This window comes from Taudactylus pleione, unplaced genomic scaffold (assembly GCF_031769625.1).
Source record: "Taudactylus pleione unplaced genomic scaffold, aTauple2 ptg000809l, whole genome shotgun sequence".
Taxonomy (NCBI): domain Eukaryota; kingdom Metazoa; phylum Chordata; class Amphibia; order Anura; family Myobatrachidae; genus Taudactylus; species Taudactylus pleione.
In genome coordinates, this window is record NW_028285211.1 from 454,579 (window position 1) to 512,530 (window position 57,952).

At 44.3% G+C, this 57,952-nt stretch overlaps 1 protein-coding gene across 2 annotated transcripts; it reads left to right on the top strand.

The window, feature by feature from the left end:
* The first annotated feature begins 2,018 nt into the window (after positions 1-2,018).
* Positions 2,019-45,138, top strand: SAE1 (SUMO1 activating enzyme subunit 1). Of its 2 annotated transcripts, none has more exons than XM_088458110.1 (9): positions 2,019-2,203; positions 2,760-2,871; positions 9,508-9,681; positions 21,050-21,192; positions 24,067-24,166; positions 32,335-32,440; positions 42,743-42,887; positions 44,337-44,406; positions 44,494-45,138. In XM_088458110.1, the coding sequence occupies exons 1-9, from the start codon at positions 2,112-2,114 to the stop codon at positions 44,584-44,586; spliced, it is 1,035 nt and encodes a 344-aa protein (XP_088314236.1). In that variant the 5' UTR covers positions 2,019-2,111; the 3' UTR covers positions 44,587-45,138. The 2 variants fall into 2 exon arrangements, with proteins under 2 accessions (XP_088314236.1, XP_088314238.1); XM_088458112.1 differs by having other exon boundaries at positions 2,055-2,275; positions 2,759-2,871.
* The last annotated feature ends 12,814 nt before the right edge of the window (positions 45,139-57,952 follow it).

Genomic DNA, 57,952 nt, shown 5'->3' on the forward strand with positions numbered 1-57,952 from the left:
TGAAAGTCATGTAGACATGTAGACATGAAAGTCGACATTTTGACCATGTTGACATTATGCATGATGTAATGATAACTGTCAACCTAATATACCAGACCCCCGAGGATAAGGCTGGGGCAAGTGCACACTGATAATGGGTTTTACAAAACCAAGCGTACAGATAGAGGTGATGCAGTCACAACTCTGCATGAAACTGAATACCTGCATTTAGTTCCATGCATACAATGGACTCGATTCAATTCAGCGCGATGCTGAATAGCCCCTGGATGGAGCTCCCGGAGCTATTCAATTCAGCGCGCTGTTTGGTCCGCCAGCTACCAGCTAAGTCGGAGACTTTCGGTTCTCACGACCGAACCTGGGTGTTTAGTCCGAGAAACAGCATTCTCCGATTAAAGTGCTGGCCGCGAGGCTGATAGCTCCGTTTTAAGACGGAAAACAGCCTTGCGGCCGGAGCTTTTGTCGTATTACTCCTCGCACCCTCAGGGGGTGCGAGATGAAATCCTTTAGTCAGACCAAACTGCACGCTGCATTGAATCGAAATTTCGGCTCACTTGCATTGACCTCTGATTTGGCCCCACTGTCTGTACGGAGATAAGCCCACTTATCTGATCTAAACACACAGACGTTTTCTCCCTTTCTCCTTTGAAATAAACAGAGATTGTATGGCAAAAAAAAACAGTCATAGCATCAATGGAACTAGTGACAGAAAGTCTGCTCAGCTGTTATAATATATTCCTCCATAATGGTTACTCATACAACCTCAGTATGTGGACCCATACCATGTGCACTGTATAACAATTGTTAATAAAGAATTTAAAAACATGGGGGGTCTATTTATTAAGCCTTGGCTGGAGATAAGGCCCCTACACACGGAACAATATTGCACACGATCCGACGGATTGGAACGAAAATTCAGCAATATCGTTCCGTGTGTATGCATGATATCATGCATTGCGCGCTCCCGTAAGGTGGTCCGTCACTTTGCCTGATCTTTCTGCATGTTGAAAAGATCAGGCGAAGCAACTGACGATTCCATGCAGCGCTATGTGGGGGGGGGCTATCAGGCGGTTGGGCATTGGACTGCCCCATGTGTAGGGACAGCCTGCTGTCGGCCCTCAGATCGACGATCGCATCGTTGGGTACACATCGTGTAGCTAGCTATAAAGTGAACGGAGATAAGGTACCAGCCAATTAGCTCCTAACTGCCATGTCATAGGCTGTTTGGAAAATGTTAGGAGCTGGTTGGCTGGTACTTTATCTCCAAGGCTTAGTAAATAGACCCCATGGTGCCAGTGACACAGAAAGCTCTATGTTGTGGGAGGTAACTACATAGAACACATTTTATATAACCAATGGAAGAGAGCAGCAGTCACACAGATTCGTTTTTATTATTTTAGAACTTATTCTAACATTGCATCATGTTTGTGGTTTCTTTCTGCACTTCTGCAATCCTTGTGCTGCAGTGGCCTCAGTCAGTGATGGGATGATGCTCTTCCTTCGTTGCTACTTTTTTTTACTATGTTTACTTAACATTTAGCTAACAGGCTCATTTTGAACGTGTCCTCTAATTTGCACAGTACGGTTTCCCCTACTTTACTAGCAGTAACAAGAAGAGCATACAGTGTAAGTGTACGTTATATATCCCCACATCTGTGCAGTCCAGCATCATCATCACATGCCGCCTAAAGCAGGCTTGGCCAGCCTGTGGCTCTCCAGCTGTTGTGAAACTACAAGTCCCAGGATGCCCTGCAACAGTTTTAGCATTCCCTAATAGCAAAACTGTAGCAGGGCATGCTGGAGCTTGTAGTTTCACAACACCTGGAGAGCCACAGGTTGGCCAGGTCTGGCCTAAAGAATGAGAGCCCAAAAACGAAAGAAATGCAGAGGCTTTCAGAATTACTGTATGCATGCACTGCAGACAGAGAATACTCTTCTTTATATAGCAAACGCTTCAGTGACTTTATCCAATCACATCGGATTCCGGGGCTCACGTGAGGCGGTCACGAGCAAAGGTCACGTGTGATTGTCCGCGGCTAGTGACGACACGTGCCCCGCCCCCTGTTGTCCTCCATTCATACGGTGCGAGTGTGTGGACTGTGTAACGGGAGAAGATGGTGGAGAAGGAGGAGGCGGTGATCAGTGAGGAGGAGGCCGCGCAGTATGACCGGCAGATCCGCCTATGGGGGTTGGAGGCACAGAGGAGGTGAACACAATGCTCGTACTGGCCCATGGAGGAGACACTGTCCCCCTGGGCCTCTTATACTATACTATACGTACTTATAGGTTATTACTATACTTATATCATCACTATACTTATTATACTGATTATATAGTTATTTACTATTCCAATACATTATTCTGCCACTTGAGATAAGCAGCCCGGATTCGGGTCTGAAAACACAGCATATATGTCATGTTTTCCAGATAGCACAGATCTCGCCTGGTTTGGGTCGCTTATAAGTGATCCATTATATGCAAGATCCAGGAAAATGACGTGTCGCTGGTTTTCATGCCTGGTCTCGGTGGGAAGAACCGAGTGAAGCCAGATGCACTTATTTCTACCTAACACCATGGACAGCTCTGGGACTTATAGTGCTACTAGTGTCCACTGAAAGTTGCTATTCCTGTAGGGATGCATTATTTTATACATCCACACCCCATGGGACATTGTGCCTATGACTTCTATGCTATAGATGAGTGACCTGAATCCTTTGTGTAGTCTGTATTCCTCATGCTGAACCTGCATTTTTGTTTCCCAGGCTTCGAGCATCTAGAGTACTTCTGGTTGGGCTGAGAGGCCTGGGGGCTGAAGTGGCAAAGAATCTCATCCTAGCAGGAGTGAAGGGGCTGACCTTGCTGGACCATCGGCAGGTGGGAGATGAGTCTCATACTGAGCTCTGACAGAGCCTGTGGCTCCATTTTACACTTTGCAGGCAAAATGTTCTTTCATTTGATGTGGCAAACTGAGTGTACACTGGGCCATAAAAGTACGGTGCAGTGCTGCACGCAGGCTATGGATGAAAGGCAACCTTCACCATGGTTTACAACGTGACACCTAAGAGTACGGCTGCTGACATAAAGCGGATGGCAAACGAAGGACAATGGAAAGGTCGACAGTGTCTAGGTAGACGGGCAATAGGTCAACATGGATGAAGATCGACAGGTACAAAATGTCGACATGATCAAAAGAAAAGTTTTACATTGGAATGGTCAACACAAAAATGGTCGACACTTTTTTTTTTTTTTTAGGGTTAGTCACTTCTTAACGGAGGGCTAGAGTTTTGCTCTAGACGGGACGGTTAGGGTTAGGCACTAGGAGGGTTAGGCACTAGGAAAACTTTTGACCATGTTGACCTTTTGTACCTGTCGACCAGTTGGTGTCGATCTTTTGACTGTCTGTTTAAATAGTGTAGATCTTTTAATCCACACCCACATAAAGCATGGCTGTTTGGTCATGTGTCTTAAGAAAATGTAACACCCTTCATGGCATTGCATAATTTATTGCCAATTGGAAAAAGATTCTGCACCACTGTAATAGAGGTGGAATACAGCACCATATCCTGTATTTCTCTATTAAATTCCATTACCCCACATAGAGACACCAATGTATAATCTATAGGGCAGATGCAGATTCTGAGCTCTGGAGACTTATTATCAATGAACCTAAGCCAGGCATTTATATTTATGTGTTGTTTTTGCCCCTTCAGTGGTAAATCCACGGGGGTTGTCCTAGCCATAAAAGCACCGCTCTACACTTGAGGGGACTGTTCAGTGGTATCGAGCTAGCTATACTACCCGGAGAATTGATTTTCAGTATAAAGGGCCCCATACATCTGCCGGCCGTTTCCCCCATCGGACTGGAACCGGCGATCGGAAGTGTCGATCAGCGGCCATCAATGATTGTCAATCTGTCGGGGAATCAGTGAAACTCTTCATGTTAAAAATCCCCGATTTGCTGATCACAATTATATTTTGGTCGGGATCAGCAAATTAGGGAAATCCAACATGTTGGATATCACCGACTCCACGCGTCTGGAGATTATGGAATTGCACCAATACATTGCAGATGTATGGGTGGCTTTAAGTCTGTTTTAGGGTGTGGAAGCCATACGCAGCTTGTCCAATCCTCTTTCCTGTCTTATTGATTGCAAATTCCCAGTTGTTACAGCAGTTACAGCACGTCCTGTCATTGGTAAGTGTCCTGAACTCCAGTAGCTCTCTCTGAAATTTTACTAATTTCTTCTTCTAAATACTAAACATTCCTGGATTTTTCTGCTCATGGACAGTGACTGTGATGAGAAGCCTCAGTAGACTGGGATATTCATGGCCCGTGGATGTCTGGACACACACAGCCATAGTGGTGTATATTGGATAAGTTTGTGCTGTGTGCATGAGCCATTTCTTGGGCTCTCTGAAACCATGTTACTGGCATCGCCTGGTTTTCAGTTGTGGATAAGACACTATCTGTATCATCTAAGATATAGAGTAACTATAACTTTAGATGTTAAACTAATAGTACTGATAAGTTAAATCTATCAATAAATGAGAAAGTAAAAAACAAAATACGAAACATCTGAAATCATTTAAGGTAGTTATAACCCACACACGTAGACAGTATTGGAAAAATATGTAAGGGTCCATTCGGTTAGACTTGCCCTGCGAGTCTGCGCGGCTATATGCTACACCCATGGTAGCTCTGGACACACACAATTTAGTTGGCAGCCCCACAGGGCAGCATACAGAAATCGGTGAATCCAGGGTGAAATCGGGGGTGGGGTGGGGGGGGGGGGGGCAAGCTACGTTGCAACTATTTGGATCAAATAGTTCCATGCATGGATTCTTGGCATCCATGCATGGAACAAGACCCAAATAAAGTTGAGTATTTTTCTGTAGTTTTACTTATTGAATGAAAATTACAAACAGATGTAAATGTTACTATTTATGCTCCCAGGGCAGCAGTTTAGGGATTACCCATTCCCTACGAAGGAGAACATTAGAATAGAATTGTTGTCCCAGGCCTTTCGGCTAGCCTGGGCTGATTCCTTAGCAGTTCTGAAATACGGATCCTCTGCAGGCTTGGACGGAGTGGATTGACAAATATTACTATATAACCGTGATGCTTCCCTCCTGAAACTGCTACACATGGCTTGGTCAGTAACTAAAGAGGGAGTTGTTTTTAAAATTAAAAAAAAAAACCCCTGTAACTTTTAATTTTCATTTAATCTTTCATTTCTCAATCCTTGAGTTTGGGTAAAGAGGGACAAGTAAACTTTTGTGTATGAAAAGGTAGATATAGATAACCTGCACACATTGGCTTGGATGTGCTGCTCTCTGGGGCTTGTCAAACCCCTTGGTAATATATGGAGGTTAGGTAGAGGAACAGTCGTCCATTGAGGAATCGGCAGTATGTTAAGGTGCATTTAATGTTAGCTACAATGTTGATATTTATATCATACAAAGTAACATGGGAACAATGCAGTAATGTAATACATGTGTGAAATCATAATAAAACATTAATAAAATTGACAAGTAGGTAACATGTAAACACAGTGTTAATGTTGACAAGTAGGTAACTTATAAGCAAAGCAGAGTATTAATAATACTGACAAGTAGGTAACGTGTAAGTAGAGTATTAATAGATTTGACAAGTAGGTAACGTGTAAGCAGATTATTAATAAAATTTACATTTAGGTAATGTGTAAGCAGAGTATTAATGGATTTAACAATTAGGTAATGTGTAAGCAGAGTATTCATAGGTTTGACAGTTAGGTAACGTGTAAGCAGAGTATTAATATGATTGACATTTAGGTAACGTGTCAGCAGAGTATTAATAGTATTGACCTTTAGCTAAAGTGTAAGCAGAGTATTAATGGATTTGACAGGTAGGTAATGTGTAAGCAGAGTATTTTCATACAGTAGCAGATAACAGTGAAGGTGCTACTTGCTGAAGTACTGATATGTAAATGGAAAGTCTTCTTCAGAGTAATTGGGAGTTGTGGTATACAATCCCAGTAACAATAAATCAGGTTGGAAAAACCAATGCCTGGTGCTGATAACGTCCAGCAAGTGAGGAAATTGATATTGCAGTCTTCCATAGAGCGCTCCTATACCTATCCCCCATTCACTATTGTTTGTACTTGCTGTACACCACTAGATGGCGCTATAGCATCTATATCCAGATGGTCTTTATATTTCTTAGATTACAGTTGGATGTTATAAAGGGAAATTCAGGCTAAACACAAGTTGCCTTTAATAAAAGTGACTACTAATAAATATTATATACGTTCAGAAGTTAATTTGTCTTGTCAGGTCTAAATGTGTTTTATGTTAGCTTATACATGACTGCAGACGAAAGGTAAATATATTTGTCTTTTTGCAGCCACTCTAAACTAAATTGCTATGTCCCTCAGTTGGGCTACTGACAGGAAATTACTGTGCAGAGGAAAAATATTCTCCACACTTCAGTTCAATTGATGTTTTTTGATTAACTCCTGAAACTTCTACATATTTATTTGCAAAATATTTTAGTAGTTGTTTTACAACAATATTATTATTGTAATAATTTGAGACACAATTTGACATGGTGGCTTGTTGCGACTGAGTCTAAAGGCGGGTAGCCACTAGACGATATGCTCCATGAGCGATATCGTCTAGTGTTTGACCTGCAGTGCCGGGCTCAATATCTTTAACCGGCCCTCATCCCCATAATTGCAGAACCTGACGATATCGGCAGGTTGCCCTGCAAGTACAGGCAATGAAAGATGTCGTCAATGACGCTGGTCGTTGACTGCATACCCACTGGACGATATCGATATTGTTCAAATCGTCCAATTTATCGTCTAGTAGATACGCGCCTGTAGTTGAGACCAAAACAAGAGCAAGGAACTTTGCACCTTGGTAAAACCATATTGCACTGCAGGTGGGACAGTAGTAAAATGTGCAGAGAGATTTAGACTTGGGAGGGGGGTGTCCCGAACTCAGTTCTACATTGCAGTGTAAAAATAAAGCTCTGCAGCATTTGTGGGCTACATGCAAAAGCAGCCAGTATTTACCCTGAATGCAAAAAACAAATACATGCTTTTCTCCCCCTTGCAGGTGTAAAGTTAACTTTTTTTATTTTGCTTTGCTCCCAACGTAGGGCCAAATGTAATAAGGTTAGAGTTTAGCAGTAAACTCTCACACTTTTTTAACTCAGCCAATGTAATAGTGTCCGAAAACAGGCAAACTGGCATGTTTTTCAGACTAAAAAAAAAATTCTCACAATTTAAATTCTCATCTAGATGTTTTCCCGTTTTGAAGATAAAACTCGATCAATATGAGAGATTACTGCTAAACTCTCACATTTTCTAAACTCTCACCCTATTACATTTGCCCTTAAAATCTTCCCAACTATGTCATCATGTCCTCACTCTCTCATTATTCGGTTGCCCACTCTGTAAACCGGCGACTAATGGATTTCTGCTCACACCCTCATGAGGTTCGAGCAGAAATTCACTCTGACCGCGGTGTTACCGCTTGCAGTCACAGCATCACGTAAGGGAGATGCAGTTTAAACCCCCCCCCGGGCATTAGTGGCTTTAAAGTGCATCTTTCAGCTTAAGTGCCAGACGCGATGCAGTCAATTGAATACCTTTGGGCACTTGGGAGCTACATCCCCACCCCCATGGTACATTCAAGAAACATACTGTAATATTGTACACACAGATATTAGGCAAAGTATATAACAAACAGGTAGCGTACAGCATATGCTAGAGGCATGATACAAGGATTGGAGGAGAGCTTATAATGTAAATATTTGCTGTATTTTGGGAGAAAATAATTTTCCATTTCCAGCCTTTTTTCCCCGTAATGATACTCCAGCGCCAGAGAAGTTGGTCTGTAAAGCATGATCGCTGTATAGGTGTTGGCTGTCATTCCTTCCCGTCTGTCAGATACCCATGCATCGTTGCTAGCCTTCCAGCAGAAAACCTGTTTGCATTTGTCAATCTCCGGGGATCACTGAGGAAGGTTCTCCTTTGATGTGTTAGTGCGTGAAAACAAGAGGGTGTATAAGTCTCTACAAATGTAAAAGAAGAGGGTGTATAAGTCTCTACAAATGTAAAAGAAAACTGACAATTACATGAAGAATAAAACCCAGGTTGTTTTGTGGCACCAATTGCATTTTTCTGTAGCCATTTTTCCTTCTTACTACAGGTATCATTTGTACTGGTGATCGTCATCAGCTGGGGCCGGTTCTATGATGCTGTGTAGATAGCACTGTAAGGCAAAGCCTTGGGGAACTCATGCGTGAGATAAATGTAGAGGTTTCCTGTAGCCATTTTTACTACAGGCATCATTTGTACTGGTGATCGTCATCAGCTGGGGCCGGTTCTATGATGCTGTGTAGATAGCACTGTAAGGCAAAGCCTTGGGGAACTCATGCGTGAGATAAATGTAGAGGTTTTCTGTAAAACCCTGTAGTACAGTGTTTCTCAACCTCAAGTTTTCCCAGCTGGTCATGTTTTGAGGATTTCTGTCTTTGGAAGCCGGTGGGATAATTACTGACCCAGCAAAATAGATGAACTCCCCTGTGCTTGGTTAAATAACTCCCAGAGAGCATGACCTGTTGGTGGTACTCGAGGACTGGTGTTGAGAACCACTGTTCTAGTACTCTCCCTTCAATAATAGTGTTGTGCAGGGTCTCCCAAGCTCAATCCTCAAGGCATCCTAACAGTCCAGGTTTTAAGGATATCCATGCCTGAACACAGATGGTCAAATCAAACTGAGTTAAGTACTAAGTCATCTGTGCTTAAGCATGTATGCCATTAAAACCTGGACTGTTAGGGTTCCTTGAGGACCAAGTTTGGGAAATATATATATATATGTGTGTGTGTGTGTGTTCATATATCACCCTATTAAATATCCAAGTTTGAGCTTTTTTATTTTTCCTTACGTTAAAGTTTTTCAACTGAGGCCGTCTTGTGTTCCATTTATATCTTGGCATTTTCTTACCAGACCTGCAGATGTATCAATACTGACGGTGCTTTATTTATTTCAGACACACAAGAGCAATTTTAAGTTGATATGACTAGTACCACCAGAACAATAGTTGCCGCCTAATTATCATTGATCCATCTACCCACACACCCTTGTATCCAAGTATAGGGCGGTGAGAATATTTATCCATCCATATTTTATTTCCCAGCAGTCCTTTGGGTTAGAGCAGTGTTGGCTAACCTTGACACTCCAGCTGTTGTGGAACTATATATCCCAGCATGCCCTGCCACGGTTTTAGCATGCCCTAATAGCAAAACTGTAGCAGTGCATGCTGGGTTATGTAGTTCCATAACAGCTGGAGTGTCAAGGTTAGCCAACACTGGGTTAGAGCATGTGAGTTTAGTTAATTTCTGTAACTTCACGTGTAATGATCATGTTATCTCATTGGATATAGTCGCATTGTGTGCGTGTGTATACATACATGTAGTTACAGCATATGATACCTGTTTTCATGACTTTTCTAATCATCAGGTGTCTGAGGAGGACTCACATGCCCAGTTCCTCATACCGACTGGATCTCTTGGCCGTAACCGGGCAGAGGCTTCTCTGGAGCGGGCACAGACTCTCAACCCTATGGTTGATGTGAAAGTGGACAATGAGGACATTGAAGAAAAACCAGACGACTTCTTTAAGCAGTTTGATGCTGTGAGTATCTTTCCTAATGGACCACTGCAGTCACTGTACTGAACAGGGAAGTCCTGTCCACACCAGATCACAGGGACCGGAACTTATGGATCCTATTTGATTCTCTTTTTCCCTGATATAAACACAAGCAGCGGGTATTTGTAGTCTCATCATATTTTCTAGTACGACAGTGAGTGAAAACATCTGTAGAGAATATTTCGGTTTACTCCAGTCCTTATACTGTATATCAGACACACAGCAGTGGACTGTGCCATCTTACACGTGGTCTTCTCTGTTGTAGAACTGGCTTGTGCCCTTTAGCGGGTGCACGTTTACATGGCTATTTTATATGTAAGAAACAATCTAGTTGTATGTTTGTAGATCCGGTACTTGCATTGGCCACACATACATGACTGGGTTAAGGCGAGGGTTCAGTGACCAAGTGTGTTTGATGTCTCCTAATATAGCTATTGTAATTACTGTCAGTCATTATGCCATTCATTTTTATAGCAATAGAAATGTCTTCTTTATTGTTTTGCATCTAAATTAAGTTTAGTGCCAGATCCATGGTTTGGATTTGGGTAAAGGGGACTCATGGTTTCATTATTTAATATGGGCTTTAGGAATACCACTTATTCTTGAGTGACAGGTCATTAGGAAGCATTTAATGCAGTCATTTTGTTAATCGATCCGTCCAGTTTGAACACACTAAGTAGTAACGTTATACTAATATTAATTGTTCTATAATGAAAATAACGTTGCTGTCGGCAGTGGGATCCGGTCACACAAATCAGTGAATTATGTTTGCATAAATTTGGTGTAGTTTGGTGACTTGCCTGTGATATCTTATTGCACAGATGAGGGAATTGTGTGTACCACACACTACTTTACATATAGGTGCTTGAATTGTGTTTTCATCAGTTATTGTGTAACATTGGTGAATTATGTTTGCCTCAGACCTCCCCATTAATGGTCAGGTCTCCACCATCAAGATTAAATGGGCCATTCTCCAGAAAGTGAACATAAACTACAAACAAATTAAATTTCACTAACCAGCAATTTGTTTATATTTAGTAAATGTACACATTCCAAAGTATAAGAAACTACTTTGATTTACCTGTAGCTACATTTTAGATTGGTTTTTCATTACACCAATGTAGAAGTTACAAATCATAAAAAACAATCGTTTATTATAACAAAGTTTTCACAATTACTGTTCTGTAATTGTAACTGTTTGGAAGGACCTTATCTATCTTCACTATACCCAATATGCGGTATTTTCAAATACCGGAACTTCAGCCGGCCAATTTAATAACCTGTGGGCCTATTTACAATGGAGGGCCTGGAGCTACAGCTCCATCCCCCCCATTGTTAATCCTGCCATGGTAGAAACAAGTCATTTAACTGTTATGTTTTGAACTAAGCATAAAATTGCCCAAATCATTGTTCCAATATACTAAACACAGCCTACAAGACTGGAAACACGTAATAATTCACACAAGTCCCGTGCATCACTTTCAATTGTCCCGTGCATCACAAGGTTTAAAAAAAAAAAAAAAAAAAATCACAAAATTTCAGGTGTTTAATTATTCAATTTAATTTATACCAAAACAATCTCTGAACTATATTTAAATAGAAAATGCATTTAACAAGCATGTACCCTTTCACACTTCACAGAATTATTCATTTACATTCTGTTAAGGTAGAAAATAATGGGGCAGATGTATGAAGCGCTGGGAAGTGATAAAGTGGAGAGGGATAACGACCAATGAATCGGCTCCCAACTGTCATTTTTAAAACACAGGATTCTATTTACTAAGCAGTGTTAGGAGACAGAGTGAAAAGTGATAAGGTGCCAGCCAATCAGCTCCCAACTGTCATTTTTCAAACAGCCTGTGAGATGGCAGTTAGGAGCTGATTGCCTGGCACCTTATCACTTTTCACTCTGTATCCTCTAGGTCCTCTCTAGGTGAACTCATTAACTCTTTTGACCTCCAATATAATTTCTATGCTGATGATACTCAAATTTACCTTTCTACCCCTGACCTCTCCCCCTTGCTTCTTACCCGTATCTCCAACTGTCTCTCTGCTATCTCTTCATGGATGTCCCAGTGCTTTCTTAAACTTAACATGTCTAAGACTGAGCTGATCATCTTCCAACCCTCTTCCATTACCTCACTTCCCACAATTTCTTTATCTATTGATGGCACAACTATCTCCTCTAGCCCCAAAGTGCCCTGTCTTGGAGTTATCCTAGACTCCTCCCTCTCCTTTAAACCACACATTCAGCACCCCTCGCAGTCCAGGCCACTTCCACCTAAAAAATATTTCCAGGATTAGACCCTTCCTCACCCAGGATACCACTAAAACCCTCATCCACTCACTGGTCATCTCCAGATTGGACTACTGTAACCTTCCCCTAGCTGGCCTCCCGGTCTCCCACCTATCTCCACTACAATCGGTCCTCAATGCTGCTGCTCGGCTCATCTTTCTCTCCAGACGTTCTACATCTGCTTCCCCTCTCCTTCAAGCCCTACACTGGCTCCCCTTCCCCTTCAGATGCCAATTCAAGGTTCTTACACTCGCCTACAAAGCCCTCACCAAATCCTCTCCCGCATACATTTGAGACCTTCTCTCCCTTCATACTCCCGTCCGTCCACTTCGCTCAACAAATGCATGTCATCTCTCCTGCCAACTGATTACTTCCTCCCACTCCCGCATCCGAGATTTTGCCTGTGTCCCTATCAGACTCTCCACCTCACTGCATATCTTCAAACAGCCTCTCAACACCCACTACTTCTTCAAGGCCTTCCAGCTCTCAACCTAACACACATAATACTCTCTCCTCCCTATCTTCCGCCCTTCTGTGTCACGCCTGTCTGTCTGCCCCTCCCCTTTAGAATGTAAGCTCTCATGAGCAGGGACCTCTTCCCTCATGTGCTTCTCCTTACACTTTCTTCTACTCCTTACTCCTCATAAGGGCACCTAACACGTCTCTGCCAACTCCCTGCTGCTTATTGTGAGTGTTTTAATCACTATTGCAGCAATGTATATAATGTCCTTCACTGTAATGTACTGTTACGTGTTTGATTTTTGTTTTGTTTTTTGTTCACTTATTAGTTTTATGTACTATGTAGGGCGCTGCGGAACACTTGTGACGCCATATAAATAAAGGATAATAATAATCCCTGCAGTTCCTCTTTCTTACCATGGGTGTCGCTCTCTGCCCTGGTGCTTCGAACACACTCGGCTGTTGCAACAAATTGCTGAAATATTGATGAGTGTGCTAGAAGCACCAGAGCAGAGAGCGTCTCCCCTGGCAGGAAAGAAGAACTGCACAGGTTGTGACAGGTGCAGGGTGCTAGAATGAACACTAAATGTATTGGCCCACCACCGGTTTGTATAAGGGAGGGATTAATTTAAACACATTGTTTGTTGTCCATCATCCCTGACTGAAAAAGGCCAGATCAGCCGGTGTGCGGAGAGTGCTGTGGGCATAAGCAGCCTGTATTGTTCTGGTCACTGTATTAATATAGATGGCAACTTTCCCCTTAATCGCATGGTGGGTACTGCTCTGCACCAGGACGTGTTGAAGTATTAGGATGTCGGGTCCCATTATAAGAGACTCCATGAGATGCAGAACGAGCAGGGAAATGATACACAGACACTGCACATGTACAGGATTAAGTGTAAACAATAGTGGCTGCACATTGACCATTTACCATGAGAGGAAGCCGACTTCCCGCGTCCGTGCTGTAGAAGTGCTGACTGAGGCGCCTGTCTTGATAATGAAAGTTCCCCTCTTTGCTTCTGCTCTGTGCCAGCGTTTTGTGTCTAGGAGGAAATGGAGAGTAACAACAGGAAGAACTGCATTGGGGGAGATTGTTTTTCTCTCCTTGGCTAGTAGAATATGAAGAGTCTCTCTTTATTCTGGCAGCCTGATTGTGTATAAAAGTGTCCAGGAGAGCGTTGCATGTAATAGCCGTGATCTTCGTTTAGGGACCGTGGGCCTGATTCTGAGACGCACGCAATAGTGGCTGCGCGATTCTTTTTCACTGGTCATGTGCAAAAATATATTTGAGAACTTCTTCTGTGCATTGGTCACCCTGAGTGTACACACAACGGGATGCCGTCAGGAAGCCAACGGTCGAAATGCCAACCGGCGGCTTCCTGACTGTCTAATCCCGGCAGGGGTCTAATGACAGGCGCCGAAATCCCGCCGCCTGTCATTTAACTTAGCCGGGAGCCTGACACCCGGCATACCGATCGAAGGTAAGCTGGGCGCAGACAGCTTGGGGGTGGGGGGGAGGGGTTAGTTTAGGGGCCCCCGGGGGGACTTAGGGTTAGGCACCCCCTGGGAGGGTTAAGTTTAGGCTAGGGGAAGGGGGGATAGGGTTAGGCACCACAGGGGGGAGGTTAGGGTTAGACACCCCCCGCCCCCCGGAGACTTAGGTTTAGGCTGCGGGGAAGGGGCGGTTAGGGTTAGGCGGGGGGGAGGGGGGGTTTGGGTTGGTTGGGGGGATTAGGTTAGTTAGTACTTATCAAAAACAGCTGTTGGGATCTTCACTGGTGCCGATCTTCCTGTGTCGGGATTAAATTAGACATGCGTCCGGCGGTATTCCACACCGATCTCCACTCAAAGGTGCTGTTGCCATCGATTCACATGGTATCAGAAAGGTAGTGGAAAACTGATGGACGTTCCTGGGCAGTCACTGGGCATATTATGGGAGCGTCGTGGGCGTGTCCATGCAAGCGGCGGCATAGGAGGCCATGGTTAGCGGGATAAACTGCTCCTGCCATAGGACTGGTGCGAGTTTCAATGGTGCAAACGATGGTGGTGTATATGGACACACCAGTCCGTATTACAACGGGCGCTAAATGTGGGCGTCTCAGTTTTTACACTTTCGGCTATACGGATGTACACTAGGGAATGAGTTTGTAGGCCATTTGCATAAACTCGCAGACGGAGGGCCGCCAATACACGCTGCTGCGTGTGCTTTCCCGTGCCAGTCAGAATCAATCCTCCTTGCGTAACAGAGAGCCCTGCACTGTATAGTATGTGCAAAGAATTCTTACAAATCAGTTTAACATTTAACTTTAGCGGGATTTTGATCAAATTGGTATTTGTTTATTTACTAGTGACCCGCCCCGGCTTCACACAGGAGTAATTTCATCTTGCCACAGACCCCTGCATCTCATAACAACCTACGCCATGTCACCACAGTACCCTACATCTCATAACAACCTACACATGTCACCACAGTCCCCTGCATCTCATAACATCCTACACATGTCACCACAGTCCCCTGCATCTCATAACATCCTACACATGTCACCACAGTCCCCTGCATCTCATAACATCCTACACATGTCACCACAGACCCCTGCATCTCATAATGACCTACACATATCACCACAGTCCCCTGCATCTCATAATGACCTACACATGTCACCACAGTCCCCTGCATCTCATAACAACCTACACCATGTCACCACAGTCCCCTGCATCTCATTACAACCTACACCGTGTCACCACAGTCCCCTGCATCTCATTACAACCTACGCCATGTCCCCACAGTCCCCTGCATCTCATAATGACCTACACATGTCACCACAGTCCCCTGCATCTCATAACAACCTACACCGTGTCACCACAGTCCCCTGCATCTCATAACAACCTACGCCATGTCACCACAGTCCCCTGCATCTCATAACATCCTACACATGTCACCACAGTCCCCTGCATTTCATAACAACCTACACATGTCACCGCAGTCCCCTGCATTTCATAACAACCTACACATGTCACCACAGTCCCCTGCATTTCATAACAACCTACACATGTCACCGCAGTCCCCTGCACCTCATAACAACCTACACCGTGTCACCACAGTCCCCTGCATCTCATAACAACCTACACCGTGTCACCACATTCCCCTGCATTTCATAACATCCTACACCGTGTCACCACAGCCCCCTGCATTTCATAACATCCTATGCATGTCACCACAGCCCCCTGCATTTCATAACAACCTACGCCATGTCACCACAGCCCCCTGTATCTCATAACAACCTACGCCATGTCACCACAGCCCCCTGTATCTCATAACAACCTACGCCATGTCACCACAGCCCCCTGTATCTCATAACAACCTACACCATGTCACCACATCCCCCTGCATCTCATAACATCCTACACATGTCACCACAGTCCCCTGCATTTCATAACAACCTACACCATGTCCCCACAGTCCCCTGACCGAGAACAGAGCTGACTTCCATGGGAGGTGCCTCCTGTTCACCAAGGGCGTGTGGCTGAGCGGGAACATCACACTGGAGAGGGAGCACTTCACGGTGGAGGAGTGGTGGCCGGAGTCCGCTTGCAGGTTCAGCGTAGGGATGGACAAAGGAGGAATCTGATGGTTACTAACCATCGATGTTTTTGTTCCAATGGTAGTGTTGATGTTTGCCACGATCGAATGGTGGTCCAATGGTTGAATATTATTCCTGATAGCTTTGCCTCTCCTGGCTCCTTCGTGACTACTGTGTCTGCATCAGGGTATCTTCATTTGTTGAAGGCTGTCTCTCACACTCTGGACCTCATTCACACCCGTTCGCAAGCGCTTGAGCGTCCGCAAGCGGGTCGATGTTTGGTTGTGCGCCCGCACAAGCTCCGGAGCGAGACAGAAATTCTCTCGCTCCGTGGCTCACTACAAAAGGGGCGGCTGTCGATGTTGATCGACAGCTCGACCCGTTTTGTAGGCGTGGCGGGGGGGTGGCTTCACAAACGGAGGCGTTCCCAAGCGAACGCCTGCCGTTTGTGGGTGGCCCCACTGACATCACCAGTGATGTCAGTGGGAGAGCTTCCGGCTCTATTAGAGCTGAAAGTTCTCTGGGGCTTGCGGCAGACGCGACCCTACCACAAGGGTCTCATCGCAAGCCCCAATGGTCACGATGGTCTTGACCATCACGACCATCATCCTGGCCACTCGTTAAAGCTGTAGGTGGTAACCCACAGCCTAGCGAGCGGCCAGGATGCCGGATCATTTTTTAGATGCGGCCGCCCTCATTCAGAGCGAACGTTCGCATTTTGTGAGCGGCTCTGAATGAGGTCCTTTGTCTGCCTCAGACATGACCCTGCTCACTCCCTGACTCCTTCAGTCACTGTCTCAGAGAGCTAATCAGAGCCCAGCCCTCGGCCCTGCAGCAGCAACAGTCAGTCACTCAGTTTTTTCTATGACTTGCTTCATTCCAGGGTTGGTTAAAAAAAACAACACTTGTTAAAAAGCATTAAAACAAGGTTGATCAATGTTCTAATACATAGCAATGTTTCACAGTACTAATATAATAATCAGGGTAACATATTTTTTCATTTATACATTAATGCAAAAAAAACTGGTCTAAAAAAAAAAAAAATGGTGGACAGAGAGCTTTTTTTTTTTTCCAAGCCTCAGTTTCAGATGCTCTCTTGCTGTTTCAGCTCCTGTACAGTAGCTTGGTGCAAGATTTTTTTTTCCTGTGACTTCTTCACTAAAATCATCTCTGCTGGGCTCCCTTTTGTCATAGATGAATGGTTCATACACCTAAACCTTCCTCGTCCAAGGCTGTACAGAATATTGAAAGCCCTATACATCTGCCTACATCGGAAGGATTAAGTGAGTCATCAAGTGAACCTCAAACCCAATTGCCATATATTTGGGCCTCAGGTTGTAATTTTAGGGGGCTGGTCATAAGGAGGATATGTGAGATTTTAAAGTGACAAACTGTTAAGTGTGTTGGTGGCTACTCCACATTTATTTTAGGGTGCATATGTAAATTGTGAATGTCCCTTTCTCTATTATTGTGATTTATATATTACTTTTTTTAATTTTTATTATTCATTTAACTTGCGCTCATTCCATTTAATTCTTTTCTTTGTTCCATCGTTATTGGGAATCGGCATCCCAATCGTTTCAGTGAGCAGCAGGAGGTTGGAATTGAGCATATATAGGAGCGTCTGGTTTTCTGTTTTACCTATTCTCTCCCTTTGTATCTAGTCAAGTTCATGGTGTCTGAGGACATCAGATATGGACCTCGGTATCACCTCCTCCATTTTGCAGTTGGAACCTGCACTTTCAGTAGTGTTCACTCTAGCTCCGGCAACATGCAGGGCGCCGGAGCTAGGGAGGGCATTTTTCTGCGCCCGAAAATGGGGAGTGGCCATTGAAAAGGGGGCATGTGTATAAGACGCGTCCCCTTTTCGTCACTCTTGTGGGCGTGCCCGGCACTTACGCACATGCCGGGCAGCCCCCAAGCACTGCCGACAGAATAGATGCCGGGCTTTTTGCCCTCCATCTGGGGGGCAGGGCGCTTTTTGCCCTCCTTCTGGGGGGCAGGGCGCTTTTTGCCCTCCTTCTGGGGGGCAGGGCGCTTTTTGCCCTCCTTCTGGGGGGGCAGGGCGCTTTTTGCCCTCCTTCTGGGGGGCAGGGCGCTTTTTGCCCTCCTTCTGGGGGGCAGGGCGCTTTTTGCCCTCCTTCTGGGGGGCAGGGCGCTTTTTGCCCTCCTTCTGGGGGGCAGGGCGCTTTTTGCCCTCCTTCTGGGGGGCAGGGCGCTTTTTGCCCTCCTTCTGGGGGGCAGGGCGCTTTTTGCCCTCCTTCTGGGGGGCAGGGCGCTTTTTGCCCTCCTTCTGGGGGGCAGGGCGCTTTTTGCCCTCCTTCTGGGGGGCAGGGCGCTTTTTGCCCTCCTTCTGGGGGGCAGGGCGCTTTTTGCCCTCCTTCTGGGGGGCAGGGCGCTTTTTGCCCTCCTTCTGGGGGGCAGGGCGCTTTTTGCCCTCCTTCTGGGGGGCAGGGCGCTTTTTGCCCTCCTTCTGGGGGGCAGGGCGCTTTTTGCCCTCCTTCTGGGGGGCAGGGCGCTTTTTGCCCTCCTTCTGGGGGGCAGGGCGCTTTTTGCCCTCTTTCTGGGGGGCAGGGTGCTTTTTTTCCTCCAGAAGGAGGGCAGGGCGCCGCGCCCTGCTAAAACAACCTAGCGGGAACTCTAATCAATTCAGAGCACCATAGTTTGGAGACTTCTCCGAGAGTATTAACAAAGGTCCTGTCCCTGATGATGATAATTATAGTAATGTTTATTTTTATAGTGCTTTGGCAGCTCTGCTGAGGATCAGGGGTGTGTGACTATCATCACTCCTTACCTGGGCAAACTTCTGATCAAGACAAGTTCCCACATTTGCTTCAAACCCATGTGCGGGCAGGGGTAGGGGAGCACAAATGCTGGTATCCCACAAGTGGATTGTCAATTACAAGAAGCCTAACCAAACTATCTTCCAGCATTTGGCTCCTGTTCTACATCCAGCAGCAGCGGGTGATTCTGCCAGAGGACCATGTTTTCTCGTTGCATGCTTTGTTGAAGTCCTTGTTGGCTCACCAATAGAAGTTTGTGCAGTTTTGCATGAATGTCCTTTGAAAGTTGGGCCCGACCTTTCGAATCGGTCCAGCATGCAGTGTTTCACGTGACTGAGTTTCAGGTCAGACTCCATTCTTTTTTTTTTTTTTCAAATCTGTATTTATTAAAGTCAAAGAAGACAAATAGTACATACAATCAATCAAATGGCCAAAGATGGCCTAAACAATAGACATTTATACGAAGAGAGAAAAATAAAAAGCAAAGGACAAAAAAGGGGAAATAGATCGCATAAATTTTACAAATAACATTTAAGTTTTATATGAAATAAAAAAAAAATCATGGAATTGTAAACCGTTCCAAAATTATAATGTGGGAAATAATGGGTAGAGAAACTCGAATATAAACCAGAACAAGAGAAAAGAAAAGATTGAAAGGAAACGTAAAACAAGAAAACAGAATAATTAATAGATATTTAAATAAAGATGAGTTGCTTGTGTCTGCTAAGAGGTTGTAGAGGTCGGGGGAGGGGGGGGAGCAGTGGCAGTATAAGCAGCATACTCTAAAGTGTCTTTAAAGCTTAACCAAGGATACCAGGTGGTAGTAAAATCAGAGGAGGGCAATTTTGAAGAGGATGTTAAGTCCTCCCTAAGCATATAGTGATCTATTCTCTGGAACCACCGAGAGATAAGGGGGGCGAACCGAGGGTCTCCAAAAGCATGGTATGGTCGCTCTCGTGGCATTCATCTAGTGCCGAAGTAGGGACCTTTTAAATTGTGATATGTGTATATCCATACAGTTAAGAAGCCAAAATTCAGGCGTGTGTGGTAACGGGAGACCACTGATAGTTATAGATGACCTTCATACTGTTTTCCAAAAGTCAGTCAACTCTGGACACTGCCACCAGATGTGGAGCGGGGAGCCCTGTGTTTTATTACATCGCCAACATAGGTCTGATAGACTTGGAAACATCTGATGGATGTGCACTGGGCACCGATACCACCTAGAGAGGATCTTCTATTGGGTCTCTAAAACTTGCAAAGAGGAAGAGCTAGCAAATGTAAAACAAAATATCTGTGATCAGTGCTCATCAGTCAACTCCCTTGTCAGTTCTACCTGTTTTAGAGGATGCTTAAAGCTGGGTACGGGCTAAATTGGACGATTTGACAATTTTAGAGGAATCGTAACGATGCATCGTCCAGGGTGTATGCATTATCGCGCCCTCCTGTGAGTCGATCATCTCATCTTTAGATCTACCTGCAGTGCAGGCAGATCTGAAGATATCGCATGCGGTGCAGTGCATAATAATGATGGACGGAACGACGCATCGTTCATGTGTACCAGCAATTTTGCAAGGTTCCAGGGGCAAAGGTAAATCGCCCTGACCATCTGCAAGATTGGCAGATCTAGTGTGTGCCCAGCTAAGACCTACATTTCCTGGCGTGAGGCAGGGCAAGGGCAAATGCAGATTTTCTAGATGCGGCTTCCAATTTGTTTTCCACAAAACTGGTTCTGTTAGATTGGTGTCATTATAGCTGGCCTGGACGGCCCGCCGTTATTTCACTAACATGTTTATATTTATTTTTGAAAGCGGTTCTGTACTGTCATAAAGGGCTCATCTAACTGACCAGCCATATTCTGAACTCATTCTCCCTCTAGCACCTTCCTGTGCTGTCTGGGTTCCTGTGTTTATTCCCCAATCAGTGCTATATTGGAAACAGAGCTGGATTTAGAAACTATTTTATTATTCTGCACCGCATCAGAAACACACAAAAACCTGTCATGTATGTTGCAGCTGTGTGTAGTCATGTAAGGCATGGAGACCGCAAGCTGTTTAGACTACTAACTGAAACTAGGAGAAGGCAGCTAAGGGATAATCTTGCAGTGTGCATGTCCATGTTTTATTCACTTTGTGTTGGTGAATCTGTCTCCGTAATAACCTACTCTTTGCAGATTGTAAACTCTACACAAGGCACCTGGGAAATATGACTTACTGTGTTCTCTCCCTTCCCAGGTATGTCTGACCTGCTGCCCTCGGGACCTGCTAGTGAAAGTGGACCAGATCTGCCACAAACTCAACATCAAGTTCTTTATGGGCGATGTTTTTGGCTATCATGGATACACGTTTGCTGACCTGGGAGAGCATGAGTTTGTAGAGTAAGTCAAGTGCTGCAGCCCACCGTGTGCTAGTTGAAATAGAGTGCATCACGCAAGCTCTGCAACTTAAGTATAAGGGGACTAATCCTAAAGGATACCATGGCTCCCCTTACAGCTGCATCTTATGGACCCACAGCCAGGCTGCTCTGTAAATGCAAGTTTTGGGAGTGCAGGATATGGGGCGGAAGCTATTGGTCCACAGAGTCACTCCCCCCGACCAATAATCTGTCTCCGAGTCCTCTGCTCTTTCGGCTAATTACCACTGCCAGGCCCTCGGGGAGGCCTTTGTACTGTTTCCTTTCAGCATTCCTGAATATGTTCCCTTTAAATAAGCCCTGTAGAGTTCGGAAGGTTTGTGTTCTTGATACTGTCGCCTTTAATGCTCCCTGTGTGCAGCTATACTCAGCCAATCACTGCTACTCTACAGTCACAAAGACGGCTATCAGTGATCTTTCTAAGCACAGGTTGGTGAATCTGTTCAATACCAGACAAACGTTCTTATTTTCCGTTAGTGGCTCATAAACAAATGAGCTGTGTAGGAAGTACCTTTAAAGATTTGGATTAGGGAATTAACCTGATAGCTGAATGAAAGCTGCATTAATATATACTGATGGCAGCACCATGTGACACACAGGGAGAGCGGTGAGAATGACATGGCCGAGTGTGAAAATATCGCCTATACAGCTAAGGAAACATTGGCGGTCATTGCATACAGTTGTTCCATTTTTGACAGGTTGACGTAAAGGGAGAACACTCCTCCCCACTCACACGTGCTCAGGAAATGTTGCATACAGCGTCTTCTGAGCTTAAACTCGTGACTGGGTGGTGCATCAGCCTGACACTATGGGAACAATCTGAGTTCTATGCATGCTAGCTCTCTTAGCTGAAAAAAGTGCAAGCACTCCGTGGAAATGTGACACCACCCAAAAGGAAGGGTTTGGGTTCCTAACGTACTAAACTGACTTTGCTGTGGTCCAGTCTTTTCATCGGGGTCTAATGTACAAATCTTACTGTAGAATATAAAAAAATAAAACCTTGACAATTCTTATAATATTGGGTAGATTATTGCATCCAAACAGGATATCTAATTTACATAATGCTAATTATATTACTTGGAGCTGTCCTCTAGCTTGCAGTGTAGAGGTACTGTAGGATTGGGGGCACCTAGTATGCACTGTAGAGGTACTGTAGGATTGGGGGCACCTAGCTTGCACTGTAGAGGTACTGTAGGATTGGGGGCACCTAGCTTGTACTGTAGAGGTACTGTAGGATTGGGGGCACCTAGCTTGCACTGTAGAGGTACTGTAGGATTGGGGGCACCTAGCTTGCACTGTAGCGGTACTGTAGGATTGGGGGCACCTAGCTTGCACTGTAGAGGTACTGTAGGATTGGGGGCACCTAGCTTGCACTGTAGAGGTACAGTAGGATTGGGGGCACCTAGCTTGCACTGTAGAGGTACTGTAGGATTGGGGGCACCTAGCTTGCACTGTAGAGGTACTGTAGGATTGGGGGCACCTAGCTTGCACCGTAGAGGTACTGTAGGATTGGGGGCACCTAGCTTGCACTGTAGAGGTACTGTAGGATTGGGTGTCATTCATATTACACAACACCGTAAAACCCTCCCCGCCCTCCCAGATATACATCTTACATTTAACCAGATTTTAAACTGCAAAGCGAGAAGTTTCACTGCGCACATGTCGGTTATTACGGGAGGAATACATCTAGATGCTGCGAGTAAGAAGAGCAAGATTATCCTGCCTGCATAACCTTGGAACCCCATAACCTCTGCCCCTAAACATCACAGTCATGCGAGAATACTATCTGCGTTAATACATTGTTATTCCAGTGGGAAAACGTAGCTTTGTTCATGTTATGTCTGATACTCGGGGCCTTGTATTGGTTATTGATTAGCAGTGGGCACATAGAGGGCCTCATGGAGAGTTAGGGGGAAACACAGATAGAAGGTGCAGTTTTGTTCCTTGGCAAAACCATTTTGCACTACAGGATGGGGGAGGGGCATATTTAAATGCGCACAGTCAGGTTTGGGAGGGGGAGCTAGTCTCTTAATCTTGCTGCAGAAGTAAAGCTGCACTTTTGTGACAAATCCGGATGTATTATTCTATCATGCATGCAAAAAGTAATACTTTTGCTCCCCATCGCAGCATGTCCAGGTGCAACTTTGCCACTAGTTCTAAATTCGTCCCAGAATGGCGTGCGTATCTGGCGTGCGTATCTGGCATGTGAAGGTCAGACGTGAGTAAATTAAGCCCCCAGATGTCTTGTTGACATAAACTGTTCACAGCCTGGTCCCGTGATGCAGTCCCATGTAACTTCACCTTCCGCTGTGATTACTGACACCTTCAATACAAACAAGCTCTTGTTAATTTATTCCAGCCTGAGTGTTAGCATTGTGTGAAGCTTCTTTACATCATCTATACTGTAGGAATGGAGCTCTGTGCTGTCCATGCTGAAGCTTAGAACTGAGTGGATGGAGCATAGAGAGCGGAGTGGATGGAGCGTAGAGAGCGCATATTTACTGATGGTCTATTAATTTTAAGCCAGGACAAAGCTTACCCAAGCACGTTTTGTTTTCCCCTATTTATGTTACTAGTTATCGTTCCCCTATGTAAGTGTTTTGGAATCTGTAAGTTTTCTGGGCTCTGATTGGCAGTTTATTGTGCCAGTCATGGTTGACCCTGTTTCTCCTCTTCCTGCCCTTTCTGCCCATTGCAACATTTGGTTGGTGTACAGACAGTAGTGTGTTATGGTCAGCACTACCTCATATTTTGGACTAGTTGGGGGGCGTGGGGGTGAGTGAATGGAAGTGACAATGTGGCATATCATACCGATGCATTAAAGAAAAAAATGTTTCAGGGAGAAGAAAAAAGTAGCTAAAGCCAGTCGGGAGGTTGAAGATGGTCCAGAAGCTAAAAAATCAAAGCTGGATTCTGCAGAGAGCACAATGATAAAGAAGGTAACAAATATGAGAGTGGAGTTTGTTATGGACATTGGCTACACAAAAGGGATGAGTGGGGGTCTCTGACTTTGTATTTGGTAGCTCTGTGAGATATGTCCTGTGTTATATATGAATGGAAAGTACAGTTGGTGAATGAGATTATTGCACCTGGGGTCCTGCAGAGGTCTGATTTCCAACCATGTCTGCGCTCAGGACCCCAAACCCTCAGCAGATACGATTTGCTCAAACTGCTAATGAAATGCATGTGGGTCACACATTCTAATTTGGTTACAAATATTGCAGGAACACATTGGGCCGAATTCAATTCAGTGCGATGTAGAATAGCCGCGGGAGGCAGCTATCCAATACACCGCGCTGTTTGGGCGGCTAAAGGATTTCTTCTCGCACGCCCCTGGGGATGCGAGGAGAAATCTGACAAAAGTGTCGGGCGCGCAGCTGTTTGCCGGCTTAGCGCGGCATTAACAGCCACGCTCCTGGCATTTTAGTCAGAGAACGCCGGTTACCGCACCTTAACACCCAGGTTAAGTCGTGAGAACCGGCATTCTCAGACTTAACCCATTCCCGGCAACGCTGACAGCGCGTTGAATTGAATAGCTGCGGGAGCTCCCTCCCACGGCTATTCAATATCTTGCTGAATAGACTTCGGCCCTTTGGGTTCAATGCACAGTTGAATGCAAGTCAGCCATAATTGCTCCTGTACTGGGTGCATGGAAACACATAGGGATATTTGCCTGTATCCAGACAGCTAATCTCTGTACACATTGTTTTATAGCCATCATTATTATCAGTGCACATAGGGCTGGTGCACGTGCACCATCTCTATGCCATCTGAATGCAGACGTAATTGGGCATACGCACAACTGTGCACTGCCTGATATTCCGGGAACTTTGCCAATGTGTGGACATCTCGTTACATCCCAGATACGTCCCTTCAGCCGCAAGGGGAGGTGCATCAGTTAGGGGCGACTCTGCATCGCCTGTAACCGTAATAGTGCGACTCTGGAGCATGTGCAGTGCAAAACACGCAAAATATGTTCTCCTGTCCGACTTTCATTCATCTTTGTATCAGCCAGATTGTCTACGCCAAGGGCGCTCAACATGCGGCCCTCCAGCTGCTGTGGAACTACACACCCCAGCATGTCCTGCCACAGTTATAGCATACCCGAATAGCAAAACTTGTACAGGCCATGCTGGGATGTGTAGTTCCATGGCAGCTGGAGGGCCGCATGTTGCGCACCCCTTGTCTGCGCCAAGAGTTATAGTTGACTTGCCAGCCCCAGAGAAACCATTTCTGACCCGTATTGTTAGTGTTCATTATAGCACCCTGCACCTGTCACAACCCGTGCAGTTCCTATTTCCTGCCTGGGGTGTTGCTGTTTGCACTGGTGCTTCTAGTACTCTCTGATTTGCATCTCAGCAGTTTATTGCATCAGCTGAGTGTGCTAGAAGCTTCAGAGGAGGCAACACCCCAGGCAGGAAAGAGGAATTGCCAAGGTTGTGACAGTAGGTTGGGTATGGGATGCCGATGTCAGAATCCCGACACTGGCATCACGACATGGCTAGCATACCGACACTTGTTGTTCTGTATGCTAAGCCTCCCCCTCTCCCTACCCTAATCCTAACCCTCCGTCTTTGGTGCCTAATCCTAACCTCCCTCTCCCCGCACCCTAAACCTAACCCTTCCCCCTTAGTGTCTAACCCTCCCAACCCGCTACTTACCTCCGGGCTGTCTGCGTCGGTATCGTGACAGGCGTCGGGCGCGCGGGATTTTGACTGTATCACATGATAGGTGCAGGGTGCTAGAACAAAAACTAATTGTGTCTTCACAGCTAATCTGTTTTGTGCTGCCAGTGAAATAAGCCCTTGTAAACTTATCAGAATAGTGTTACTTGTGTAAAATTGTATAAACAATTATTCTTCAAGTGGGTATAGAAATCGTTGTCATAATGATTCTAGGTAATAATCCTGGAGTAATATTCTTTCATGTGATGCAGGTAACTTTTTAGGAGATAGAACTGTATAGCAAAAGGTTCTCTTAGTTGCAGCTTTCCCCTTCTCCTGTAGACTGCAAGAAAGGTACATGGTGACATCATTGTGTAATATTCTGGAGCCGGTCCGCCCCTCACATTAATTTATTCCTCTCTGACATAAATTAGGATGCCTTAGGTGCTCGCAAACGCTTAAGTGTTGCAAATGGGAGTTCGTTTTTTACTTGACAGACTTTACAAAGTGACATATTTAAATTAGAAAATGCTTTGGGGGATGTGTGTTTTTTATTCCCTACTGGTGAGCAAATGCACAGCCTGGAAGAACACAATAGTGTCTGAACATTTTGCAATTTAGCTTAATGTCTCAGCGGGGCCTTAACTCCCTCGGTGCTAGCACAGTTGATAAGACTGACAGTCTTGTGAAGCGTAGCATATTCACTAGTGTTAAACATGTAGGGTGCAGGATTTTCCGTATTGACAGGATTATAACACGCGGAGGGGCACGCTTAGGGCATTTCGTATGATAGCCCAGTGCTTTATTAGACCATGTAACTATGTTGTTAAAGATAATTACAAATGTGGAGCATTCAAGTAGAAAGTCTTGCAATTTGTACTGAGTGACCTAAATAATGACAGAATATCTGCGAGACACAGTGAATGTTAAATATATATATTTTTTGTAACAGCTTTCATGAGATTTAGGTCTCTCTTAATTTCTCTAGATACCAATATTGGCTGAGATGTATCGGTGTGTTGAAGCATTTAGGAGAATCTTCCGCAGTTTTAGGTTTCTCCCCTGAGGTCTGCACAGTTTAGGGATTTTTACCATGTAGCTAAAGCCAAATCTGCTTCATTTGGTTAGTTGCACTGAAGCTGGTTGGCATCTGTGAAGGGGCCTATCCACTAGGCGACCTGAAAGACCGAACGTCTAGCGTTCAGACCTTCAGGTTGCCGAGGTGCGGTGCCCGCACTGAACAGCGTTCACTGAACGTCATTCAGTGCAGGAGTCCGACCTCCTATCTCTGAACATGCTAACACTGACAAGCGTCATCAGGTTGACAGGCATGTTCAGTAGATAGTCGGGGTCGGCAAGGACCCAGCGTGCACGCGCTTCGCTGGTCCTTGCCTGCTGTCCATTACACGAATTTGTGAACATCCTGGTTTTGGTTGGATTGTTCACAAAGTCATGTAATGGATAGGCCCCTTAAGAGTAAATGAGGCCCAGTGTAACACATTTCTACAAACGAGTTTTATCACCAAAATGAATGATACATTTCACTGTGTATGATGATGGTGCTCCAGCCAATCAGCTCCCAACTGTCAACTCTTAGAAAAATGACAGTTGGGAGCTGATTGGCTGGAGCACCATCTGTCATACATAGTGACATTTATCACTCGTTTTGGTGATAAAACTCGTTAGTAAATGAGGCCCACTGTTAGAAAGAAGAGCCAGCTCCTGTTTGTCGAATGGCTGGACGATCTTTCTGGCAGTGCTATGGATTTTGGCCCGTCGCATGTAGTTTCCCAGTTCAAATCAGTTTTGCTTTAGGTTCATGACAAAACTGATACACAGGGAGGAACCTCTGTTTCTGTACTATATATCCCCAAACGTGCAAATAACTTTTAAAAAGTTGCAATCCCATGAAAAAAATGTTGTTGTTTTTTACACACATCACTGTTGGTTTCTTTCTTCAGGCTGCTCAGAAAGATTTATAAAACTGCATTAAATACCATGACAACCACAGTCACATGGTACATGATGCAGTGAGCAGAGAGGCCTTGCAATGCCCATCTGAGCTCTGTCTGCTTTGTACTGTAAGATATACCCCTTAATTTGACATGCAACACTTGTGTATCTGTGTGTGACGGAGTCTTTATATGGAATTTGGTGTGAATAAAAGTCGTAGCAATTTGCATGCTGATTAAGAGACTCCGTACCACACGGATATGTGTCGCACAAAAAGACGTCTGGCACTAGCAGAGTCGCATGGACCCGGAGCGCTAAAGCCGCATATCCACTACACAAGATCGCTCCATGAGCAATATCGTGTAGCGTGTCCCCGGCAGTGGTGTGTTTTAATGTCCTTAACGACATTGAGCACACACACTGAACGATATAATTCACAATATCGTTCAGTGCCGACACCCTCTCTCATCCCCGAACTTGCACAACTTGGTAATATCGTACAACAGGTTCAGGCAATAGGCGACATCAACGACCAGCGCTGGTTGTTGACGGCATATCCACTGGCCGATATAATCGATAACGATATCGTAATCGTTCATTTAATCGGCTAGTGGATACGCGGCTTTAGAGGGGCTGTTTGGCGCGACTGCAGCAAAGATGTGCGAGGACACATTTGTACTGAGAGCCTGTGTTATGTGACTGGCAGCCATGTTTCTGTAACCTACAGCGATTTTGAAAATAAAATGTTACTTTGAGAAAGTTGAAAGTATTAACCTTGTAGAAGTCACAGACGTTGACAGGTAAAGTGATTGTAATATGTGGATTTGTTACTGTTGTCATTCACAGCCTAATGAGAGAGTACAATTATTACTGTGGTCGGCGGTGATGCCCTTCTGTCTGTATCCCATTAAATAGCTTCATTTATAGTTCATCTTGACCTTAATCTTGCAAGTGTCATTAGCGCTGACATCGGTTCACCTTTCCCAGTAAGGTGTATACAGGGTCACGGAGAACAAAGTTTGGGCAGCCTCTCCTCCAGGCGACTGTCATCCAAAGTAAGGATTCATTTAGCTGCAAGTAGAACTGTTGGCAAAGGATGTATGGTGCTCACAGACTGTCTAGATCCTAATTACTTAAATCAACAGAGTTCAAGTCAAAAGGTCACTTTTCCTGGGGGCTGATATCAGCTGGGACAGAGGAGCCTTTGTTGTGTGGGAAACCTCAGGATTAGGTCAGCGTTGTCCAAATAAAAAGCCAAGGTACACGTCTGTCCAATGTGCACAGCGTATTGTGGCATCTCCCTGCACACAGTTATGCATTGGGAGCTTTAAACTCAGCTGTCTGGAGGACTGTAGACTTGGTGTGTATAGGAAAACACTCCTCCATATCTTTGTGGGGCAGAAGTCTTCAGGGCTGCCAGGAGAAATCCTGTGCCCCGGGACATCAACTTCCCGGGGGCCCCCCTGGACGGGGTGTGGCCACAGCATGTCTGGCATGGCTGCACCTCTCTGGGGGCATGTCTAGCATATGAGAAGCACCCACTCACAGGAGCATGGCATAGCTCCCTGCAACTGGGCTAACAGTATTCACTATCACTCTGGGTACACATCTGCATGATATCTGCCCGATTTGGCCCAATCCGAAAAACAAATTGGTCATCTCATGTGCACTCCTGCCATCACATGCAAAATCTTCTGGTTGGCCGTGCTGCACGGGCAATCAGAAGATGGATATATTCGGCAGCATAGCATCATACACTTATCTTACCACACACACACACACACGGTGGGAGGTACTAAGCATCGCATTCGCGATGCAGTACACCCCACCTCTCTTCAGGTACATACCGTGTTTGCTAACCGCGGTATGTGCCTAGAAATGCGATTTACATCGCAAAGGACCGCTCTCCCGATAGAGCAGTCCTTTGCGATGCTCCCGGACAGAGGGACTTTCTGGATTTAACACCCAGGAGTCCCTCTGGCATCCTGCTACACATGCACAGAAGGCCGCGGGACGATGCATTATATATATATATATATATATATATAATACACTAATGGTGATGTGTGCATTATATTTATAAATTAAATATATAGAAATTATAAATTTACAGCTTTCAGCAGCACCACTGTGTCAAATACAACCAAGTTGCTCACACAGACTCATTGCTACAGCAGTCAGTGGTGTACTCAGCTCTTCCCTCAGTCATAGACCGTCCCACACGGACTCCCTTATTCTTACTGACTGTACCTGCTCACGTCCACAGTGACCCAGCCTGCCTTTCTCTAGTCCCTTCCTCCCTCCGCGGAGTATTAATAAATATCCATGATAAAAAAATAAAGGTTGAGAAAAAAAAAAAAACAGCTACTGGTGTGCTGTGGCCCGAGCCCCCTGTCCTGCTCAGGTAATCAGTACCCACTCCCCCACCCCCTCTTGGCACCCCTGGATGTACTAAGCTCTGGAGAGTGATAAACTACTGTACCAGCCAATTCTAACTGTTATGTTACAGGCTGTGTTTGCAAAAGACCATTAGGAGCTGATTGGCTGGTAGTTTATCACTCTCCAATTTATCACTTTCCATAGCTTCATATATCTGCCCCCCCATATCTGATAAACTCACTAAATATGTTAAATACAAAATGGTGAATTTGATAATAATCGGACACAGTTTGTGGTAGTAAAATCTGCTGTCACTAACCAATGCAGATAATTTGTGACACGTGGGACCCACACACTGGAATCCTCCTACTGTTATATGAGTAACAGAAGCCAATGATGTTCCAATGTAATGAGGAATACTCTTCAAAACCATGTAAACAATAAAACTATACAGGATGTAGCCAAGGCCGCTGGTCACATTCCCAACGCCAGAATGCCAGCTAGGGATGTATGATAGGCTTCGAGATACCGACACCTATCATAATCCTGACACTGGAATACAGAACAACGCGGGCCCGAACGAGTCCGGGGCGCGTGTCTTCTCAAACGTGGGGGGGGGGGGGTGGGTGGGTTGGAGAAGAGGGTTAGGCACCCCCGGGGGGAGATTAGGGTTAGGCAACTCCCCGGGAGGATTATGTACAGGGTGCGGGGACGGGGGTTAGGTTTAGGCACTCCTGGGGAGAGGTTAGGATTAGGCACCCCTAAGGGAGAGTTAGTTATATATATCCCTGACACCTATAGTTGAGTGAGCCTAACCTAACCCTCACCCCTTAGTGCCTAACCCTAATTACCCCCACCCCGCTACTTACCTTCGAGATCCCGGCAGTCGGGAAGCCGGCGCCGGTATTCTGATTCTGTGTGTGTATATGTGTATATTATAGTAAAATATAGACAACCTATGTAGAGACTGACCGTGCATACCAGCAGTAGAAGAACATTATCCAGCTGAAAAGTTCGGACTAGACTGTAGAGGTGAAAGTCTGTTTAAGGGAAGCCCGGCAAGAAGACTATTGCAATGGTCAATGCGGGAGATAATGAGTGCGAAAGTTTGGCAGTGTCTTGTGCAAGATATGGGCGTATTCTGAATATGTTTCTTAGGTGTGTGTGGATACAGATTTGAATGTGGAGAGCAAAGGACAGTTCTGAGTTAAGGCTGACTCCTAGGCAGCAAGATTGAGGGGTAGAGCTTATTGTCGTGTTGTCGGCAGGAATAGGTAACTTCTGTTGGCTGGTGGGAAATACATTTCAAAATCAATTTGGTAGAACAGCATGAAGTAATTTTGTAGGGAGTTTGTGTTACCAATCCATTACCATCGCACATAGCTGTCTTCACTCTCACCAGCTACACAGCCCCCTAGGGTTGGGAGGACCCCAGGATACAGAGGAGGTCCCAGAATTACTGTAGCCTGATGTATTACATTTCTTAGGCATCTGTCTGTTTATATGTAGTGAAGATGGAGTTTTCTTTAAAAAAACAAAAAAAGCAGGAAAATGTTTTGGCGATTGTACTTGTGGTTCCATAATTCTTCACCTGACACAAGACTACTTCTCAATAACCATGCTTGTGGAAATGAGATTGACATACAAGACTAATAGACACCTCCTGCAGGGAATGACGGGCACAGTGATAGTGGAGCTTTATAGTTGGAGAGCGATCTGCTGAGCTCCCTTTGCTATGAGTGTTGTCAGGCCAGGGTGATGAAGGCTGTGTTGATGTCTTGGTGTAAGTCACTGTTGCTCTGTCCAGGAATTTGTCACGAAAAAAGAAAATACAATTCTAGGTGAGTAAAGTTAAAAAAAACAAAAAAAAAGTTTGCAGGGAAAGTAGAGCACGATGTCCTCAGCAGCTGGAACACTCAGTCTCATTATCCACAAGTGACATTGCAGCGGCCCCAATCAATGTTCCTCTCGCTGTCTAAATGTTTTAAAGCGCTCGGAGGGGGGAGCGTGGAAAGGAGGGGGCCGGGTGGTTGGAATGACAGTAAGTTCAACTTTTCTCTGAGAAACATTCCCTCTGCGGCTCCAAACTTCTCTGCTTTTGTCCTTGTCAGAAAATAGAGTTCTGCCAGTTGAAGGACGCCTTGGAAATCGACTGGAACAGCGAAAAAGCAAAAGCTGCGCTCAAGAGAACTCCAGCCGACTTCTTCCTCCTGCAAGGTAGTAACTTCTTCTCTTACCTACCTACTGGCCGCTGAGCAAGGCTTGCTAGGAGGGGGCATTGCATAGAGGGAATGCTGATAAGGGTCTGCTGAGTTCTGATTCACTGGGCACACATTAGGGATAGTTCAGTGACTCTTCATCCATAAGTCAGGTCTTATTGTCAACCTTGTTTTATCACTGCTTTATTCCTAGCGTGGGAGTCGTTGACTTGTGGTTGCTTACAGGTTGTATTGGTGGAAAGGCTCTGCAATGGGAATATAGCTGTTGTATTAGTGAAACGACTAAGGAGCAGGAGGTATTTGTGTTGTGTATATACTGGTGGTATATGGGGTAAAGATGGCGCTGCGGAACACTTGTGGCGCCATATAAATAAATAATAATATTCAGTAGTGGAAATGGTGTCTCCTTTATAGCAGATTCTGGTAAGGATCCTAGTGAAAAGGTTTAGACAGGTTGGAACGTGGTGCTTTTGGAGTATTGATTCCCAACATTAGTGAATAGTTTTTAGAATTCAAGTAAACGGAATATTCCAATAAATATATATCTGTAATCTTGACATAGATGTTACCAAAATAACGGAAAGTTGATACTTAACTATAGATATCTATCCGATCAACAGAAAACAAACCTCAGGCGCTTCTCATATCAACTATGTATTTCATATAGTGCTCAAAGTCACAATTCAGATAAAGTTAAAAAGAGTTGATTATATAAAGCAATGGTAATCCATATGCGTCATAAAAAATGGTAAATACCGGTACAGACATATACACAAATAACATATAACATAAGACAGTGCAATTCTATATAGATCAGGTATAACAGATACGCCTCTGAGCGTTTTACTCTGTAAATACTGTATCAAATATATCTGAGATGCATGATGTTCCAATATGAGACAATACTCGTCTTCATATAAATGGACTTATCTTAGGTGTAGTCCGTATGTTCAGTGAAATAAGAACTGTCTCACCCTTCCAGACTGAGTCCTGTGGTACTGTGAATAGTTCCGTCGATAGAGGTAGTTTGCCGGCAAACTTTGGGGACCAGTGACGCACTGCAAGCGTTCCTTCTTCCCCTCTCACGAGGTTTGTTTTCTGTTGATCTTTCTATTTAGGGAAGGTGAGCCCCTAATTGTTTTCCCTCACAGGCAGCATCTCATTCAACCTTGAGACATTAGCGCTACCTTCATCATTTTCTCTTGTTGTAATATCTATCCGATGCCTTTAGGTTACATTTGAATGGCTAGAGAATATTTTATGGGATGACGAAGGACCGAAACTAGAAGCCTACTGCTTAATATGTCTCTCTAACTGACTTGCAGTCTCATAGGTAACGTGCTCTGAGCAGATGGTAAACAGAAGTAGATTGTAACATATGGGAATGACCAGTATGCTAGTTTTGGTTCTTTCTGTGCTTTGCTGTTTCAGCTCTTTGACCCATCTCAGCAGCCATTTAATTTCAGACTGCAGGATATCTCTTGGAGCTTTTGATGTTTAAACCCTTTGCTTTATAAGACCATTGGCTGAGCGCTTATTACCGGCAGACAGCATTGTTTATTCTTTTTATGGATTATAAATGGTTTTCCCGTTGTTTGATGCTCCATTGCATGTTTATGTTTTCATATTCAGAAGATGCCCTTTCCTTATTAAGTCTAATGCCGGATACACACTGAACGATGTGTACGGGTTACGATATATCTGCCCGACCGGCTGACATATTGTGTCGTGGGTACACATTCCGTTCCGCGCTACAATATGTTCCGTTCCGTCCTTCATTACCTGCTTCGGGCCGCATGTGATATCGTCCGGTTGGACATGTAGTTCCAATTCGGCCAGAGAAGACATATTTTGCTGACATCGTCTCAGTGTGTACCCAGCTTTACATCATAGATAGTCCGGTGTGCTTCTCATGAGTGTCGCAGGAAAATACCGAACTTCCCAGTTACTCTAAAACATTGTATGGCCATATAAAATGAGTGTGAGAGTTAGTTTCTTCAGATCATTCTTCTTCTATTTATTATTATTATTATTATTATTATTATTATTATTATTATTATTATTATTATTATTATTATTATCTCTATTATTATTATCATTATCATTTAGTGCTAATAGTTTTTATTAAATTCAGCAAGATATAGATAATACATACTTTCAAAAAAGTGGCAAATCTATCACTAGATAAAAAAAGAGGGGAGAAACTCAGACGTTTTTCCCAGTGGATCTGCAAACGATCTAACATATTACCTATTTTCGGTAGATGATAAACCACAAAAAAACATACATACAAAAACAATAGTACTTTCCAACACAATATAAATAAAAAAAAAAAAAAAAGACACACAGATATCAGGACAAAGGGAAGAAAGGAGGGGAAGTTAAGGGAACGGGAAGAAAAGAAGGAGGGATAAGTACTCACTTTCGATCCAAAGGTGTAAATTCATGTTTACATAAACCTATTAAACCTAAAATAGATATAGAGGGAAATTACAGAACAGCCAAAATAGTAGCCATCAAAGGCCGTAATCCGACTCACTGGAAAATATATCCATAAAATCTAGGAGGGAGAACAGGAAAGAATAGCCTTAAAGGTCGCAGAATCCTTAAAATCTAACCAACGACATTATTATTATTTTTATCTCTATTATTATTATCTCTATTATTATCTCTATTATTATTATTATTATTATTATTATTATTATTATTATTATTATTATTATTATTATGTTGCTCTATGGGCAAGTCATCCTGGAAATATTGTGGTGCCCGCACCCTCCCCAGTTATTAGTCTGCTAACAGTGGTCATTGGTCCAGTATAGGAAACCAGAACTATTGTGAATTAGTGGCTGCTGGGACTTGTAGTGCATGTGAGCTGCTTTGCATTATGGACTAGATTGAAACACCAGAGGGGATGGGCAACAGTCTCCAACTATGTATGTGTTAAAGACATGAAAGTTTTTAAAAGTGAAAATTTTGATTTTCTTTAACATATGTGGACATAGAACAAAAGGAACTGGCTGGGTAGATCCTCTAAGTGATTTCCTTGTCTTTGGCGTGCGCTGTATCTGATCTGCCACGCCGTGGGGCTTTCTGAGTCGGCTGTGATTTGCGTAATGCCGCAGAAGCTTGATTTACTACAGCATGCTGATGCGAGTTTCCGTAGCCCTGGATCCGCCTGGCTTCAAGCGGGGAGCCGCCCCGGCTACCGTTCTTCTGTCCGCATTCGCCATCAGTAGTATCTGCACTTGCACCAGCCCCATACTAGGTGTGGGAGATGTGTCTGAGACAGGCTTCCGTACGCAGAGTGCGGACCTCTAGCTACACACTCGCAACGCTTCCTTGACACTCCCACAAGACAGAACAGTTCTGTGCGATCGTATGATCGCCGCCGCAAAGTGAGATCCATCAAAGATTTGCCCGTCTCCGAATCGGACGGCGATATGAAGGAAAACGTGTAAATTGGCTTCTGTACATGTATGCTAAATCTCGCTATTTGCGCACAAGCAGAGCGATGCGTCCTACTCTGCCCCAGTGTGTTTTCTCTATGCCGTTGCTCAGATTTCTGTTTGTGAATTCCTGATAAACCTCTCATTACCCTGCCCAGTTTCCACAGGTCTCTTACATGTGTGACGCTAGGAGGCTCCCTACACTTCCTAATATTTGCCCTTTATTTATAAAACTTCCTTCCTGCTGCCTTTGCTTTGGGCACACTCACCCCCACGCAGCAGCTGGACAGCGAGGACGCCGGAGGGCAACCTTGGGGTGCGGTGTGCACCTGCTCTGCTATTCTCGCCTTCCTCTGCTGGTTGTGACCTACGGGGAGGGGTCCGTGCATTCCTCTCCATCCCCAGCTATGCATGGTCTGTATACTCTTACCAGCAAGTGTAGGCGTCCTGTGTCTCTAGCATTAAGTGCTGAAATCTGCAGGGCACCCACAGTACATGCAACATTTCCAAATGATTGTTGTTATAGTCGGATGGAAACTTTGTGTTATAGATTATTCTTTGAGTAATGATGCCATGCTGACTACACCAGCTTTGCCCACTACTCGTGGTGTACAGAGAGGTTTAGGGACAGGCAATAACGTACACTGCCTGGGATATGGCGTAGGGAATAGCACTCGCTAGTAACGCTGGAAGGCGAGCCAGCTAAAGCAGTGTTATTTACGGATCGCCTTACATTGTTGTCGCCCGGGCCTTAGGGGAGGCAGTGGAACAGATGCCATCACTCCCTGCCAGCCTACACGTTTACTTTATTAGCTTCGGATCTGTGTCCTGAAAAGGAATTTTTTTTTTTTTTTTTTAACTTGTTCTATAACAATTAATATTGTCTGCCCTACGGAACAGATGTGTATATACGAGGAATGTCTGCAGGCTGAAATATGGAATTTGTTTTACAAGTGGAAATATTAACACAGACAACAGGTGCTTACATTGTATGTAAGCGTATCCTTATTTATTAGCTTGTTACAGATACATTTTTTGCATTTTATGCTGTTTTAAACATTTATTTCCCAAGCAACGATCACACTTCTATCATGTGGCTGCTTTTTATTTGTTCATTTCTTTCTTTTCTTTTTTTTTTGTTAGTTTGACCCTAGGATAACCTTTATAGGTTATGAGTCTGTATTTGTCTAGTATTTATAATCCTGTATTTCCTGGTGCCGGAGGAATCCACTTTCTCCATGCTCCATCATTAAAATAAGTTTGGCTCTACTGAGAGATATACAATGGCCTTTGGGCTAGGCCAGAGGTTCCCAAACTCCTTCATTGCATACCATGTTTTAAGGCTATCCTTTCTTGCGCACAAGTGACTTAATTAGTACCGTAGTCAATTTGATTTACCCGTTTAGATATAAACAGGGATATCCTTAAAACCAGGACTATAATGGTGGAGTTTGGGAACCTCTGGGCTAGGCTGAATGTGCAATTTACCGTATTGCCATGATGACAGATTAGTCTCGTAGCACTGATCACTTGTGTAGCACAAGTCATTGGAGACGATGTCCGTAAATAAGAGGTGGTCGTGTATCACTATGATCAGGTGACGCATCTTGTTACGCAAGCTTTAGGTAATTATCCTTCTCTGTAGATTAATGGGATGGGCCATAACTTTCTAATCCCAGACAATAGTAGACAGGGAGCGCTCCTATAGAATACAGAACTTTGGATATTTTCATGGTAAATTTTATGCAACTAATCTATTTAAGAAGCCAAAACATTGGGATTCAGTTCAGTTTTATGCGGTTGATCTTTTTAAGATTAATCGTCCAGAGAAAATAATGAAACTTCCTATCTTTTTATTTCCAATGAGTATTTCCTGACCAGAATCCCCCCAACATCTCCTGGGATAAGCAATTATTCGCCTATCCGAACATTGAGTAGTTGAAAAAGAGATAATCGTTCTACACGGCAATTAAAATCGTTTATGTAGCACAGCTTAATGGGAACAATAGTTACATAACAAGTGAACAAGTGATCACTGCTATAAGATTAATCTCTGAACATCGTGCGTTTAAAAATCGCCCACGTTGCCGAACAGAAAGGGTCTAGGTAGGGCTGACAAACACCGGTCGCCGAGGCAACTGAATAATGCTGTCTGGCGAAAGTATCTTTTTTTTTTTTTTTTCTTTTCTTGAGACAACTGTAGTAGGTGACAATGGAAATGACACATCAGTTAGTAATAATGATAGAGCTGAGATAACAGAAGATTGAGTCCAACATAATTCCCTGGTCAGAGGGACCCTTTTGTTTTAGAAATACACCCCTCTGTATTGCTCGGAAAATACATTTCCTATGGGACTGACTTATGTTATCCAGCTATACAATTGTTGCCACCTAACTTTGCACCATTGGGTAAAGTTGTCCAGGACAACTAGAACTCCATCATGGCTGGCGATGGTTTGCAATTAATAACCAGTTTCCTTTTGACACTCACATTGCATTATTTTTAACTGGAACCTTCTTAGTCACTGTAATGTAAAGGTCCAGATGTGTCCGAATACACCTAGTCTCTATACGCCATACAGCGCGAGACCCCTGGCACGAGTAAGCCACCAGGTCCCACGCGGCTCAGCTTGCGCCGTCTTTGTTGCCTGATAATGCTGCTTAGTTGCAAACGGATGTGACGGACAGCTTCATGAGACTGCACCGATTAATTTGATGTGCGACACTTTTTCACTTTCTGTATCTGTGTCTGTCTAAACCTGTATACAAAGCAGAACAGAACTTAGCGTGGAAAAAAGCCGCGGCTTCTTCATCATTGCACTTCGTATACAGATTCAGACACAGTCGCACACAGATATACAAGCGTCGCATATCAACTTAATCCGCTCAGTTTGGTGAAGCTGTTTGTTGTATCTGTTTGCGGCTAAGAAGCTTTTTCAGGCGAAAAAGACTCTGGACACAAGCCGAGTCGCGCGGTATCTGGCATGGTGAGAATGGCTGTTTGGCGTGACTGCAGTAATATTGATCAGTTCTTATCATGCACTAACTGTTAGCAAATTACCTGAATTTTCTTTTTCGCATTACTGAACATAAATTAACAAATACCTGAACTTTACTCGAGAGTTGGTGACGATGACAACAGAAACAAGGAAAGTGTTGTGGTTTTTTTTTAATTCCTTTTAAGCAATGAATAACATTATCTTATCCATGCTGGACTGGATGGAACTGTGTAAGTAAAGGGACTATTTCAGTTGACTCGACCATCAGTCTTGCAAAAAAACCTGGCTAATATACCCAAACTACCTACCTGCATGGGTTACATCAAAGATGTCCTAAAAAGACAAACATCCAATGTTTCCATGGTGTTCAGTATTGTTCCTGGTTACATGATCACCTGGTGGTTATCGACTGCTGGGGAGCAGTGGTGGTGCACACAGTGGTTATTGACTGCAGGGGAGCAGTGGTGGTGGTGCTGGTGCACACAGTGGTTATAGACAGCAGGGGAGCAGTGGTGCTGGTGCACACAGTGGTTATAGACAGCAGGGGAGCAGTGGTGGTGGTGGTACACACAGTGGTTATATACAGCAGAGGAGGAGCGGTGGTGCACACAGTGGTTATATACAGCAGGTGAGCAGTGGTGGTGCACACAGTGGTTATAGACAACAGGAGAGCAGTGGTGGTGGTGGTACACACAGTGGTTATATACAGCAGGTGAGCAGTGGTGGTGCACACAGTGGTTATAGACAGCAGGGGAGCAGTGGTTGTGGTGCGCACAGTGGTTATAGATAGCAGGAGAGCAGTGGTGGTGGTGCACACAGCGGTTATATACAGCAGGTGAGCAGTGGTGGTGGTGCACACAGTGGTTATAAACAGCATGGGAGCAGTGATGGCCTTGCACATAGTGGTTATAGACAGTGAAGGCAAATCCCGCAGTAGGTATAGAGAGAAGTGAGTGATGGCGGTGCACGCAGTGGTTATAGACCTAGGGTGCAGTTTTAGCGATGCATACAGTGGTTATAGACAGCAGGGGAGCAGTGATCACCGTGCACATAGTGGTTATAGACAGCAGAGGTACAGTGATGGCAGTGCTTATAGACAGCAGGGGAGCAGTGATGGCAGTACACACAGTGGTTATAGGGCCTGATTCATCATGGATTACAACTGCAACAGCGCACGCAGAATGGCCGATGGTGCGTACTGCGCATGCATCTCAGTGCGCGGGCGTCGGGCAGTATTACGATCGCACTGCGATCACGTACGCAGATACAAAGCCATTGCAGAGTGAGTGATGGGATGTCAGTGTTTTGGGGTGGTGATGGGGGAGAAGTTGGAGAAATGCAGGCGTGCCTGTCTGTTTGAATACCGTTTCCTGGGTGCGCATAAATTAGCCATTGCAACAGCTTTCGCAGCCTGTGTACTCCCTGCGTGGGACGACACTTGCAATTTCTGAGACAGGTCAGAGCTGCTGTGTTTCTGCATGAGGGTCCAATGTTACCAATGTATATGCATGATTGCGAGGTCTTACGGATGTGCGAAAGCGGTAGTGGGCGTCTCTTTGCCAGGTGAGCAGTCGCAGACATTTAGCATATTTTCGTAGCAGAACTGCATGTGTAATCGCAGCTGTGATCGCAATAGTGATCCGTAATTAATCAGGTCTATAGACAGCAGGGGAGCAGTGATCACTGTGCACACAGTGGTTATAGACAGACAGCAAAGGAGTAGTGATGGCAGTGCATTCAGTGGTTACAGACAGGTGCAGTGATCGCAGTGCACACAGTAGTTATAGATGGTAGTGTGCACAGAGCAGTGGAGCAGTGATGGTGGTGCATGCAGTGGTTACAGTCGGGTGCAGTGATGGCGGTGCATGCAGTGGTTACAGACTGATGCAGTGATGGCGGTGCATGCAGTGTTTACAGAGATGGCGATGCAGTGGTTGCAGACTGGTGCAGTGATGTCGGTGCATGCAGTGGTTACAGAGATGGCAGTGCATGCAGTGGTTACACAGGTGCGATGATGGCGGTGCATGCAGTGTTTACAGAGATGGCGGTGCATGTAGTGGTTGCAGGCTGGTGCAGTGATGGTGGTGCATGCAGTGGTTACAGAGATGGCGGTGCATGCAGTGGTTACACAGGTGGCGGTGCTTGCAGTGGTTACAGAGATGGCGGTGCATGCAGTGGTTAGACAGGTGCGATGATGGCGGTGCATGCAGTGGTTACATATGGTTGCAGTGATGGCGGTACATGCAGTGGTTATTGACGGTTGCAGGGATGGCAGTGCATACAGTGGTTACATACGGTTGCAGTGATGGCGGTGCATGCAGTGGTTACAGACAGATGTAGGTATGGTGGTGCGTGCAGTGATGGCGGTGCATGCAGTGGTTATTGACGGTTGCAGGGATGGCGGTGCATGCAGTGGTTATTGACGGTTGCAGAGATGGCGGTGCATGCAGTGGTTACAGACGGGTGTAGTGATGGCGGTGCATGCAATTGTTAGACTAATGCAGTGAGGGCGGTGCATGCAATTGTTATAGACTAATGCAGGGATTGTGGTGCAATGCAGTGGTTATTGACGGTTGCAGTGATGGCGGTGCATGCAGTGGTTACAGACTGATGTAGTGATGGTGCATGCAGTGGTTACAGACAGGTGCAGTGATGGCGGTGCATGCAGTGGTTACAGACGAATGTAGTGATGGTGGTGCATGCAGTGGGTGCAGTGATGGCGGTGCATGCAGTGGTTACAGACGGATGCAGTAATGGCGGTGCATGCAGTGGTTACAGACGGGTGCAGTACTGGCGGTGCATGCAGCCACAGCATTATAGCATTCAAATGCTACATATACTTAACAAACGTCTGTATGCAGCCAGCTTATAAAATGAAAGACTACCACAAGGCCCAAAGGGGCCTATTCATTACCCGACTTTATGAACAATCTGACCAAAACCAGGAGGTTTTGGTCGCATTGTTCACAAAGTCGGGTAATGGATAGCCGGCAAGGACCAGCGATGCGCGTGCACGCTGGGTCCTTGCTGACCCCGACTATCTACTGAACATGCTCATCAGGTTTGGCATGTTCAGTGATAGGGAGGTCCGGCACTGCACTGAATGACATTCAGTGAGCGCCGTTCAGTGCGGGCACCGCACCTCAGCGACCTGAAGGTCTGAACTCTAGACGCTCAGACTTTCAGGTCTGCTGATGGATAGGCCCCTTTAGACTTTCTACATTTGAGAAACCAGTATTTCTCAATTTATTTCAGTCTGTTTGAGGTCTCACCATAATTAATAAGCCTAAAGTAAATCAAACGCAAAATGTTTGTTTCCATATTGATATTTGTAGATATGGTACATTTGCCACCAGCATGTGGGGCTCAGCTCAAAAGCTTTGTGTATCCTCAGCATTTGTGTAGTTTGTTTCCCTGTGGCCAGTAGGAGGCAGTGAGAGAGAGACAAATAGAAGCTCAAGCTGCCTTTATTCCCGTCGATGTCACTCTGAACTGTATTTATTGTGTATTTCCTTATCTATTAGTCTGTCATCACTTTTATTTTTACAATGCCTGCAGTGGAAACATGGGGTTCTTTTCTAGCTGTAGTATTTTGTTTACCATCTTTCATCTGCTTCCATCAGCACAACATCTAAATCTTGTAGTCAGACATGTCAGTCTCTGATCAACACAATTCCTGTAACCATGTGGCCTATTGATCCTTTGTCAGTGAAACCAACCTTTCCCCGTGGGGATGTGCCCCAACATCTAGTGCTCACCCCCCTCGCATCAGTATACTGTATACTGGTAACGTGCACGTTTGGATCGATCACTGACCTTTCTAATGATTTCATCCTCCCTATGTCCCAACAGTGATAATGAAGTTCCGCACTGACAAGGGAAGAGACCCCCAGCCTAGCAGTTTCCAGGAGGACTGTGATCTGTTGCTTCAGATTCGCAATGACTTGCTGGATTCTCTGGGTGTGAACCCCGACATGCTGGCCGAAGACTTTGCAAGGTAAACATTGATGTTACACAAATATCCTTTTGTTCATTCACATAAACCAAATCTTTTTAAGATTGCGCCCCAGCTCTGTCCACGTCTGTGTTAGAAGTGAAGGGCACCAATTAATCTACGCAGCTGATAAAACCCGTGGTTAGGGCACCCTAATTGCAGTTTACGTGGCTAAACCTGGTTTAATAGGGCGCGAAGACCGCGATAATTAAAGGGCGCCCAGAACAATTGAATTTCAACAATGGGCGCACATTAGTTGTCACGGCTAAAAAAACAATAGAATCGCCCCCTGAGTGCTCATTGAATGCAAAATTCAAGCGTTTAGGAAGTTGAACCTCAATCATTCAGGTGTCCCTTTTAAGTGAGTGCTGATTTACACTTGCAGACTGTAATACTGTATGGCAGAGGTTGCTAAATCGGTCCTAAAGGCAGCCTAATAGTTCAGGTTTAGCGATATCCATGGTTGAGCACAGGTTAAATCAAATTGCACGTGGTACTAATTAAGTCACCTGTGGTCAAGCTTCGATACCCATAAAACCTGGACTGTTAGGATGCCTTGAGAGCCGAGTTTTGGAACCTCTGCTGTATGGTAATAATGTCTCATAACCTCACCTAAGAGCCTCTGATCATGCCAGCTGTGTTCCCGGGCCTGATGTGTACTAATATACCAGTAATTGTGTCCAGCTGTACATGTGTGACCTCCATACACCGTATTTAAATCGGTTCACAAGCTCCCCAGCAACAGCAGGATAAATGTCGGTATCTACGTGCCGCTTTTAGTAATGACACATTGCATTAATAAAGGACAAAGGCTGCGGCAGGTTATGGGTTACAGCAGTGGTTCCCAAAATCGGTCCTCAAGGCACCCTAACAGTCCAGGTTTTAAGGATATCCATGCTTAAGCACAGGTGACTTAGTGCCTCAGGCAGTTTGATTATACCATCTGTGCACAAGCATGCATAGTGTTATTCTAGCACCCTGCACTTCAAACTTAAAATACGCCCTCCTCACTGATGAAGTGCAACATTTTATACGAGACGTATCGCTACATCTACTGTGGCTATAGCGCTACATCACGTCTAAAATGTTGCCCTTCAAAATTAAAATATGCCCTCCTCACTGATTACGTGCAGGGTGCTAGAAATGAACACTACATGCTTATCCTTAAAACCTGTACTTCAGGGTGCCTTGAGGACCATGTTTGGGAACCCCTGGCTTAGAGGTTAAACCATTTAGTGCCATTACAGGCATTTAACGCCACATTCAACCTGGAATTTGTATTCTCTCAATTGTATGTTTAATTCACTGTTTATCAAGCTGACACCGATGTGACAATACCCCGAGTTATATCATTCCTGTTCCTGTTGTAGTTACAACTGCTGTATAACATAATCATTGAATGATACCATAATACCGTGGCATGTATAAACCTTCTTTTATGTTTTCCTCCAGCTATTGCTTTTCTGAAATGGCGCCTGTCTGTGCCGTTGTGGGAGGAGTTTTGGGACAGGAAATAGTGAAGGTGAGCTCATTACACGTGCGCAGAAATAAATACATATAATATGACCGTATATTTGTATTGACATAGTATTTATCTCTCCATCCCCAGGCCTTGTCCCAAAGAGATACTCCGCACAATAACTTCTTTTTCTTTGACGGGATTAAGAGCAGCGGCATTGTTGACTGCTTGGGCGCCAAGTGACAGGGAAAGACGCACAGTGGACGACATGGTTATGTAATGGGGAGATTTGGACCAATACAACAGCACTTTGTAAAATCCAACGGCTCTCTGTTAATCCTTGGCCAGTCTGCCTGGAAGAGTGAAGAGCTGCTGTTAAATTCCCACTTTGGTGTCTTGCTGCAGTGCAGTCAGTCTGAGCTCAGTCTCAGGATGCAGGAAGAAGTGTCTTCTATTAGGTCTGGATGGAATGAGTGGGGTTCATGTAGTGCCTCCTCCTCTTACTAACAATACGTCACCTCTTCTGCACTTCCCTGGCGAGACTCTGATTTCATGGCTGTCCACCGTTACAGGTTTCCACAGGGGGATCTATAGATTGGGCTCCTGAAATCAGGTGTAAGTTCATGTTCGATCCACCAGGCAGAAAAATACGGTTATGGGTTCTGCCAGGATTTCATCAAGCTGCCGTCATAGGTGCTTAGAGTTCCCATTGCTGTGGCCTGTTTTTTTTTGTTATGCTTTTTTGCTTTTGGGAATAAATTTTTACGTTTTTTTCAATAAAACCCTGTTAAGTCCTTTGTGTGTGGATCTGTATGTTGAAAATCCCAATGTAAAGATCTTCTATATAAGCACAACACATATAATGTACTCATTGGGGTTTATTAAAAGCTAGATTAAGGAATGATAAGTTTTCTTGTTATAGGACAGTGCTATGGTGATAGGTGGTCTGGGTGCAGAGCTCCGCCAGTCACTGTAGTTGTCGGTGTTGCTTTCCTCTGCCTGTATTCCTAGTATTATCGGTTTGCATCTTAATCGCCACGTGTAACATGAGAATAGCATAAAACTGTGTTTGGCCCCCTGTGCAAGGTACTAATAAGATATACCGTAACAACATTTTTGCAGTTGGTCTATATAATGCAAATTCGGGTCCTGGATGATGAGTTTTAACTATCTGGATGTAAATATTACTGAAGCTAGTATCCTTGGCAACGGAAATCAGAGTTTTATCCATCTTAAGAGCATCTGTCTTTCTTGAGTTGTTAAAGAACCGACAATAACTGCACCTGCTATAGAGCAGATATTGTATGTTCATAATGTTAAATGTAAATGGGGAGAGTGATTGGAGAAGTTACAGAGAGAGGTAACATCTTATGTACTTACCTGTAGCCTATTACATTTAAATTAACCCCATTAAATTTTTTATATTAAATGAATGTGGTTAGTCTGTATTGAGTCCTGTCTTTTCAGCCTCTATTAATGCCATCTAATACTGTAGGTAGCCTAGAATATTTTAAAATTTTTCATAATTAGATGGGGGTACAGAAATTAAAAGGAAGGGAAAGTTAAAAAGGGCCTGATTCATTTTGGGTGGTAACTGCAACAGCGTAGCCATGGTTAGTGTTAATCATTCACACATTACATAAACACTATCCAATACAAGAAATGGGGACAGACTTAAGATATATTTCACGTTCATGTTACTGCTGAATATGTGAACCATACACGTGGCTCAGCATAAGGTATAATGATTCCTCCGCCTTCTCCTTTTCCTCTGGGCTTCACATGCATTTTCATTCTGTTGAGAATGCAGGAACATTTTAAGAAGCATTTATGCAGATGCACCATTATGGTTATAAAAGTGTTGAGAGATATAGAGCACCGGAAACTCACCGCGGTATTTTACCGTCCATCTGGGTTCCTGATACCCGTGGGATATCGCTGCACGGTGCCCAGCTCTTACCATGACAACCACTGGCATCATAATAAGTTAGATCTATGAACTTTGCTTCACATACAATTGTGTTGGAGACCACTTTGACAGGAGCATTCCTCTGTGTTTATTAACATATCACAGCTTGGGTTGTATACAAGTTGGTTGAGCTCATACCAGGCTGGCAACACGAGTTGCAATATTATCAACAACATATAACAATGGCCAATTACAGCTTCATGTCCTTAAACAACGATCACACCCAATACTCCAATTGAAAGCACTAAATTATGGATAATGGGCTAATTGTGGTCTGAAGATGGCTACCATCTTATGACTGCACTAAACAGGCCCAAATGAAAGAGGCACCCCGGATGCTTGGGCAGAGCGGCTGCATTGTATAATGTATGCCAGGTTGTATGCACGGAAAAGCAGAACTTGGCTGAGCTCCAATGATCTCTGCTGTTAGCGTTCTAATACTCCGATTGGCTGGAAGTTATCCTAGGCGTTCTAATACTCCGATTGGCTGGAAGTTATCCTAGGCGTTCTAATACTCCGATTGGCTGGAAGTTATCCTAGGCCGGTCCACTTCCTGCTTGTCTGTGTGTAACCAGTTTTCAAGAATGAATACAATAGTTGCCCTGACTCTGGTCAAACACACAATCTCGACCATCTGGCCTCCATGCTGCCTTCCTGTAGAATTTTTTTTTGCTGCCTTAGACAATTCTCACCTGTGGAGGTTGAAGAGTGATATATCCCTATAATACAGATATAGAAGACTTCATTGCATAAGCAGAAGACAAAGACCTAGAGATGGAAAATAATGCTTGAAATCCCTCCACTGTGCTCTCATAGAGCCAGGCTATGTAAGGTTAAACAATCCATGTGTCTTGTATCTGTGACTCACTGTTCTCTAGAAAGACAGGTTAATTTTGCTCCCTCGTTTAGTTCTAAAGACGTAGGCGGGCTGTCTGCAGCGGGAACATTATGCCTCGCCTGGTAATTTCCATATTGTCTAGCAATACTAGTCTGCGTGGTATCAACACCACTGATGGTGCCCATTGGAGGTGGCTGTTCTAACTATGCATATATCCCTTCCCTGCAGCCGTGTTGTCATGGTGAAATGCCTCTCTGTTCCTGTGCTCCAGATCATGGTCACGTGGACTCTATTATCCAGCTAGAAAAGCGCCAGATTAGTAAGGGCTCAGTGTCCGCCATGCTTTCGGGTTAGTGGGACTGGGGGAACGGATGGTGCATCATTCCTGTATGTCAGGGAGGACGGTTCCCTTTTTTTTGGTACCTGGCACCATCACAACATTTTTAATTCATGGTAGTCCAATAGTAACAAAATACAACCCTATACACACAATATGGGATTTGGTACAGAACCATAGATTGCCAGCTTGATTCTCCACATAAAAGGTGTATAAGAGACAAGCTATTTCTAAATCTATTAAACAGCTAATGTGGTGAATGGCAACTTTTGTGGCATTATTTGACCATGACAATGGTTAATATGTGCTATGCAGGTGAGTACTAATTCTCCATGGTAGCCTGAATAGAATGGGTGGCCTCAGCATCCATAAACCTCATCACAGGGTGCCACAAGAAGCTTTTTTTTTTTTCTTTTGCACTAACTTGTACTCTGTAATATACTCATACTGATTACAACTAATTAGCTTTCATTTGTATATAGTGCTGGTCAGTGTACTGTATATTGCTCTAGTTATAGTGGTTACAGATATGCAGATCCTACCTGTGTATAGTGCTGGTCAGTGTACTGTATATTGCTCTAGTTATATAGGTTACAGATATGCAGATCCTACCTGTGTATAGTGCTGGTCAGTGTACTGTATATTGCTCCAGTTATAGTGGTTACAGATATGCAGATCCTACCTGTGTATAGTGCTGGTCAGTGTACTGTATATTGCTCTAGTTATATAGGTTACAGATATGCAGATCCTACCTGTGTATAGTGCTGGTCAGTTCACTGTATATTGCTCTAGTTATAGTGGTTACAGATATGCAGATCCTACCTGTGTATAGTGCTGGTCAGTTCACTGTATATTGCTCTAGTTATAGTGGTTACAGATATGCAGATCCTACCTGTGTACAGTGCTGGTCAGTGCACTGTCTTCTCCAGTTATAGTGGTTACAGATGTGCAGGTCCTACCTGTGTATAGTGCTGGTCAGTGCTACAGACATTTGGATCCAGTCATTAATTACTGGAGAAGCAATTTGTAATTGGCTTCTGTAAGCTGGGCGGGGCTTTCTCTCTCCTTTTTAGAAATCAATCTGAAAGAAGGGATTCTCCATCCTTTGCCATGATCTACAGTCAAGTGCATAAATATTGGGACATTGACAGAATTTTCATATTTTGGCCTCTATTCACCACCACAATGGCTTTGAAATGAAACAAACAAGATGTGCTTTAACTGCAGACTTTCCGATTTAATTTGAGGGTAATTACATCCAAATCAGGTGAACGGTGTAGGAATTACAACTGTTTCTATATGTGCCTCCCACTTTTTAAGGGGCCAAAAGTAATAGGACTATCAACTCAAAAGCTATTTCATGGACAGGTGTGGGCTATTTCCTCGTTATTTCATTATCAATTAAGCAGGTAAAAGGTCTGGAGTTGATTCTAGGTGTGACATTTGCAATCAGTTGCTGTCGACTCTCAATATGAGATCCAAAAGCTGTCACTATCTGTGAAGCAAGCCATCATTAGGCTGAAAAATCAAAACAAACCCATCAAAGAGATAGCAAAAACATTAGGTGTGGCCAAATCAACTGTTTGGAACATTCTTAAAAAGAAAGAATGCACCAGAGAGCTCAGCAACACCAAAAGATCCGGGAGACCACGGAAAACAACTGTGGTGGATGACAGAAGAATTATTTCCCTGGTGAAGAAAAACCCCTTCACAACAGTTGGCCAAATCAAGAACACTCTCCAGGAGGTAGGTGTATATGTGTCAAAGTGAACAATCAAGAGAAGACTTCACAAGAGTGAATATAGAGGGTTCACCACAAGATGCAAACCATTGGTGAGCCACAAAAACAGGAAGACCAGATTAGAGTTTGCCAAACAACATCTAAAAAAGCCATTACAGTTCTGGAACAACATCCTATGGACAGATGAGACAAAGGTCAACTTGTACCAGAGTGATGGGAAGAGAAGAGTATGGAGAAGGAAAGCAACTGCTCATGATCCAAAACATACCACCTCATCAGTGAAGCATGGTGGTGGTAGTGTCATGGCGTGGGCATGTATGGCTGCCAATGGAACTGGTTCCCTTGTATTTATTGATGATGTGAATGCTGACAAAAGCAGCAGAATGAATTCTGAAGTGTTTTGGGCAATATTATATGCTCATATTCAGTCAAATGCTTCAGAACTCATTGGACGGCGCTTCACAGTGCAGATGGACAATGACCCGAAGCATACTGCAAAAGCAACCAAAGAGTTTTTTAAGGCTAAAAAGTGGAATGTTATGCAATGGCCAAGTCAATCCCCTGACCTGAATCTGATTGAGCATGCATTTCACTTGATGAAGACAAAACTGAAGGGAAAATGCCCCAAGAACAAGCAGGAACTGAAGACATTTGCAGTAGAGGCCTGGCAGAGCATCACCAGGGATGAAACCCAGCGTCTGGTGATGTCTATGCGTTCCAGACTTCAGGCTGTAATTGCTGCAAAGGATTTGCAACAAAGTATTAAAAAGTGAAAGTTAGATTTAGGATTGTTTAGTTTGTCCCATTACTTTTGGCCCCTTAAAAAGTGGGAGGCACATATAGAAACCGTTGTAATTCCTACACCGTTCATCTGATTTGGATGTAATTACCCTCAAATTAAATCTGAAAGTCTGCAGTTAAAGCAAATATTGTTTGTTTCATTTCAAAGCCATTGTGGTGGTGAATAGAGGCCAAAATATGAAAATTCTGTCAATGTCCCAATATTTATGCACCTGACTGTAGTTTATAAACCACCCTACCATTGTGCTTGCTGTGTGTAAAGTGATGACAAAGATATAGCTCTTGCAACAGGGACGGGTACCCTAAACCTATGCTATACTAGTAATGTTATATTAATGGCTCCCACTATTAATGTATGCCTGACACAGAGTACATGTGATTTACTGTACATCTTGTGAAGGGAGATCATAGCTGGTGGTAGTGAGGTTTCAGCATGAGGACAGGGACAAACAGGAAAGACATGTAATACTTCTCTGGCTCCAGGCCCAAGCTGTTTTGTTCCCACTACTCTGTGGCTGCAAAACAGGAATTCAGCCCTCGTATCACAGCCACTATGAGTCCTTACACTGTCTCATACAGGGCACAAGGAAGGAGGTTGATCAGAACTAGCTGTGGGGCTAGTTTTCTGGTTGCATTGGAGGCATTCCTCCATCTTGTGCTTGGCATGAGGAACACCAGCTGACTTTACATCAACTTCATATTTTAATGTTGTTCTGTTTTTTTTTTTTGTCTTGTGTTTTTTTCTTTTTTTCAATCTATTTCATTATTAGTTAGATTAGATCTTATTAATACGAGTTCCCCACCAGTCATGTGTTTTGAGGTCAGTCTAAAGGGCAAGACCTGACTTTCAGTATACTGATTGCTGTATGTAGCAATACAGAAGCGGAAGACGTACAACCTTTCTGGAGTCACGTTCAGTCATTTGTAGTCTGCTGGCCAATCAGTATTGCTATGACAGATTATCAATGTGAGGAGGCTTAGCGTGTGATTAGTGTAATATACATAAATGCAGCGTCAGCCATAGCGTTTGGCTTTAGAAGCCTGGCATCTCTGGGTACCCGAGATATGAATGCAGCTGCAAGGCTCATCTTCCTTGCCAAACGTTCATCGTCTGCTGCCCCGCTCTGTCAGTGCCTCCATTGGTTGCCGGTTTTCTACCGTATTCAATACAAAATACTTTTACTTACACATAAGGCCATTAACCGAATTACACCAACATACATCTCTTCACTCATCTCAAAATATCTCCCAATCCGACCTCTCCGCTCAGCACAAGATCTGCGTCTCTCATCCCCATGCATTACTTACTCCCATTTACGGTTATAGGACTTTCTTTGGGCTGCACCCACTCTATGGAATGCCTTACCACGCACAATAAGACTTACCTCTAGTCTTCAATCCTTTAAGCGTTCCCTGAAAACTCACCTCTTCAGACAAGCTTATCAGATTCCAGAACCGACCACATAACCTTCATAGCTTCCATGTCTTATTACACCCCCTCTCACAGTCCACACATTACCTCACATATTGTCTTTCTTTCACATACTCCTGACATTTGGCCGACATTCTGGTGTGACTGGATCATGCAGCGCACCAAGAAACTCTGCATTCTGGCCGGACCAAATTGCAATATATAGCACCTATCCTTGTGTATCAATGCCTATTTCCCTATAGATTGTAAGCTTGCAAGCAGGGCCCTCTTACCTCTATGTTTGTCTGTTATTATCCTGTTTTGTTCTATAAATCTTTCCAATTGTAAAGCGCAACGGAATATGCTGCGCTATATAAGAAACTGTTAATAAATAAATATAGTATGAAACTGTCCATGGGTGAAAATCACAGATTGAGGTTACGTATATTTTGCAGGTTTAAAAACGGGTTACGGTATGTCCTTTGTAATGGTTGGGCCTATTTTTTGAACAATGGCTTAAGCGGGCCATTCACCAGACCAACTTTCCTCTAACCATCCAACTAGTTGGTTGGAATAAAAATCCGGTAATGCAGGGGAGCATATGACAATCAGCTATTTGCTCCCAAACACCAGAAAACATGAAAAAAGTCGTTCAGAGAATTTGGTTAAATCTGTTTGATTTAAATCACTTGTCTGCCTGTTTTCCTGTGCTAGGGAGCAAATGGCTGATTGTCATATGCGCCCATGCATTACCGGATTTTCATTCCAACCAACCATCTAGTTGGATGGTTAGAGGAAAGTTGGTCTGATGTATGGCCAGCTTTAGAGTATCTGACTGCCATTCTCAGTCAGGTGTCTCCCTTCTGTCATAGCCTCTGTGACTGCTTCATTCAGCTAGTTACTGACCCATTGTATTTGTGTATTAGATGTCATGGAATAGTTCAGTCCAGTCTCCTCCCTAATCATCAGCTCTCAACACATTGGAGGTGACATGGGCCAGCATCCCTGTACCCCTTGTAGTGTCCATACCTAGATAAGTGAGGCAACAACTGTACCATATAGTGGCCCCTCAGGGTATATAACCTTACTTTACCAACTATACATAAGCTACAGCACTTGAACAGAGTAGCAAAGTAAAGTATTGTAACACTGTGACAGCTATTGTCCAGGCCAGATGTCATTCTTGTCCACTGCTCCTCTTTTTTTGGCCAAACGTAAAGTTGAAAGTAATTTGGTCGTAATTGCTCCCACCTCACTAAATGCAGATATTCGCCCGTATGCTGGGTTGTGTGTAATTGTGTAGCCGGACCACCCCTATACATGTGCTGGGTTACATCAGCATTATCAGTGAGCACTTCCATCAGCCCTATTTTTATTGCAAAGCAAGGCGTATCTACCTGTACACTGAATTCTGCATAACCCACAATTCCATCAACATGCTACTGCTAATCTATGCCCAAATGCCAGTGCCCAATTACCCCCCCTCCAGCTGCAAGCGGAGATGCAACTGGCCTAACATTGCCCGTACTTGCACACACTCAGATCCGGAGCATGAGCAGCGTAAAAATGCGCACAGTACGTCCTCAACAGTGACTTGCATTAAACTTAAGGTGCGTACACACGGGTCAAATTTTTCGACTGAACGACATCGCTATCGTTCAGTTGTCCAAAAATTCGACCAGTTTCATCACCAAAACGATAATTACCAATGCGCGCTCCCGTTTGCAATTGGTAGTTGCCATTCAGTGTTTGTGCTCAGTGTTGATAACAACACTGAGCACACCCCTGCCGGGGACACACGGGACGATTTCGTTCATGGAACAATTTGTTCCGTGTGTACGCACCTTTGGCCAAAGTTCCTGTTCTGGGGTCTGCCTGTTCATTTGGGCTAGTCTCTTGACCCACTGGACAGAATTAGATGGGGTTTTCACTATGCTATACAGCATTGGTTGAGGCAGATTTAGGTGTATGAACCATTCATCTGATGCAAAAAGGAGTAGAGCTGTGACTATTTTAGTGAAGCAGTCACAGAAAAAAAAAAATCAAATATTACACCAAGCTCAAGCAGGGTAGCTGCCCATGGTGCTGAAACAGCAAAGTGAGAGCCAATCAGAGCTAGCAATGTGACCTGTTGCTTAGAAGCAGCTTAGAGAGGGAGGGAGTCAGGGCGTGAGCTGGGTCACGTCTGAGGCAGACAGAGAGTGAGCGATAGCCTCCAACAAACCCATGAAGATGCCCTAATACAGGAGCCAGGGGAGGCATAGCTATCAGGAATTTTATAAAAACAAACAACCATCAAATGATTTCAATTTGATGGTGGCAAACTTCGGACCACCACCATCAAATGGTACAAACACTACCATCGGAATAAAAACATTGATGGTTAATAACCATCCCTACACTGAACCTGCAGGCGGACTCCTGCCGCCACTTCTTCTCTGTGAAGTGCTCCCTCTCCAATGAGATGTTCCCGCTCAGCCACATGCCCTTGGTGAACAGGAGGCACCTCCCATGGAAGTCTTGGACAGGGGCACCATGGCGAGGAAGCCCAGAAGTATAGGATACATAGTGCAAAGAGGACATTGCTCATTGCCATGTTCCGCAATCGGGGAGGGGTGCGCGTAGAGGTTGTGGAAATATGCACAGGTGCCCCAGCCCTGGGGACATGCTGCTGGTATTGCTTATGGTAGCTGCAATACAAATCTCTCATCTGTGATCCTCCTGCCCTTCCCAGCACATCCCAGTGGCCGAGCCCCAGCCCACTGCAGGGCAGCAGGAGGAGGAGGACGGGGGTGGTCACACTAGTGAGATGCAGGAGTGAGAAGCAAGGGGTTGTGGTGTGATGCAGAGGCCTGTGGTAAAAGGCAGAAGGCAGGAATAAGAAGCAGGAGACTGTGGTGACATGATGTAGGTTGTTATGAGATGCAGGAGACTGTGGTGACATGACGTAGGTTGTTATGAGATGCAGGTGGCTGTGGTGAGATTAAATTGCTCCCCTGCGAAGCCGAGACGGGTCACTAGTATTCTATATCAGTGGGTCTCAAACTCAGTCCTCAGGACCCCACACAGTTCATGTTTTGTAGGTCACCCAGCAGGTGCACAGGTGTACTCATTACTCACTGACACATTTTAAAAGATCCACAGGTGAAGCTAATTATTTCACTTGTGATTCTGTGAGGAGACCTGGAAAATATGCACTGTTTGGGGTCCTGAGGACCGAGTTTGAGAACCTGTGTTCTATATATTATATACTAGAGGTTCCCAAACTCTGCCATTACAGTCCACATTTTAAGGATATCCATGCTTGAGCACAAGTGACTTAATTAGTACCATCTGGACTCAAGCAAGTATATCCTTAAAACCTGGACTGTAATAATGGAGTTTGGGAACCACTGTATTACACTGTAGCCACCAATTGGCTGGTATACACTCAGATTATAGCCTCAGTACCATTGCTTGGAGTCTGTGAATAATCTATAGGCTTGCGGTTTTATTTTTGAATTAATAATGTTTTTGCTTTTATTTACTTTGAGGAATGATAATATTCTTAAATCCTGGCAAATAAATAATTGGAGCTGCTATGCAATGTAATACATGTACAGAATAGTATTAACATAGGTTTAGGCATTTGTGTGCTGGTTGGTAGTAGACAATAGTTTTTAAGAGGAAATCAGGAAACTGCAGGGAACCCATACTTTAGGTCTCTAACCACAGATCAGGAGCTAAAGTCTTTATTTCATTTCACTGGACTTTTTACCACAGTGAGCAGCCAAATAACCTTCACTGTTTCTTTTATGGTGCATACACACGGTCAGATTTTTCCTTCAGATCTGAACGATAACGATTTAAAAATCGTTCAGTCGTTCATATCTGAAGGAAAATCTGACATATCTGACATGCCTGAACGATGGACGATGAGCGTTCCCAATGGTTAGATAACGATATCTGACATCTGATGTGTTTGCAGTCAGACTTGGACGATTCCATTCATTTTAATGCAGTCAAAAATCGTTCAATTGTTCAAAACTTTGGTATAATCGTTCAAATTGTTCATCTGACAAATCTGACCGTGTGTATGCTCCATTAGCCAGTTTAATTTCCATTTGTTTATTATGTTACCATTAAATGAGAAGGGGAGAGAGCTAGGAGAGAACGCCTGCCTGAGGGATTTGGGCAATGTCTTATTCTGGCCAATAAGGTCATTGTGTTATGCGCATGTGCAAGAACACGCTGTGGAGCATGTTGTCATACACAACTAGCTATGTCCAGGCATCTTCAATGTTCCTTGCTGCAAACTCATGCAGAATAAAGTGTCCTGATCTACAATGTTACCTATAGTGTTTATCTGCAGGATAACGTTGTTAAAATTAGAGAGGTAAGTGTACTAATACCGGGGGAGATTTATCAAATCTAGGAGAGATAAATTACCAACCTATCATCTTCTATCATTTTACAGGCTGTGCTCGAAAAATGACAGTTAGAAGCCAATTGATTGCTATGAGCAGCTTCTCTAAGAATTGATACATCTCCCCCCATAGGAGGAGACTTATCAAACCTTGGAGATAAATAAAGTACCAACCTATCAGCTTTTAACTGATATTTTTTGAAGACACTGACTGGTTGATACTTTATCGCTCTCTAAAGGTGCCTACACACTTAGCGATATTTTACACGATTGCCCGATTCCGGCGCATCGTGACGACAATTCGTGTAAAATATGCCCAAATCGTGAGTGTATACTCACGATGCGATGCGCGTCCCCGCAGGTCGTACATCGCATCTTCAGATCTGCTGTGCTGTAGATCAGATTTGCCAATCAGGGACACGATGCACTGGCATAGTTAGAAGGTGCGATAGATCGTTATCACATTGCACAGTTTTTACACCAAATCGTGCCCACGACTGCTGGGGAGCTGCTGGGGAGAGTTCAAGGGAGATCGTACACGATGTCGGATCGTGAGCACATCGCTAAGTGTGTAGGCACCTTAAGGTTTGATACATGTCCCCTAAAGTAACATAATAGCATTGTAAAATAAAGTTCAAGGAGATTTTACCGCTGTGCTGGTGCAATTCTTTATTGGAGGAACCGGATACCCATTATGGCATGTTTATAACATGGCTTTCTTTCATGTTACAGAAATATTCATTTATTATACCCGTTACCTGCCTTTGTGTTATGTTTATAATTAAGCCATTGACTGTATTTATGTACATTGTGTTGCTGGAACACCTTGTGGTGCCCTATAAATAAACGATTAATAATTGGGGAAGAGGATAAAAAAAATATTATCAATTATGCAGAAAAAAAGGATTTTTATTTTGTAGTTGGTCAACCGATAACGCACCACAAATGTGGGCAGAATTGTTAATCCTGCATTTGGTGCTAGACTTATGGTAGATGAATAGTGACCAATTAGAGCACACCGGTTTCCATTAATCTACCAGCAGACGTCTGCTCCCGGACAGCCAGTGATACATACAACAGATAATGTAACACTCCATGTATTGTGTTTCTTGCTACACACTCATCTGCGATGAGGCTGCAATATGTCGCCTCTCTGCCATGTTGGTAAATAATCTGTGTGTGTTGTATGGCAGCAGTGTCTGGAGTCTCACAGTGCAGATATTATCTGGCTCCTGACGTCATGGACAGTCTTGTGAGCTGAGCTGGATAACCGGGCATTAGCAAGCGATCCGTCTTCCTGGGTCAGTGAGGACAATGTGTTGTGTTGTTATGTTATGTTACGTCTGTGGCTCTCGCTGAAACAATAGGGACTTGCAAATCAAGAGGCCATTTCAGTACAAGCGTCCTGTGGGATTCCCGGGACGGTTTCATGGGGACAATTAGACAGAGTACTCAGCTACCTGGCCTGTGGGTGCAGATACCACCTGCAGGATATTTCTGTGGCCTTTACTATGGAAAATTACATATTACATAAAATGAATGGGTCAAAAAAGCTGTTTAAAAAAAGTGATGAAGGAACTGATGAACTACAGGAGCCACATAGGCGTCCGGTTAGTCTTTACAAGGGCCATACATTACCCTTAATCTCAGTAATAAGGAAAATCTATACATATGCTCAAAGAAAGAAAACCCCTGTCAGCAATAACATACTGTACCAGCTGGCATTTTAGTGTAACATAAACAAGTGCTGCCAGCTTATAGCAAACCAATCTGACTCTAGTGTGCAAGGGGAGACCAAGGCAGGGCTGTAACTAGGGTAGTGTGACCAGTGCCATGGCACAGGGCACCGCAGGGCAGGGGGCGCTGTTTGGGCCTGTCAATTTTCTGTTTATTATCATTCTCACTTGTAGCTTCCTCTCTATCCCCAGCATCTCCTGGCCTCACCTATCTCTTCCCCATGAGGCCATGGCCATTGTCAGGTGCATTATCTTATGTCCATACTTAAAAAATGGAGAGGGGGGGGCGCCAATGCTCTCTCTGGCACAGGGCACCAAAGAGTCTAGTTGCGGCTCTGGACCAAGGATAGGTTTTGGGAAAGAAGTGGCTT

Excerpts from the sequence above, each read along its gene's own strand:
- SAE1 (XM_088458112.1), top strand. The coding sequence starts at position 2,161 with ATGACCGGCAGATCCGCCTATGGGGGTTGGAGGCACAGAGGAGGTGAA. Across the intron at positions 42,888-44,336 it reads CTGGCCGAAGACTTTGCAAG|CTATTGCTTTTCTGAAATGG; the intron begins GTAAACATTGAT and ends GTTTTCCTCCAG. Across the intron at positions 44,407-44,493 it reads TGGGACAGGAAATAGTGAAG|GCCTTGTCCCAAAGAGATAC; the intron begins GTGAGCTCATTA and ends CTCCATCCCCAG.